Source organism: Chaetodon auriga, chromosome 10, assembly GCF_051107435.1.
Source record: "Chaetodon auriga isolate fChaAug3 chromosome 10, fChaAug3.hap1, whole genome shotgun sequence".
NCBI lineage: Eukaryota > Metazoa > Chordata > Actinopteri > Chaetodontiformes > Chaetodontidae > Chaetodon > Chaetodon auriga.
The window spans coordinates 17,807,928-17,868,875 of record NC_135083.1 but is presented as its reverse complement, the minus strand read 5'-3'; the positions used below and the strand labels follow the sequence as shown (position 1 = coordinate 17,868,875).

The 60,948-nt window shown below is 42.6% G+C and overlaps 7 protein-coding genes, 1 long non-coding RNA gene and 1 pseudogene across 11 annotated transcripts in view; 5 read left to right on the top strand and 4 right to left on the bottom strand.

Annotated features, from left to right (window-relative positions):
* The first annotated feature begins 459 nt into the window (after window positions 1–459).
* traf3ip3 (TRAF3 interacting protein 3) lies at window positions 460–5,867 on the top strand. The gene is made up of 13 exons (XM_076741747.1): window positions 460–979; window positions 1,086–1,230; window positions 1,337–1,421; window positions 1,541–1,568; window positions 1,677–1,706; window positions 2,056–2,151; window positions 2,853–2,924; window positions 3,172–3,312; window positions 3,452–3,589; window positions 3,670–3,805; window positions 3,912–4,057; window positions 4,637–4,753; window positions 5,072–5,867. The coding sequence occupies exons 1-13, from the start codon at window positions 560–562 to the stop codon at window positions 5,270–5,272; spliced, it is 1,755 nt and encodes a 584-aa protein (XP_076597862.1). The 5' UTR covers window positions 460–559; the 3' UTR covers window positions 5,273–5,867.
* Window positions 5,868–6,802: 935 nt separating this feature from the next.
* dnase1l1l (deoxyribonuclease I-like 1-like) lies at window positions 6,803–9,238 on the top strand. Its single transcript, XM_076741697.1, has 8 exons — window positions 6,803–6,943; window positions 7,037–7,125; window positions 7,240–7,326; window positions 7,419–7,540; window positions 8,379–8,491; window positions 8,617–8,774; window positions 8,937–9,033; window positions 9,119–9,238. The coding sequence occupies exons 1-8, from the start codon at window positions 6,803–6,805 to the stop codon at window positions 9,197–9,199; spliced, it is 888 nt and encodes a 295-aa protein (XP_076597812.1). The 3' UTR covers window positions 9,200–9,238.
* A 260-nt stretch (window positions 9,239–9,498) lies between these two features.
* On the top strand, window positions 9,499–12,560 carry LOC143327235 (uncharacterized). Of its 2 annotated transcripts, none has more exons than XM_076741480.1 (7): window positions 9,499–9,583; window positions 9,674–9,846; window positions 9,955–11,685; window positions 11,794–11,860; window positions 11,967–12,054; window positions 12,135–12,254; window positions 12,355–12,560. In XM_076741480.1, the coding sequence occupies exons 2-7, from the start codon at window positions 9,804–9,806 to the stop codon at window positions 12,469–12,471; spliced, it is 2,166 nt and encodes a 721-aa protein (XP_076597595.1). In that variant the 5' UTR covers window positions 9,499–9,583; window positions 9,674–9,803; the 3' UTR covers window positions 12,472–12,560. The 2 variants fall into 2 exon arrangements, with proteins under 2 accessions (XP_076597595.1, XP_076597594.1); XM_076741479.1 differs by having other exon boundaries at window positions 11,964–12,054.
* Window positions 12,561–13,373: 813 nt separating this feature from the next.
* Window positions 13,374–16,941, top strand: LOC143327118 (uncharacterized). Its single transcript, XM_076741301.1, has 7 exons — window positions 13,374–13,592; window positions 13,772–13,870; window positions 14,480–14,511; window positions 14,761–14,786; window positions 14,893–14,946; window positions 15,046–15,108; window positions 15,587–16,941. The coding sequence occupies exons 1-7, from the start codon at window positions 13,511–13,513 to the stop codon at window positions 15,792–15,794; spliced, it is 564 nt and encodes a 187-aa protein (XP_076597416.1). The 5' UTR covers window positions 13,374–13,510; the 3' UTR covers window positions 15,795–16,941.
* On the bottom strand, window positions 16,876–22,035 carry LOC143327117 (uncharacterized). The gene is made up of 8 exons (XM_076741300.1): window positions 21,612–22,035; window positions 20,908–20,946; window positions 20,512–20,820; window positions 20,105–20,413; window positions 19,049–19,363; window positions 18,688–18,837; window positions 18,509–18,580; window positions 16,876–18,223 (listed from the first exon to the last, which is right to left on the bottom strand). The coding sequence occupies exons 1-7, from the start codon at window positions 21,640–21,642 to the stop codon at window positions 18,537–18,539; spliced, it is 1,197 nt and encodes a 398-aa protein (XP_076597415.1). The 5' UTR covers window positions 21,643–22,035; the 3' UTR covers window positions 16,876–18,223; window positions 18,509–18,536.
* Window positions 22,036–24,495: 2,460 nt separating this feature from the next.
* Window positions 24,496–32,424, bottom strand: slc25a33 (solute carrier family 25 member 33). The gene is made up of 7 exons (XM_076741640.1): window positions 32,172–32,424; window positions 30,124–30,297; window positions 28,661–28,738; window positions 27,051–27,151; window positions 26,712–26,778; window positions 25,780–26,060; window positions 24,496–25,687 (listed from the first exon to the last, which is right to left on the bottom strand). Exons 1-7 carry the CDS (start codon window positions 32,210–32,212, stop codon window positions 25,488–25,490), a joined length of 942 nt encoding a protein of 313 aa, XP_076597755.1. The 5' UTR covers window positions 32,213–32,424; the 3' UTR covers window positions 24,496–25,487.
* Window positions 32,425–36,590: 4,166 nt separating this feature from the next.
* Window positions 36,591–45,209, bottom strand: spsb1 (splA/ryanodine receptor domain and SOCS box containing 1). Of its 2 annotated transcripts, none has more exons than XM_076741815.1 (3): window positions 44,925–45,209; window positions 39,739–40,640; window positions 36,591–38,190 (listed from the first exon to the last, which is right to left on the bottom strand). In XM_076741815.1, the coding sequence occupies exons 2-3, from the start codon at window positions 40,430–40,432 to the stop codon at window positions 38,063–38,065; spliced, it is 822 nt and encodes a 273-aa protein (XP_076597930.1). In that variant the 5' UTR covers window positions 40,433–40,640; window positions 44,925–45,209; the 3' UTR covers window positions 36,591–38,062. The 2 variants fall into 2 exon arrangements, with proteins under 2 accessions (XP_076597930.1, XP_076597931.1); XM_076741816.1 differs by lacking the exon at window positions 44,925–45,209 and adding an exon at window positions 41,218–41,259.
* A 3,132-nt stretch (window positions 45,210–48,341) lies between these two features.
* Window positions 48,342–52,081, bottom strand: LOC143327417 (glycine N-acyltransferase-like; annotated as a pseudogene). Its single transcript, XR_013077736.1, has 3 exons — window positions 51,247–52,081; window positions 51,030–51,174; window positions 48,342–50,130 (listed from the first exon to the last, which is right to left on the bottom strand). The product of XR_013077736.1 is annotated as a glycine N-acyltransferase-like (transcript).
* A 3,091-nt stretch (window positions 52,082–55,172) lies between these two features.
* LOC143327190 (uncharacterized) overlaps window positions 55,173–60,948 on the top strand; it is a 9,495-nt gene continuing 3,719 nt past the window's right edge. Inside the window, exons 1-2 of the long non-coding RNA XR_013077725.1 lie at window positions 55,173–55,449; window positions 59,305–59,598. This is a non-coding gene — a long non-coding RNA (uncharacterized LOC143327190). The remainder of the gene's footprint in view (window positions 55,450–59,304; window positions 59,599–60,948) is intronic.

Genomic DNA, 60,948 nt, shown 5'->3' with positions numbered 1-60,948 from the left:
CTCACATACTTTTGGAGCACAACCGCAAATTTTCATGTATTTGTTTTCCTTTGTTGAAGCAGGTGAAAGCCACTTGATATTAAAAGGACAGTGTTTGAAAAGTACACATTTATACCACTCCAGCATGAGGGCATGTTTCAAACACTCACACAACTGAACTGTTTGAACTGAGCTGAGTCATCATTTTGCGCCTGCAACACTTGAAAATCCTATTTTTCAGGTACCCATAACATCTGATACGCATCAGTAAATTGTAGCTGTTTACATGCTGTATATTTTAGCAATATAAATAGTTCAAATTCATTTCCTGACACACCTCCTCTGTCGGCTCGAGAGACTGGAACAGCCAGAAGAGCTGCCTCTCAGAGCTCCAGCCAGCTCCTAATCATTCATCCTCCTGTCTGCTCTGCTCTCCCTGTCACATACAGACTCTCCTGCATCTGACCTTCCCCGCCCACCTGCTAACCCTAACTCCTTGCCTGTTTTTGGGTACCAGTCAACCAACCTATCTATCCTTGAGTTGTGCTTCAGGGTCCAAGTTACCTGCTGAGCCTTTGCTATGGACGCCCTGGCTGTCAGCGGAATACACCTCACCCCAATGAAAGACTTTGACCGAATTGTGGAAATCAGAGCAGAGAAACATGAACACCTGCGAGGACGCAACAACATGACCTCATGTCGCAGCCCTACGAGAGAGTTTAACACAAAGCTGATAAAGAATGACCTGAAGAAAAAGAGGCATCTGGAATTTCTGAGGAGGAGATCAGTGAGCCCAGAGCCGTGTGGTCCGAAGTCTGAAAACCGTTCTTTGAAGACAAAACCTTCCAGACAGACATTTTCAGTGCAACATCGCAGTTCAATCAGCAAGCCAGAGACATTTCACACAAATATCCGAAATACCCCCACAGCTAACGGACATCCACTGATGATTTTAACACCAAACAGCAGCGTAACTGGTGGCCCGAGCACCAGCAAATCGGTAAACACTATACTCTTTAATATTATTTCACCAGGTCCATGTTTCACCTGTTTCACGACCACAGGGAATAATACCTCCGTCTTCCTCTCTCTCATCATTTCCTCAGGCGTCATTATGGTCAGAACAGGTTACGCTGATGAGGCAAGAGAAAGGCCATGCAAGGACACCAGCATCTACCTCCACAGCAGCGATAAGGGAATCCCAGCAGCACAGGACCAAAAGCACAGAGAAAAGAGAGAATAGTGTTAATGGTATTATTCTTACCAGTCACATCACATTTTGATTAGCCTGTCATATCATCTTTGCTTGTTCATACTAATAATGCTGTTTTTTTTTTTCACTCTCTCTCTCCCAAAGCTCAAAAGATGAACATCAAAACATTCATTCAAACTGATAATATTCGGCAAAAAAAGATACTGCGAGAGACCAGCGTGCAGACTGAGTGAGTTTAAGTTAAATCTCCCTGAAAGCTGATCAAAATATCGGTTCTCACATGTTGTATGAGAGGCCGCTGTGATCAGTGTTATGTGTTTCTATAACGAGAAACCTTCTTGTGTGCAGGTCCGGCCTTGTCACTGTCAGGGAGTCAGTAAGTTTCAAGCTGTTTGCTTTGTTTACTGGAACTTTAAATCAAATTTGTATATTTTAAAAAACTAAACTAAACTGAGTTTCTTGTCTCCCAACTCTCCCCTGATAGGATGTTCAGCGGTTAGCTGACTACTTGCAGGTAAAACAACCGATTCCTCTCAAAGTCCATCCTGAGCTGACTTTAAAAAACAACCTTTTACAAATGAAAGGTTGAGTTTGGTAATACAGTGCAATACGATTTTAAAACATTATTTCATTGTGTGAATCAAGTAGTTATAAAATACTTACTGATATGCATGGTGGCTAGTGTTAGCTAATGTTAATTTACAGCTTGATATTACCGACATATGATATTTATGATAGCTGAGGTAGGGTAGAATTTACTTTAACCATGAGGTTAAAAGCTCAACAGAAGATGCTGTCTGACTTAGCTACACTCAGTGTTTGTATTGTGCTGTAACTATCTTCTTCTGCCTGTTTTCTGTCAGGAGGCCCTGTGGAGAGAGGAGGCAGTGAAGACGAAGCTGGCAGCCCTCCAGGAGAGCACATCGAACCTCATGAACTCCTCCAGCAAAATATGGACAGTAAGGCTGTTTATTTAAATCAAACACGCCCCCAGTGTTTCACAGTCACAGGTTTCAAATACCAAATGCATATTTATTGTTTTATAAGGTCATGCTGCTCATTGTCCTTTGGGTCCCTGGTTGATATTGCACAGAAAATGTCTTCGTCACAGTCGTGTACACAGCAGTGCATGACAGCTGCTACCTCAGGAAGGTCTCTGTAGTCTGTGGTTTGGTGCTTCCTGCTTCCGCTCTAGCCTGTACTGCATAGGACGAGCGCAAGCTGTCATTCGTATACAGGAAGGGAGTGGCAGTCAGTACATATTATAGGTGCTATACATCCTCTTTAGCTCTCTTTTTGCTTCTCTGGTTGTAATGAATGAAGTGGAAATATTGCTGTTTCCCTTTTTTGTTTTCATACTTTTTTATATGGGTTTGAACAGCTGAGGATCTCAAAGTTCATGTAGTTCAAATAATTTATGTTTTTCATCTGTTTCTCACTCAGGTATGTTATCATTAGGCAACTTGTATGTTATTTTTCACATTTGCACCTGCAGGCATTGTGATCTTTCTTGAGGCTCGCAGATGCTGCAATTCACCTCTGCGCACCAGTGAGCGCAGGCAGTGAAAGAACACACTGTCACAGATTTTGGTACATGAAGCATTAATTTTCCATCCGCAGGTTCACAGCGTGTCAGTCATTTCCTTTCTAACCCACGCAGGCTCGCTGCAGTGAAGACCTACTGAGAAACAAGATCAAGGCTCTGGAGGCGCAGCTGCAAGTCTGCCTGCAGGTAAGAAGAGCAGCGAGTAGTAAAGAAGCAACCAAACAGTTTTTTTTAGTCGTGTAATGGGAGTCTTTTTTAGATTTCTTTGCAACAACTGAAACATTTTGTATCTCCTAAAACAGCCGACCTGCTGTTCATTCACTCTGTCATGCAGTGATAGTGCAGAGTCTGCTGAGCGCGCTTCTCTGTGGTTTTGGTTTGTATCTCAACCTGTATTTGCAGTGTTAACTCAGCAGTGTTTTATCCTTTGTAGAAGTTTCCCAAGGATGGCATGAAGAAACTGGTGCTGCAGATGGAGAAGCAGAAGCTGGTGTATGAGGAGAGGGCCCTGGTTGCCCTGCAGAAGGCCACACAGGACAAAACAGAGGCCCTCACCAAGGCTGAGGCAATGCAGGTAAAATATCTAACCACAGCCGTTTTAATACCACGGAGACAGACACATCAATGTCGTAGAATTATTCGGGTTTGGTGGTGACTACTACTGACGATCAAAAAGCCGGGTGTCAATATTACTTTGTATGTTTTGCCATCAGGAAGCGCTAATTACAGCAAAAGCAGAAGCCTTGAGATGGCAGAGCCTTTATGAGGAGCTGAAGCTGAACTCTGGACAACTCAGGGAGAACCAGCTCCTCAGTAATGAACAGCTGCAACAGCTGCACAGTCAAGTGGAGGTGAGGTACAGTCTGTGAGCGTGCTGGATGGTCAGAAGCTTTTCATTTGCAAATGGTTGTAACATATGTGTCCTGTGCAGCTGTCCAGAGCGAGAGAGGCTGAGCTGAGGGATGAGGTGCTATCATTAAGACAAGAGAAGAAGGAGCTACAGTACAACATCGGCCTGCTGGAAGAGGACAACCAGATGCTGAGAGAGGAAATCCAGCACCTTAGAGGCAAGACAGTTTGACCTCTGAGTCGTGTTTTCAATGTGAAGCCACTGTCGGCTTTAATGTTGGAGGCAACTTGGATCATTTATTCAAAATGTTTCATGTTCCCTAGATGGTGGCGATGAGAGCCAGGACTTCATGTTGCAGGGACGTCTGGCATCACAGGAAGCAGAGCCGCAAGTGACGGTGAGGAGAGACTCTCAGGTGGAGGAGCAGCTCCGTCACACGCAGGAGAAACTCCGACTTAAAGAGAGAGAGGTAAAGTGGGCCTTTATCACCTGCTAATGAAGCACATTCACAAAATTCACATTTAATAATTACAGTTATGTGCTTCACTAAATAATGGATTCATGTTTCCACAATGCATCAGGCAAACATGGCACCCACCTCCTTTACAGGCTGTGAAGAGACTGATTCATAGGGAGAACTTATATTTACAGACATAGTTCTGTACTGCAGGCGTGTTTTAGAAAAATCTACTTTTTTTGGCCAGAAAAACCTAAAATTAATTCAGCTTCTATTACTGGCTTTGCTAATGTATTTCAAATGATTAGCAAATCTATTTAACATATATTCATCAAGATGCTTTTAATATTAACTGCCCTTCTTTCTGGAGAACATTTAACTGATAAAGGTACATTTTGTCATCACTGCCTTTACACACATCTTGAAAAATGCATGTTGAAAGATCACCTGCATTGTAAATGTATTTTGAGTGGGCTGAATATGATCAACCTACAGTGTGTACAATGTGTCCTTTCCATATGGTTTGTGTGTGTGTGTGTGTGTGTGTGTGTGTGTGTGTGTGTGTGTGTGTGTGTGTGTGTGTGTGCACAGTGCGAGGAGCTGCAGACAGAACTGTTTGTCATGGGGCAGGAGTGTCAGTCCAGCCAGGCCCGGCTGTCGCAGTGCAGGGACGAGCTCCGGCAACTCGGCCACCGCCACAGGAGACCGGTGAGCTGTGTGTGTGTGTGTGTGTGTGTGTGCGTGGGTGCGTGTCTGTGTGTGTGTGCATGTGTGTGTGCATGGGGAATTTGAAACCAAATGTCCTTGCTCTACTCAGATGCTCTCACTTGTCCTTACATCACCAGCATAACATTGTGAATAGTTTTACAGTGTGTTTCTGTAGCACTTTGTCTTTTACGCTTTTGCTGCAGTGAGCATCAAACCAGCTCCAACACAGCATCAGCAATAAGGACTTTGATTCCCTGCTCATATGTACATCACTGCATCAGATGTGTAACGAAAAACATTTGTTCCCTCTTTGTTTAGACACCGTGTGGCTCCTGGTGGAAAGTGTGGATGTTCTTCCTTCTTCTCCTCTTTGTGGCAGAGGTTGCCATGTTGTGGCTGTGGTATCCTCCTTTCAGGGAGCAAGTAGAAGACCTGTACTCAGACATAGAGACACGCATCGAAGATTATCTCATGGAAATGGCGTCTCCTCAACACTCAAGTTGTTTTAGACCAATCTGACAATGGAACTGCTCTGATATTGCTTCTGTTGTATTCGTTTTAAAAATGAGACCTTTCTAGGATGTGGTTTGTTCATATTTTTGTACTGCACACAATTTTTGACTTGGAACTCAAAGTGTGTGTGTGTGTGTGTGTCTGTGTGTGTGTGTCTGTGTGTGTCTGTGTGATGTGAAATAATGTTGTGCTAGTGTGTAGGATGTTTGCAGAGAGTTAAAATACAAGTGACCACCTCAAGTGTGAAAGAGGCAACAAAATGTTTAGAATGTCTGCAACAAGGAAAACGTGTTTAAAGCACTATCAGCCAATAAGTTGGCTGACGTTAATGACATTTTAAGAAATTGTGAGTTGATAATATCAACAAAATAGCTGGAGGTATCCTTTGTACTGTAAACAGCTTATTTAGACAAAAGCACCACATTGAATTACAAAAAAGCCTTCAAGACAAGGACAAACATCAGCTGTTGTGGTGTCGGCGAGTTGTTTCAGATTCACTGTTGCTGAAAATAAAAGAAATAGGGGACAATGAGCACTCAGTGAAAGAGCTATCAGAGTTTTATATCATAAGAAATAAAGAAATATTGTTATAACAAATGTGACTGTTTGTTGGGTTTTCTTGGAAGACATTTTTAATGTTGCTGAGTCAGCTGAAATTAAAGTGGTTACCACAAGATCTCCATAATGAAGACAGTGCTAAGAAGGACCAAGTCGAAATTGGTCAGACTTGACCGTTTCTCAGACGTATTGCATTGCATCCTATACAATGAAACACAAACTGGACAACGACATCACTGAGTAATTAGCGACCACCTTCATCATCCACTGACCAACATTTGTTCCTTTTCTGTAAGATCTCATCCTGCTAAACAACTAAAGGTTCCTGTGTACCGCTGCACTCATCCACACTTACCCTCTAAAATCTTTGACTCCTACACTGTTCAAAAATCTGAATGTTTCCATATCAATGTATTGGAAATAATAAAGACAAAAAGAGGTCAGGAGAAACAACTTCCTAAGCCACAGAACATTAGGAGACCAGGTTGATTCTCTCTGTGATGTGATGGCACCGTGTGGTAACTACCAGCTGCTAAAATGGCAGAAAGATGCACAAATGTTCATGAAACTGACACACATGACACATGGCACTGTCTATTGTCCGATTACGCTCAAACTTAGGGACAAAACACACTCAAAGCTGGGCTGAGTGGGATGCTATTGTTCATTGTATTCACCGGTTTTAACTGTTCCAGATCAAGCTCCATTCTCAACAGGCACTGACACAGCACATCCACCACACAGATCTGCAGCCCCTGTCTTTCACCCACATGTACCTGCATGTTCCCCAAATACACCGCAGGTCATTGAAGAGATGGATCTTTGCTGGTCTGGGATCAGTCTCCTGGTGAAGCTGAAGGTAAGAGGCTGCAAAGTGGGTGCAGATGGGTGAAGAGGTTTGTGTAAGGTATTTCACAATATGGCGAAGAGGATCTTGCCAAACTCTGCTTTACTTACAGAGCGATAAACCTCTGCAAGATGAGGACTGCACTTCTGCTGTTTGTCGTGGGGCTGTGTGTGCTGAACAGCACGTCTTCCCTGAAGATCTGCGCCTTCAACGTTCAGAGCTTTGGCGAATCAAAGGCAAACAACAAGAAGGTCATGGGGATGCTACTAAAGGTACTTTACTATATGTGTTCAACAAGTAGAGCGGTATCCACATGAAACAAGACAACTGAGAGATCTTTTTTTCCTTCTTCTTTTGCTCCCAAGATTCTTTCTCGGTGTGACTTGTGTCTTATTCAGGAAGTCCGAGACGCTAAAGGAGAGGCAGTGCAAGCTTTGGTGAAGGATCTTAACAGGTAGACGCTTTTGTGGGTTCAAGAACTACACATTTAAAGTATGTGGGCACATAAAACAGCATCCAATCAACACCTTCAACTTTAAACTTCTCTCATTTATGTTGATGTCTGCAGATTTGACAAATCCAACTCGTACTCCTATGTGGAAAGTGAAAGGCTGGGGAGGAAGACCTACAAGGAGCAGTACGTCTACATTTACAGGTGAGCCCTGTCAGACATGAGCCCGGTGCTGTTAACAGTTGATTTAATGTGATGTCCTTAATGTCGTCTTTTGCCTTTCTCATCTTCTCCAGGAACAACGTGCTGCAGGTCAAAGAGCATTATCAGTATCCTAAACAAGAAGGAGATGGGACCAATGCAACTGATGTTTTCTCCAGAGAGCCTTTCATCGTTCGCTTTCACTCCCCTACTACATGTACGCTGAATCAGAATCGTTGGGATTATACAGGAAAAGAAAGTGGCCTTTTGTATACACGAGTATCGCAGTTATGATCTGAAGCCAGTTTCAGGCTTAGATCCAACTAACAGTAAGAATTCAGGGAGATGTCTCAACTCATCCGTTGTACTTCTAGACTATAGTAGCGTTCAACTTCCATGAATTCTGGGTAAATTAAGACTTTCTTCAAGCTGAAAAAAAGGCCACCACATCAAACTGCTCAGCTCCCTTCACTCCAGCGGGAAGGGTTTGTCTCATGGAAGAATTCAACAATTACAAGAGCGTTTTACTGGTAAACTTCAGTGAAGAGCGGAACAATACAAAAAGCTTCCAGTAGCATTTGGTGCCACTGGTCAGCAGGTGTCACCAGTAGTTAGCATGAAAACATGGCTCTGAGCTCAGGGTCAGCCTTGTGGTAGAGTGGTTCACCTTTTAGTGTGTATTTTTGTGAGACTGTCTAGCTTTCATTGAATAATCTCAGAGAACATTTCAGACTGGTCTAACTCTACAGACGCATTGTTTTCTGATCTGTATGCTTGACTTATACTGCATTTGGCCTTAATGATACAGCACAATTTAAACATTTTGTTGCTGTGCTATGACAACCACAGAAAGACTGTGTGGAAGCTCCATTAAAGAATAAGCAAAAAATAATGATTATGTACACAGGGATATGAAAGATCAGGTTTGTCACTGTTCCATGTGAACACCACATGAATACGACCAAAACCAGGAAGACTGGAACGCTAGTCTGCATGTGAAAACGCGCACTGAAGATGTGTCATAACTGTCTTGTTTTTTGTTTTGTTTTTGATAGTGGTGAAGGATTTTGTCCTGATCGGCCACCACACCTGTCCCAGAAATGCCATGAAGGAGATCGACCAACTCTATACTGTCTTCAAAGGAATTCACAAAAAGTGGAAGAATGATGTAGGTTCAACCATTTGAACTCATTTTGGCCAGTTGCTTATCTCGTGTTGGTTTCGCATAGGATGTAATTTCTGAGTAGTTTCTACCTAATGAACTTCCCCTTGTGCTTGCCTTCGTTCACTCAGAATGTGATGATCTTGGGGGATCTCAACGCCGGCTGCAGCTACGTCACCATCAAGGGCTGGAGAGCTGTGCGCCTGAGGAGTGACCCCAAATTTCTCTGGCTGATTGGAGATGAGCAAGACACGACAGTCCGTGAGAAGACACACTGTGCCTATGACAGGTCGGAGAGTGCTGAAAACACACTTACGCTAAACAATTTCTTGCATGTGCACTCTCTATGATAACATGATTATTGTAAAGGCTTTCTTTTCTCTCTGCTGTAGACGCCCATCATGTCAGACAGGGTTATGCTTTACAAAATGTTTTTCACATTTTCAAACAGGATCATCGTGCATGGCCGTGAGATTATCTCCTGCATAGTGCCAGGTTCAGCTCAACCATTCAACTTTAAAGAGAAATTCCATCTCTCAGAGGAAGAGGTACACGTGTCAAAAACAAGCTTTTCTTAAGTTCACTAAAATGCTTAAACTGAATGCTAACCCTGTTCTTTTGATGCCACTTCAGGCTCTTGAGGTGAGTGATCATTTTCCAGTTGAAGTTGACCTGAAGCCCAACCACCACTACCTCCTCCGCAATGAGCTGTAAGACTCAGGACAACCACCAACAAACGAGGATGCCTTGATTTTAATTGAACTTTTACTTGATTTTAGCTTTTAAAATAAACCAAATTACCCAACAGAATATTCACTGACAGCAAGTGTTCTTTTATAAAGGCTCTCATTATCAAATAGGCACTGCATTCATCTCAGTCATATGAGGCACCAATAAACATGAGTTGTTTCAGCATGAAGGAACTGCGTGTTCAACTGCTGGAGTTTTTATTGTGCATCTGAAACTAAAACCACATCAAAGCTGACATCATTTCATGAGCTCATGAAGATATGCTCCTGCAGCAGCCGAAAACACAAGATATTACTTGACTGATTTCTACTTTTTAGAGAGACTTTTTTAATGATCGTCACTTTCATGGTAAGCTTACAGAATGTAGACATTTGCTGTCATATATTTAACCAAATATATTAGCTCTAATGTGTAATTTAAGCGCTGTCTGTTTGACAGGAAGCGACATGCAGCAACAACAGATGAAAGCTACGTCGTGCTCTCTTCCTTTCTGATCGAAGAGATCATCTGTGGTACTGTATTCATGTTTGTCTCGGTATAACTCCTACTTCATAAACTGTTTGCAAAGATGGAACAAACTTTTGCTGATCTGCTAGGTGATGCATTTTCAGGTAAGAAATGTATCTTGGTATTGTGACATTTATTGATTTATTGATTTATTTATTTATTTTAAACTATTTGTCAAAGTGTTTAATTTTCAAATGATGATGTTGTTACAGAAACATCTGTTCCATCATTCTCTGATGGAGATTTGGATTTTGAGAACTTAAATTTTGCTGAAAAACATGAGGACAAAGGGGGCATCTCTCATGAAAACTTAGCAACAAAGGAAGCTGAGGCTCTGCACCAGGAAGCAAGTGGCCAAACTGCAGTGGAAACTAAAGATTTATACATGGCTGAAAGTGTTGATGAAGAGCAGTCTGATGAGGAGGATTTTCAAGGTGTAGGGGTCATCATGAGCACAGATAAAATACCAGAGGAGGAGGATTACACAAGCTCAGATGGAGATTCTGAACAGGAAGGTTCTGTCTTTGGAGACGATGAAGAGGACGAGGAAGAGGATATGGGAAAAGGAGAGAAACCAGGGGAATTGTTGATGACGGTCCGCTGTGGCGACGAGCTTTGCGCTGGTAATAAAGAGGACAGGATCTTTGCTGAGGGACAACCTCTGGCCCCAGAGGGTGCCAAAAACCCTCAAGTTAGAAACGAAGAGCAAGGTGGCAGCGAGAGTGATGAGCATGTGTCCTATTTTGAGAGAGTCCCTGAATGTGGCAGTGAGATGATGATAAAAGGTGACCGGTGTGAAGAGGATGAGCAAGAGAGGAGAGACGAAAAGCAAGAGGACTTGTCTGGTTCTGAGCACAAGGACATGAAAATCGAACAAGAAGAAAATGTTCTTGCCGGGTGCTTTGAGCAGGACGTTGAAAATCCTTGCAGGGATGGCCCAGCGAGAGCCAGTCTGGAGTTTCCAGAAAAATCAGTGCAAAATCTACAGGATATTAGTGCTGAAGTTGATAGTGAGGAGTATGTAGAGGAACTGGAGGATTTCTCGGGGGAGGAGCACCAAGAGGCAGGTGAGAGCTTTGCAGATTATCCCTCAGACTTTTCATCATGTGAATACATAGAGGATGGTGGAAAAAAACAAGAGAGCAATCACCGGTCAACTGCAGAGCAGGACGCCTGCCTGGAAAGAGCTGGGACAGATATAACATGGATGGAAAGAGCTGAGGGGGCTAATGAGGAGGGAGAAGAGTATCTGTACAGCATAGATTTAGAGGTGGATGCTGAGAGGTTCAGGCGCCTGGATGTGGCGACAGGGGAAAAAGGCAGAGGGAAAATAGAGCTTGTCGAGCAGGTGTTGGGTCATGCAGCTGTGACAGGAAGCGATGATGGAGGTGAGATGGGAGAGAGTGATTCGTACAGCTCCAGTGACGATGAGGGTGAAGTAAAGAGGAGTGATGAGGAACTCTTAGAGAATATGTGTCTACAAGATCCTGAAAACAACAAGCAGCTGGAGGAGCTTCACGGTGGGAGGAACGCAGTGTTTTCCAGGTGGAGCACGTCTGACAGCTGCAACAGAGCGGATCCAGCAGATTTCAACATAGACTGGAATCTAGACGTGTTAACAACTGACACCCTTCTGTCTGAAGACCTGTTAACCGCAGAGGACACAGACAAAGAGGAAACACTGCCTTCAGATGTGAGAGAAGACGTCAACAGCTACTTGGTGGTACAGAGAGGGGGCACAAACACCACAAGCACTTCTCACCAAGGATCCCTGGATGACAGCTTCTTCTTCAACACCGAACTTGAAGCTTCTGGGAACTCTCAGCTGGGACAGCTGGAAGACGACGAATATGAAGACGAGAGGAACTGGGAACAGGAGCAGGAGAGGATCAAGGCTTTCTATGAGTTTTATGATGACAGCGATGGGGAGTATGAAAGAGAGGGTGAGTGAAGATGAGGAGGGTTATATGGATTATATGGAATAAAATTGATGTTCAAAGGGTTGTATTCAGTCCACAGTTTATTTAATATTTATTTATATTTTTTTACAGGCAGGCAGATAAAAGTTCAGTTTTGTGCAGATCCACTGTCTCAAGTCATTCACTATGAAACTGACAGGTGAGCAGAATGCACATTCAACTTTTCTTTCTTGAACAATAAGTAAAACTTGAGCCATGACAGATCCGAACAAAAAACAACTGTGTGTTTGCTCTTTTCTCAGCAGTGACAGAGAGTCACTCAGCAGCTCCACAGACGGAGAGGATGACCTGAGCCCCGTAGAAACATCTGAGGTCTCCGTGTGGACACGTACTGTATGAGCACACATGGAAACATACACGTGACCACAGACAATTGATTAGCTGCTAGATTAACTGCTTTGCCTTTTGCCCAGGAATTGAGGGAGCCTGACGACGCCACGCAAATGAAACCTGCTTGCGATCCCCCAAACACTCAGCCACCAGAGAACGTGCCAGATTTCAGCAACACACAAATCTGTACCAGAAAGGACAAAGTGTGTACTCACTGGCCTTTACTCAACATTCACTTTATCCATTTGTCCCTTAATTGTTTGGTTAATTTTACCTCTTTGTCATGTCTTTTTGTTCCTCCAGTGTCTCAACATGCTGAAGCTCACAATGAAAATGGGTGTGGTGATAGTGATGGGACTGCTGATGTTCTGGTTGGCCACAGACCAAGCAGACTGGCTCAGCCAGGTGTTGTTCTTTTAGGGCAATATTTTGTCTTTATAAGGTGTTCACAGGCTTCCAGATGATGAAAGAAAACTGACAATATTGTCTTGTAAAAATGCAATGTAAAGTGCCAGACATTCAAAGTTGTGTTCTGTTATCTGTGTTATGAAATTTTGTGCTTAATAAAGATTTATCTTTGTTTACAATGAGTCTTATGTATTTGTATGAACTGTAGATAAATCATGTCAGAGTCACTCTTTTGTAAGTAATGTAGAGATAGTTTTAAGATTAAATGTAATCATATGTGGTGGACAGTCATCACAGAGGAAAATGCAGTACTTTTTATTCCAAAGTATCTGATAATTACTTTGGAGTTACTTTGGAGATAATTAATTAATAATTAAACGACACAATATATTGTTACAAATCAAACTATGCAACTTTATGCAAAGATACAACATTAAATAATTCTTTTTGTTAATACATCAGTAATAATTTTTAAAGAATCCTCATAATGAGTTGTCTAATTTTGATACTTCTGCTGATAATGATGTACTTTGTGCGATCCTGATCATTTACTTTGAGTTTTAACTGTGGGAACAACTTAATTTATTTAGGTAAGTAAAGGATACGATAGCAACATGAATATTAGCATTAGCTTTGCTATTACCATTAAGATTAATGTTAGTCAATATTAATATCATTAGCCTGCGGGTGGCGCTGCTTCAATGCTGAAAAGGAGCCAGAATAAAAGAAAGAAACCATAAAAAGAGGAATTTGTCCAACGGAAACGGAAATGATCTCATGTCTAACGAAGGGTGCGAATGTTTTAGACTTGGTTAAATAAGCGAGGGCGGGGATTAGCTTCCCGACCCTTCCAACGTGCCGTTCGACTCCACAGAGCAGGAACGCTACGTCCCGTGCAACAAAACGAGCCTCCAGACACTGTCGGTGGGCGGCGATATGGTTGTTGTTTCTATATTAGCAACAGAAAGTAGCGTCAGGGGAACAGCGTGACCGAAACTGCGATAAACACCACTGAGCACAGAAAACTGAACGAGTAACTGAAGTTAAAGCAATGTCGTCGCTCGGTAGTAAGTCTGCACAGGAAATTAGTGACCTGCTCGATGAATACGGGATAAAGCACGGGCCCGTGGTCGGTAAGTGGCCCAGACTGAACGGTCACTATGTGTTGAATCAGTGCTCACGCCACTTCACAGGCCTTCTGTCTGCCAGTGTTGACTTCACTAACTTTACTTCAACGGTATTGGTTGGATTTCTCTGTGTACACGTGTTCATTTTTCTAAAATATACGACGCGTGTTACTTTTTTTGTACAGACTCCACCAGAGGTCTGTATGAGAGAAAGCTGAAAGAGGCCATGGCCAAAGGGACAAGAGCGAAACCATCAAATGACAAGACCTACTACAGAGAAGAGGGTAACTGTCATTCGTTCTCCACACTCTGAACATTAGTGACCACTGAAATCTTACTGTGGTAAATACACGTATAGAGCACACAGAGGCGAGTGTTCAAAAGGTTGAATGACAGCCACAAGTGTGCCAGACCTCCAGTTACATATTGTTTCACTTTCGTCAGAGTTTACAGGCAGCAGTGATTTACATTGAACAGGACATTGTCACACTTCCTGTAAAGCAGCTCCCACAGGCTTCCCTTTAGGAAATATGAGGAGTGAATGCATCATGTGTCAAACCTGTTGAGTGTCCTTTTTAAGGCAGAAAGAGCCTTTAAAATCTACATTTATAATGTTTAGCCATTATTAACAGTGTTGTCCTAGCCATATTCTCTGAAGTTACAAGCATTACATGATGAATACATAAAGCCCACAACTGGAAACATCTGTGCTGCTGTTCAAATTAACAAGCCACTGAATTGCATGTACCTTTGTTATAAGGAGTCCAGGTATCCTTATATAAATATACTTAAGGACTGACCTCGTGTGGATCACTTCGGTGATGTGCAGGGGAGTATCGTAATGGAAATGTACACTTGTGTTGACATGTAGCCTTGTGTTTGTGTCATTTCAGAGGAGGAGGTCACCTATGTTTACAGGACACCTGTAAGTATCCCTGTCCGCACTGTTCTTACCCCCATGAAGAATTCATATCAGTCATTTCAGTAACTTATTTCACTGCTGCCTGATGGCACTTTGGAATTAAAGAGAAATATTTGATGAAGAAAATTCTTTGAAAAAAATGGTCTTTCCGAAATATGAAAAATTGGACTTAATACTAAAGCAGTTGTTGAACATATGCTGGAGGTATGAATTGTTTCTATCAACTTGTTATCACTGCTTCCAATTTTTCAGGTGAGGAGCGACTGTGCCGGAGACAGGTCAGTCCTGTATTCACTCCAAACACTATCTGCCCTTCCTCTATTTCAGTAAATCAAATGAGCAAATACAGATCAATCTGACATCACTTCTTTCTTGCCTGTCCAGTGGGTCTTACCTGAGGTCAAGACCAGAGTGGACTGAGAGGCAATTTGAACATGAGTAAGTTGTAATCATACAAATCTTTGCAGTAGTATTTGTCTGTTAGTGACGAGTAAAACAAAATCTTCACATACATTCTGCTTTAATGTCTCTCTTCAGGCCGTCCTACTCAAGCTACTCAAGGTCGAAGCCTGAATACAGAGGGAGGGATTTTGTTGATGAGTAAGTCAAGTCGTGTCATCAGATGTCTTCAGTTTTGTTAAATTGTTTGTGTCACCTGTTTGAGTCACACAGATGTGCTCTTCAAGACGACCACCAAAAGTACAGTATAAGCTGCATTCACCGTGTTACTCAAAACCTTCCTTCCCTCATTTAAGTCGTAACTCAGCGCATTTACTCAAATTCTGTACACAAGTACAAATTTTAGGTACTTGTGTACTCAAGTACTACATTTGTGTGTTTCCATGTCATGCTACTTCATACTTCTACTCCATTACAATGCAGAGACAAGTACTGGAACCTTTGCTCCACTGCATTCGATTGTCACTGGTTACTTTAAAAATCAAGATTTTACACACAAACCTTATGATGAGCTTATAAATGTAATGTATTTCTACATGTTAAACTGCCCAGTAGTATATAAGAGTTAAAATTAGCTCCACCTCAACCACCCACAACAGTAAAATTCGCTCTTTTTCAGGCCTCGTATGTACGACACGCCGTCCACGTACAGAAATGCCTATTTGAAATCAACACCCATGAAGTGTGAAGATGCTCCGAAAGCACCCAAGTCATCTCGCCTCATCCCTCTGTGGGTCCAGTTTGTGTTCTTCCTGGCTGTCGCCGTCTTCCTCTACATAGTTTTCTCCAGTATGGAGACAAACGAATCCCTCAAAGGAATCGAATGATTCTTTTTAAAGTCATTTTACTTGAGTTACAGGTTATTTTATTGCTCATTTTATTCAAGCAATGTATTTTTGGCTAATTGCTTTATTTTAGACATTGCTGAAATTGTGATTGAAGCAATATTTGTCGGCATCGTAAGTGCTGTTGATTTGCTTGCTTACGTTTATATGTCGAATATGTGACGGTCACCAGGCTTCACTGCAGCACCACCGCTCTTTGAGGATGCCGCTTTATAAAGACACTGCATCACTCACTCATCGCTGCATCTTACCTGGACAGCAGCTGATTAGCTGTACAGACAGTTTCAGTGGGATCTGTTGAGATTTGGAGATGATCACACTCATCAAAACCATTCAATTCTCGACAGCCAGTATCCAATAATTACACATCAACACAAATCCCTCATGATGTGTAATAGACCACTGTTTAAATTTGAGATGCCATCAAGACAATTTCACCAGATTTTAAGCAACTTTTATTTTTCTTAGCAATAAAAAGACATTGAACAAAATATGTCCGTATCGGCCAGAAAAAAAAAAACAAAAAAACAAAAAAACAGGCTTTTGTCACAGTATTAACCTGCAGTTCAGAGGCAAAGATACTGCAACAGATTTACTTAGCATCCCATAATGTTCCTTTTTTTGGTGCTCTAGTACCTGGGTGTCTAACTAGGATTCCATGTATACTGTTTATATGAAGGTTCACCAAATCTTTGTAATTTATATAATCTTTGATTACAACGATGCTTCCTTTTGTCAGTTATCAGAAGTAATTTGATCAAACTACAATAGTTTTTAAGAATAACTGGGATGTAATTGTTCATATTTTTTAATGGTTTAGTAAGTATTTTGGGACAGGTTTTATCTGGACATAAATTTGCTAGTTGCACTGTTTATGCAAGCTGTAATGCCATGTTTATACTTTGTTTCAGTAGAGTCAAAGATATCCCACTTGTGTACTACATAATCCTACTTTTACAATCTGGAGGTTAGTGTCGTCATTCTTTTTGTACTGCCCTTTGTTTGACTATAAAAGAGCTTGTATATGTAAACATTTGAAGCTTCAAGTACTTTATTAAGGAGCTAAAATAAATTTGTAATGTTTAAATAATTGAGGGTGTCACCGTAAAAGAACCGTATAATGTTAAAAGCTTCTTCGAGCGCTTGTGTAGTTTGATCCGATGCTATAAATCAACCTACAGTACATGAAGTAATATTTGTACAACGTCAAACAAAACTGATTGAGCCCAGAAGCTCCAACAACAGCAGCATTTTAATCAACTACAGCTTCTATTTACACATTTTAATGCTGTAATGTATTATTGTAAATGACATAAGATGCATAGTAGGGTTAGCCTTAAGGTACAAAAACAAGTTCTGATCCTTTAAGGATTGTTGATCTGTAGTGTGAGTATTATTAAGTAGTATTAAGTGAGTACATGATAAGGTAGTGGAGCCAGTGGTAATAAATATAAAACAATGTTTTTAAACTGAATATATACAAAGACCTGAGGAAGCTATGTCACAGTTTCCCCAGTTTTTTTTTTTTTTTTAGCAGTTTTCCAATCCATACATCTGTAGTCGTGGCAGTAGCCAAGTCAGAGTGAGAGTGAAGTCTAGCTTGAACCAAGACAACGGAGATGACTCAGAACTAGAAATAGTTTTTGCTGTTTGATACAAGGCTTTAAAGCCTATCGTCCCAGCAATAACATTAGCCTGTTTGACATGAAAGAACACTGCAGTGCAGTCTTAGGTCGATTTTGGATTAGGGGTGGGCAATATGGCCAAAGTCTTCTCTCATGGTATATGGAATTTTACATTATGGTGACACTATTAGTCTTGATACAGGAATTGTTCTGTTAAGTCAATCAAGAAATGGTTTAAAATAACCACACCGTGTCAGATTTTCTAAGTCAACACGTCAGAAGTTGCACCATTTTTAGTAACATGTTCTCCCTCATCTTGGGTTGGTTGTGATGCCTCCTGCTCTGTATTTATAATTTCCCTCTCTTCCTACATGTTTTCTTGTCACTCTTCTCCTGCGGCGGTTGGCAAACCAGTGCAGTGGTGCGTTACTGCCACCAGCTGTCATGCTCATTTAAGTAGTCCCGCTACCCAAATCACATCACCTTGCGAGGCAGAAAGATCATGTTAGAATCCAGCCCTGATTATCTACATAGCCTGCTCTGAATATATAGCAGAGACACTAGGGGATAGCACCCATGATGGAAAAGGTATTGCCAAATCTATACTGTCACACGGTATATACCATCATATTACCCAACCCTGTTTGAGTCCAGTAAAAACTGCGCTGAACTCGGGCCATGTGGTGTCTTTTCCAAAGATGTGAAGGAGGACTGACCAAGCTGATTGGTTCTGTGTCATGTCCCCTACTGACTGAATCCATGATGGACACAGTGTGAGCCTTCGGTCTGTTTATGAAAGAAGAAATACAAAATACTTCACTTTAGTTCACTTGTGGTGTACAATTAAGAATACTGACACGGTTACTGGTGCCATTTAGTTTTAGAAGTCACAGTTATCTAAATGGAGATCACTTATGTGCATCAAGGCAGTTCAGCTGATTGTAGTATAAATACCCTGAATCCAAAAGGTCCAGGTGAAGACAAAAGAAAGCTCCAAAGAATTCAATAAATCTCTTGATTTACTGATACAAAATTACACAATACTAATTCATACTGTATGGATGAATATACCTTAGTGATCTGTTGCCTGCAGACCCCGTCATAGCTTGTTAATTGATAAGGCGACATAAGTGTTGTCCACACCTGTAGACAGAAGCACATCTGTTACTCGGGTTACACATCAAGGATGTTTTCCAAAGACCATATTTCTGTCGAAAGCTTAAAGGCTTCTGGTGGAAAAGAGGACTTACAGGTTCTGGTCTCTCGCTCCAGCTCAGAGGGCTTCTTCTCCTTGTTACACAGTACCTTGGCCACAATGATTATAACAATGACAGCTACAACAAATGTCAGGCCAGACACGAGCCAGCTGATCACCATTGGACTCAGTACTGGATCTGGATCTGAGGGCGAGAGGAGTTACGTACAGGATGGTCTTTCATAGATGGAATTTCCTCTGCCACTGCCATGAACTGATTTGCAGTTTTTGCAGCTGAAGTCCAGTTGCAAGCAAGAGAAACACAGAAAACCTGTAGATACTACTCAGGTTTCATCACATATCACATACATACAGTGTGCCGTTCTTTACACCTATCTATCTATTTATCTACTCACCTCTGATAGCTATCGGCAGGGGCTGGCTTTCTCTGGAGACAAAGGTGCGTCCACCCAACTGGACCCGATACAGGCAGTAATAGTAGCCCTCGTTGGAGCTCTGGGCATTGGGGAAGGTGAAAGTGACGGATGGGGTGAGGGCAGGCAGGGACTGGCGCACTGTGCCGTTGGAGCGGATCAGACGGAGTTGGAAGGAGCCTCCAGGGTACTGCTGCGGGGTGGAGCAGGTGATGTTAAAACTGTGGCCTTTAAGGACCGAACCACCCGGAGCCTCAGTGGACGTGTTGTACCAGTGGTGGGGAGTCAGGAGCTCCACTGTGATCAGTCAAAAAAAATTTAAATAGGTTATTATACATTAATACAGAGTTTTGAAAAAGAAAAGATCCAACTTGGGCTTCAGCCTTAAAACTAAAATATTCCACCTGACCATTAAAGGTTTTTACAAAATATTCTAACACAAAATAGCCTTTTCAGTGAGGTCACAGCTGTCTCTGTTCACTCTTGATTCACTTCTATTCTAATCAATCCAGATGGCTACACAGGCTGCGTAACAGCTCGCACTACAGAAGTGTAAACATGACATGAAGAGTAATTTTTTACGCTCATATTTTGTCTTCAATTTTACATGCACAACTACAGTGACTGTGTGTTGGGCTCTGAGTGCAGCCTAAATGAGGGTGACCTATGTCCAATCCTGTGCTTGAATGCCTCCTGTGTTGAGACAGTGTAAGGTGTCAACACATGACTGTCTTAGACAGTGAGATGCAGTTGAAAGTACTGAAAACTTTAGTTACACATACTATTCGCAAAGGTTAACATGAACTTTCATACTCAAATCCAAAATCTTTGGTATGCTGTTAGTTATGAGTAAAGAAATGTAATAAAATGAAATCAAACCTGATTCAAGACAAGATACTTAAGAAAAATTACAATCAAAATTGGCACAAATGCAGAAGACTCAAATGTCTATAGATTGCACAACAAAACAATGTGCTATCGTAAGTAGCATTGGTCCAACAGAGGTAAAATGTATTTGACAATGTGATTATGACTCACCAACAGTGATGTTGATGGAGTTGCTGGGTGGAGAGCTGAGCAGCTGAGAAGGGAAGCCGCCCTTGATCCTGTACCGACAACTGTAGCTGCCCTGGTGGAAAGCCTCTATGTCAGACAGTGTCAGTTCCACTCTGGCCTGGGTCTGGTCCGCCCTCTGTGTAACCAGTGGCGTGGACACTCCATGCTTGTACAGATGGAAGTCACTGAGGTGGTGACCCAGCGGAACACTGCAGCCGAAGCGAACCGCCTCCCCAGGAGAAAACACAGTGTGAGGCGACAGCAGAGTGAGGGTGGGTATTAAAAGGGTACCTGTGAATAAAGACAACATGTTGATACAGAAATCACTCAGTCAACCATCTGACACTGCTCCTCGGTAGATGAAACACCTCAGTACAGCAGAGTCTCACCTGAGCATTTCACCCCTGCATCATTCTCATGGGTGCAATAGGAGTTACTGTGGAGGACAACAGCGCAGCGTGTCAAACTGGACTCATGTCCAGAGCACTGGACATGCCGCAGCCAGATCTCTCCCCTGCCTGCACCGAATACCGCACCATGGAGGGCAGATTCAGCTAAGCCACAGCCCAGCTCCAGGCACACCACGTCAGCCTCCCGGAGGTCCCAGCCGTGGTCACAAACAGTCCCCCACTGGTCATGGCGGAGTACCTCAACTCTGCCAGAACACTTGTTGTCCCCATCTACAAGTCTGACCCCACCTGTGGATCAGAGACAAAACTGCTTAAGAGACAGAAAGTGGGGGAATGGCTGTCAATGCAGCGGGTTTCTGTTAATCCCAGGCTTACCAAAAGCAGTGACTCTATCCCACAGGACACCTAACAAACCTGTGAGGAAATTACATGAATTATTATCAGGAAAATACAGATAAAAATCAAAATGTCAACAACAGTGCAATGCAATGAATGCCACCTTCATCAGGGAGTTCAGTTTTGTGTGAAATTATTTTTCAGAGTTGTTGACTAAACTTTGTCATCATGTCAGAGGCTGTGGAGTGACGTTGTTCATCAGTGTTGCGTTACACAGAGATGTTTCTTTAACCTTGTCCCTCAGTGTAACACAATATATTTCAACAAAACCACAAATTGCAGCTACCAAAATGACTATACATTTTAAAACAAACACGGCACACTATAAGCTTTGTGAATAGTATTTATTAAGGGTTGTTTAATTTAGCAAGACTGCTTTAATCTTAGCTAGATGGACCCAACAAAGCTGCTAACTGAGTGTATACTCCAATGCTAATACGAGAGCTAAGTCACATTATAACTCACAAGACAACAGCTCGCAGGTCAGAAATACGAGAAAACAGGGTTTTTCTTTAACGAATGCAATGCCAGAACCAATGGTGCTAACTAGAGCTAAAATAATTGCTGGTTCAGTTATCCCGTTGCATAAGCACATGAACCATAAGCAAACTCGCTGGTCCTACTTCAGAGCTAGTTAGCTGGCTAACAAGCTTAGCTAAGCACTAATTGCTGCCTTGGCTTACCCGTTAACAAGATATGGAGGAATCTCAGCATAGTTCCCCTCACCCTTCCATCAGACGGCCGGGTGGGAAGGATGCCCGTTGTCGTGGTGACGATGCTGACAGCCGTTGTAAACTAAGCTAGTGATTGCACGAGACATTAGCTAGCTCGCGGCTAACTGGAGTGACGGCTAACGGCTGAGCAACTTTCAGCGACTAAAACTTAAGGCGCAAGTTGACGACATTCTCGAGAACTGAGTATCGCTAACGTTACTGCATTCACAAAGTAAATACTGCATTCACAGCTCCACGAGATAAAGCGAGGCTGCCAGTGCGTCCCGGTGACTGTCTCAATAATATGATGTTCATGAGATTGGTGGGGTAAGAAAAGCTACATGTCGTCACGCCGCAATTCTCACGTCAACAGTTAGGGAGATCTCGCGACACTGAGGCGTTCTCCCTGCGACAGGCAGAGGTCACCACAAGCCGCAGAGCTGCAGTTAAACCTATTAGCTTTCTGGTTATGGAGAGTCACGACTCTGCTCAGGGGCGTAGCTACAAAACCTGGGTCCCAGGTTGGCTTGATTTGACCAACAAAGCAACTTTTGTAGAAATATAGAAATGTAATTGTCTTAAAGGGACAGTCCACGGATTTTACCCCTGACCATCAGTTTACTGGTCATGGTTCCTGCTCCTGACCCTGTGAACACAGTGTGTTATGTCTACTGTGGCTCTGGAGGAGCTTTAAAAGCTAACATTTATTTCTTATTTTCTAAAATAAATTTTGAATTTGTTGAGCTGCTTGTTTGAGTAACTACAATGTGATTTATATATTGCTTTGTCATGAACTCGGCGTTTTCACAATGCACCATAAGCACCAAAATCTGGGAATTTCATACTAACAAGACAGATAGATTGTTGTTAGAAAAATTTATTTCATATTTTTATTAACTTTCATAGCTGGTGAACTGACGATGTAAAATACCATTACTCATCTAATAAGAAGGAGAAACAACTGCAAAAGGGATTTCATGCAACCTGGCAACCTTTGAACCATTATTTTAAAGGGATAGGCGGTATAGAAGATGAATGAATGAATGATCTATAAAGCATTAGTTTATGATTTGTTAGCATTGATAAAATCATTAATTACATCCCTTATAAAGGGTGATGTATTAGAGAGTGGTACGCTGTTGTAAACATTTCACAGTGAGTGGAAGGAACGGGTGTCGATAGGGGACCAGCAGCTCCATCACTGTTGTAGTAAACATCCACCATTCAGAGAATTCACACCAACACAATTCTGCTGCAGTCCTCCCACATGAAACTATTTGGTCATGAGCCTGTCCTTCCAAGTTAGGCAAGCCAATGTGGATGAATCAACCAAAACCACAATGGGAGGAAAACATTTTGCTGATTCATGTCTGTTGTCAGATTGTTTGAGACACCAAGTGACTAGTGGTCAGAGGCACTTTTTTCCATTTTACACATCATTTTCCTGTCATAGATGACTAGCATTTCCTGTGGGCCAGGGTGGCTTTTTTTGTATTGTAACCAAATGTGTTTGCATTTTAAGTGGCTAATTTAGGTCCATGACTGATGTCCATGGCTACTAGTCATCATGAACAGAGACCCCTCCCCAAGACCCTGTTCAGGAAGGCTTTTGAGGGTAGTTTGGAAAATGAACCTTGGAAAACAGACATATCCTAAGAACCTGCCTCAGTCTAAAAGTAATATGCAACTTGGGAGAAGATTTACAAACCTGGTTCCAAAAAAGTTGGGATGGTGTGTAAAATGTAAAAAGAGCAGAACACAAACTAAGCCCATGTATAGATAACGGTGGTTATACAACTTGTTATTGTCTCATAAACAGCCCTCTGATTGTAAGTGCACCTACTACACCTGTCCTGGCATGGCCTAACTTGGGACATAGTGTGCTTTGCTGATAAGTACATATAGGTCAGAGTTCAGTTTTAAGATGGTAAATTCAACTTGGAACTTAAACTTTGGCAACAGACAAGAAGGAAATACTGAGACGGCTGCAACTCACATTTCCCGAAAAATCTGGGAAGCTGTGTAAAACGTAAACAGAATGCAGCCATTTGCAAACTGTGTTTACTGACAACGGGTTTATGACGTGTCCCTGAGCCCATGTATTAATATCCTTTATGCAATCATGTGTTCACAAAGTGGTGAACCTCGCTCCATCCTTTCTTGTGAACAAAAGAGCCTTTCCGGGATGCCCCTTTCATACCCAATCATGATACTATCACCTGTCCGATGAACCTGTTTACCTGTGGAATGTTCCAAACAGGTGTTTTTGGAGCATTTCACAACTTTCCCAGTCCTTAGTTGCTCCTGTCCCAACTTGTTTGAAACGTGTTGCTGCATCAAATTCAGAATAGGCAGATATTTACAAAACAGTTGATGATGTAAAACATTGACTATGTTGTCTATGTACTGTTTTCAATTAAGTTTATGTCAAAAAGGTTAACATTCCGTTACAGCGTCTCAACTTTTTCAGAATCTGGGTTGTTCTTTCCACACCAGCCACAGAGGCTCCAAAACAACATTAGAGTCCTGAACATGCCAGGCCTCACTCCAATCCATAATTTGTGGTAGGACTCATAAAACTGTTGAGTTGCGGTCCCTGTGCAACTTGACAGGCCATGGTCAGTTTAACAAATAACAGATGCAAACTGTAGTATCTAGATATAAGGTACAAAACTAATATGGACCTATTACAGACTCTGATGTAAGACTAAATGCTGCCAAAGATGCTTTTATAATTAAAAACTGACTTAAAAAGGGTGATTACTTGTGCATTTTGTTGTTCAAATGTTGATCCAGCCTGATTACTTTCACCATGATTCAATGTCAGAAAACAATAAAGGCAAAAAAAGGTCCATGGGGGTGAATATGTTTTATAGGCACGATATGAGGAGACAGAAATGTGGAAGACTTGTTTCGAGATCTGTGATTGTAGTTGAAGCAGGTTTTACTGCATTATTGACAAAATGTTACACACTCCTCAAGAACAGGCCAACTACGCCTCTCACGTCAGCTACTGAGTCCTCTTCACAGTGCAACAACCCTGCTCTACCCATGTGCTTATAATACAGTAAAGACAGATTTTTGTATTGACAATCATTTTGTAAGTATTCAGGTCAACCATCAACTGATGTAGTTTCTTGATGCATTTTATTGAGCCACTGGTCAAATAAGCATCAGAGTTCTCAGTATATTTTTATATTGTAAAAGGTGACTGTCTTTTTCACAAAGACTATATACATATATATACATACACATATATATGTATATGTGTGTATATATGTGTGTGTGTTATATATAGATATATATGAAAAATCTCTCTGTAATTCCAACTTCAAAACCAGAACATTGTATTTGTGAAACAGAAATCTCAAAACGATCTGTGTGGTCTCTACCTTGCAAAGAACAGCACTATTACTAGCACTTCATCTGAACACTTCCCATCATTAACTAAATGAGTCAACCTGCACAGTCATGTTGGTACATTTACCACTGATAAAAGAAAACGTACGCTGTCATAATATAACGAAACATAAAATAATTTAGTTAACTTAACACTAGTCCTCTATGAAGATGACCTTTTTCACAGGCTTGGAGTTTTAATAAAAGTACCATGAATTCTTCAGTAATTTTGATAAACCCCTAACGACAAACTCACTAAAATAAAGCGTTTAGCTCTTTGGATAACAGCACAACCTGCTTCAGTTCCACCGTAAAGTCTCTGTAGCACCACATTGGGGAAAAAACAAATGTATGTGCTGCATTTTCAAAAGTCTCTCGCCCAGTGTGTCTTGGGTTTTCTGTGGCATCCATTGTACGTCAGCAAAACCCTAACCGTCAGGCATTTCTTCACTTGGAGTCTCCCAGCAGATGGACAATGAGTTCATACGTGGAGAGCACGATGGCTGTGTTAGGGATCTGTCTGATTAGCTGTGGAATGAGTCCTCTATAAAAAGCCGCATAGCCTTCCTCCACTGCTATCAACCTCCCTGTCTGGAAGAAATACTTGTACTTGCTGCCTTCCTCACGCAGCCGTGTCCGAATGACCTCTGTGGAGACAAATTATAAAAAAAAAAAAAATTAGTCTAGGAAATAAATACTTCTCCCTGACATTAGATGTGTTGCAAGAGACAACCATTACCGTGTGGGTAGGCTATGCAGGACGCACATCCCTTTGAAAAAGCAGCTGCCATCATCAGACTCAGGAAGTCAGATGCTCCTTTCTCACGTTCACTATTCGAGGAGGTGAATTGGCTGTTGGCAAGGTTTTTCTTCAGTGTCTCGTAAATGAGGAAGCAGATCATGGTCTCCGAGATGCCGGCATAAGATGCAGTCAGGCCTCGGTAGAAGCCCCGAATCCCTTCCATTTTGTAAACATAGCGGGCACACTGCAGTGCATTCATCTTCTTCTCTCCTCTGGCTCTAAAAGGACAAACCGGTCAAGTATATTAGTGCCAAAATCACATCTGGCATTCAAAAACAATGAGTGACCATCACAAGCTACCAGAGCCCAACAAACTTCAAGTCATAGCATAACTTTGCCTAGCATTCTTTACTTGATCAATGATTAAAACTGGAAGTTGTTGGTTTATTGTCTAAGTGATGGGACAAGATGAACTTCCCCTCCTGTAAGGAAGCATGACACATCACAGAGTTTCCTTATTGGGTTTAAAGTGTAACTCATATAGGATGAAAATGCTCAATCCTTTTCCGCCTCATTAACAAAGCCGTCATTTTGTGCTGCAGGAAATGTGTTCTTTATAGACGGGGTGAAAGGATGTGTTCATGTTACCACGCGATACTACTGCCCTGTACTCGGTAATGTAAATATAGACTGCACGCAGGACTGTGCGTCAGCATTGTATTTATGGCGCAAGATCACACGCTCAGTCCAAGGTCAGTGCTGTGCAGGGGAGCTCTGTTAAAGGTCACATTATATGGAGCACACTCACTCCCATAAAGTCCAGAAAATAAGTCAGATTGTTTTACACAGATCTAGACAGAACACTACGGTCAGTCGAAAGCTAAAAATCTAAGCACACAGAGGGCAGGTGAATGTGAGAGTGTACACACTTTTTTTCCAACTGCATCCTGGTCTTGACCATCCAGATGGGGTTCATCAGAGAGTTAGTAACGAAAGCTGAGGACGGGGGACAAAAGAGGCATATTCAGTTTTACACTGTAGGATAACACGAGATTCACTGCATCCCTTCAACGTAGCTCATAAACAAAGTCGTAAAATGTGTTTTTGTTGAATTACAATTATTCAACCAAGAGCATAAACATCTGCAAACTATACTGGACATACATGTGATGTTTTTTGATGCATATGATGTTCATTTCTTACAAAAAAGGTTCATGTTTGCATTGTGCTATTTCATCTGCGGCACTTCAACAGGCTGACATGCTCACCTGCAACACCAGCAGAGGACATGTGCACCACTCCACTATTAGGGACGAACAGCCCATTGAACGTCTCTTTAGATTTCGAGTATGCAGCAAAGTAAATGGCTCTGAAACACAGAGAACACACTGGTGAGAACTCTACACAAAGGCAGCTGTAACGATTAACACACACTGCTTAAATATGATTGCGGTTTTATAACAGCTGGGCAATAATGTAAACGATTTCATTTGGACTTGTGTTGGCCTTTGACAGACTGTATCCAGAGTAGTCTGTCCCTCGATGCCTGCTCTCTCTGCTTGGTTTCTGGAACAAACCATCACTGCACCAGAATGGGCTGAATAAGCACTGGGCACCATAGATGCCCACAGAGTTGCTCTGAATGTGAGCCTGTCCAAGTTGGCCAGTGGAACAGAGCGGCAGTGGAATTACTGAGCAAAGGATTGTGCTGTAGCTACTCATTAATTAAATAACCCCTGATGTTTTTCAGTTGAAAAGTCTCAAAGTCTAATCAACGTTTCCTGTTAAATTGAACGATGACTGTTCACGTTGTGTTTATATTACTGTTTTGTAGAAGAGTTTCCTTCCAAGCTCATCTACCCTGAGGGAACAGGGCAAAGTACCAACCATTTGTTGACACTAAAGAAATGGAACAAAGGTGACAGAAACTTCACAAGGTGTGCGCACTTAAAACTGGATTTTCATTATGGCTTGGGATAAATTGGCTTGGGGTAAAAGTTTCACAGACAAATAAAAAACAGATCAATTATAATCCAGCTGTTCTCACTGCTGCATCTGTTAAACTCAAACCTCAAATGATAGTTAATTAAATACAAACAGAGGCCTGCCCCTGTTTACAGATGCTGTGGCCTACACAAACCCAACAGCTGACTCACTGAACTCCATGAGGGGGGACGGGGGGACTTAGACGTTGTTGACATGGCAAAAGCTTCCCATTTATACACCCATTTATGCCTTCACCCATTAAAAGTAAAACACATTTTATCTCTATCTTTATCTCTAAGATATCTTTGATTAGCGGCCTGTGGAACAGCAGGCTCTATCGAGAAACCGTCTTTCCGCTTCACTCGATGGCCTTCTTAGCCTCTGCTTTGTCTATTGTTTTTGAATACAAGGACACTTCATTGTGTGTCATCACCAACAGGAAACTATCATTAACACAGAGATTGCCACAGAGTTTCAGGACTTTGCTAAAAGATGAAAGACTAGGATTTGTCAGTCAAATTTGGATCCTCCCCCCTGGCTGAATGACACCAGAAGGACACGCCCCATAACCACACTAGCCCTCACACTGCACTGTTATTGGCTGAGGCCTGCACACCCACTGCCCACAGGCTGACGCCCAGAAATGTCCCGAAGGCAGAGGGAACATTCTCTGCAGACACTGACACTGCCACACACTTTTAGAGGCTCATAAACGATAATTGAGAGGGATTATTTCTGCATAAGACTATACATTGTTTTGTTTTGTTTTTTTTTAAGGAAAAATCTGCTCATTTTGCCTTGAAACAGAACTGCTATTGTTAAGGACAACAGTGAGATGTACAACCTAGATATAACTGAACTGAAATGTGTGCAGACACTTATTTCACTATACCTTGACGGGGCCACGCCAACAAGGTTCGGCCCCAGGCCACGGAAAAGTGATCTTGGTCCCTCTTTTTCTAGAATTGACCTGAAACAAAAATATAAACAGAACTCGATTATGAAAAACACGAATATATTTCACTGGGTTTGATTCACATAGACCACAGTACATGTTAACCTGTCTCTACATGTTACAGCAAAGGCCTGTGTAAGATTATCCTTGATTCTATTAGGGGAATGAGCATGATAGCTCCCTCTGGCAATCATCTCAAGTGTTATGTCAGCTCTGTTCACTTGAGCTGGTTTTGCATAAGTTTGCATCCAGTCCCCTTGGCTGTGCTTGGCTTGTCACAGCAGCCACCTCCCAAGAGTTTTTTTTCTTAACTCTTTGGGGGTAGTGACATTCACTCTCCAGATGACAGTCTGGTCGATGAGGGGCCAAGCAAACGGGGAGGGTACAAGTGGAATTTGTGCTGGTTTCTGTAATGCACACCTCATCTCTTGTGCAGTGTATAGGCATTCCACTTCTTTCTCACCAATACACAACACCTCAAAGGCTGGAAAAGGGGTTTAAGGTTCATACAGGATTTCTTGCATGTTTTACATATTGTTAAACCTGTAACTGCAAAGACAACTCTCTAACAACTGTGAAAAATCAAAATAGCAGAACACATAAATTGACACAGCACTATATGTTCTGCAGGCATAAAAAGAATATATCTGTAGGCATGTGTAACTTCTTCAGCACATAGACATAGCAGACGCTAGTCCAGACCTGTTCAGTCCGTGGCCCCTGTCATCTGAGTGCAATACAACACTGACACAAAACCCTCGTTAAAGCCTTCCCTCTTTCATTTTGACCCACTGAGGCAGCCTCAGTGGGTCTCAGTATTCCCTTACCTAACCAGAGTCATACAAGGTCCACTTTCACAGACACCATAATATTTTATGCATCTCTTCAGGCCTGGTGGAAAAGCATGTTTTGTGTCACCCCAAACGGCTGGTTAAAGACACTAAAAACAACTAGGATACTGTTTGCTTAATCCTCACTTTAGAACAGGATTACAGGCCTTCATTTTAATACTACGAAAGCAGAAAGCAGACAGGCTGTCCAGAGTGCTTCCATGGACTAAACCACAAGAAATGAGAAGGACTTTTTTACAACTATTCCAAACAAAAACAGTTATTTTGATAAATATGTTTTGTCAACACCTCAGACATAACTCAGAAGAAAGCACTTCATAGGTTAAAACTCAGTAGGACCGCATTATATAACTACAAAAGTGACCAACTAGCAATTATGAAAGTCCCGACAGCGCAGTCCCGGTAGACAGCAAAGTGCACCAGCTGTGAGGGAGGAGGGAACACTTTGTCCCTGTGTTTGCAAGTAGGAAAAAAAAAAAAAATACAGATGCCCCAAGGGACAGCCTGCACAGCATGTTTGCCTAACAACAGCATAAACAAAAGTCTTACCGTAGGACCTGCAGCAGCCCTGGTGTAACAGTCCCTGGTCGGATAACCCCGGCACCACTTAGGGTGCCCAGCTGGACCTGGAAGACGGGTCTGAGGGTGAGGCCAGAGGACTGCAACCGTGTCTTCAACACCTCCAGGGGGCAGGTCACGATGGCTCCCACCGTACCACTACATCTGCAAGTTGATCACAAAAAAAAGAGGATTCTGAGTGTTGGGATGTTGCAAACAATGGTCAATACATGCATGTTCTGATGGTTGTAATATATTGGCTATCTTGCTTAGAGTACACTGGTTCTACTATTTGCAAGGTTGCTCATATCAGCTTTGACCCCGGAGAGGTTTATGTTTTCCATCATAAGCTGAGGAGCTACTGGCAGAGTGGAATGAACAATTATGGTCAAAGACAGGTCTCTTGCTCTGTGGTAAAAATACCCCAAGACTTAGCCCCACACATCTGGTGCACAGGGATTTCCACCTCACACACTAACTGCACTTGGAAAGAGTAGTCTGCTCAACAAAGAGACTGTTTCTGGATAGCACTTTCTCAATTTCTGCATAAACAATTACTTCATTCAATGCTTTACAGCTCTCACTGGTACATCCTTTATTCACTGTGTGTATAATCTTGTCGGTCACAAGCTTAGAAGTCTGGAACAGATTAGACTAAGCAGACTCTGCAGAGTCATGTGTCTGAAGGACAGAGTCAGGCAGGTTATCATAAGTAAGACCTGACCTAATTGTCCATTCACTGGTCATCAGTCACCTGTCCAACCCAATCTGATTGTTGGACATTTTAGAGAGAAGAAATTATACTCTGAGTTTACTTTTGCACATTAATAATCTAATCTAGCAAACAAATACATGTAACAAATCGTAATTTCCCGTGGAGATGTTGTGACCATGACCACAGAAATCCAGGAGAGCTGGTGCAGGAGAGAAAGCATCACGTTTTGGTGCTGTTCAAGTAGCAGGTTGGCATACACGCTTGGCTGGTTGTCGGACTAATTGCTAACTTGAGAGGCAGACTTACATGTTGTTCTCTACATTCATATCGCATGCTTTAAACTGCCTATGTGATTATGAATATGATTCAGTTGGGTACTAAAAACTAAAAAAAAAAAAAAGAAACAAAGAAACAAAGCGGTCACCGGGGTCATACTGAGCTAAAATGAGCCAACAACATAAAGGCTTTTCATAACAATTCAAGGGTAAAATGGCGTCATATTTAACAAGCCAGAGTTGTTTAAAAGTGACCTTAACATAAACTGGAGGCCCTCCAGCTCGTTGTTATGTCGCGATACTGCATATTATCATTCGGGGTTTACAAATCGCTTTCTCCGGTCAGGTGGCGACGAGTCGCTCGGAGTTCTGCCTGTTGGCTAAGTGCAGCTTCAATGTTACGTAACAGAGAACACTGCGCCATGACGGCTAACCGCTAACTCACTGTCTCGAGTTAATTCACATGACAGTGTCGGTTTTCACAGCGTGTTATCTCGACCATCGCGTTGTCACTGGCAGGACGAATATGACTTACAGGAGCCAAACAAACTGTAAACGGTGCTATGTGACCAGCTAACGGGAGCTTTCGGGCATCAGCTAGCAAACTTCCGCACGGATGTAACGTTCGCTGATAAATGCGAATTGCCCAGCATTGTCCACGACAACGTTAGCAAGGTTCTGAATTTAAAGCGTAAGAGGTTAACACAGACGTTAGCCACTACGTTCACTTGGTTATTTCACATCGTAAATAAGTCAGCTAGTAAAGAAAGCAGTGAAAGAAGCAGGCGTCTAACGACATCCGAAAAATCAAGCTGTGCTAACACGAGCTAGCTTGCCTTTAAATGTTTGTTAGCATGCGGGCTAGCGGCTCCCTGCTGAAAATGCGTTAAATAAACGTGTAAATTGGTTTGATACATGCTTTAAAAAATTAATTAGGTAACTCGCGAAGACCGAGTAACCCAAGGTCACCCAACCTCTCCAGGCCACATTTGAGCTATTAATAACGCCACTTTGGGTGAAGCAGCAGCATCAATAGGACTTTAACTTACCCTCCAGCGAACAGATGTAGCAGCGTGTCTTTCTGTGCCATCTTTTTCTTTCTTTCAAATAGCCACCATACTCGTGTTATACTTCGAATAAAATCGCGTTTGTATCGAGGAGAGAGAGATCCCAGAGTGCCGTGCTGCCGCTCATCGGTCTGCCTGCCGGCTTGGTGAAGCTGTCAGCGGTGACCGGGGCGGCGGGGCGACCTGAAGAGCTCCCCACACTTGCGTCAGTGGGCCGGGCGGAGGCGTTGTCTGTGACGTGGGAACATGTGCTCGCCACCTTGTGTCTTGTCCTTTTTCACCATGTTGCACAATCAACAAAGGTCCAAAAACAACTGGAAAACACATTGAACTTCCGAGTCCCGTCTGACCTTCACTGTTTTCAGTATATGATGAAAGCTTTGTTTTTTTTCGTTAAAGATATTCTTATAATTGCATGTATTCATGATGGGAGGTGGAGTTATGTAATCTGTGCAGGACAAATACATAAAATAAATACATAAAAACAGTATGAAAGCGGATAAAAAAAAAAATCTCCTCCGAAAACTTTTTTTTTGTTTAGAAATGTTTGATATACGTTTTATTTTATACACTCTTATATACTCTTCAAGAGTACGATATAAATAAAGGTTATTATTATTATTTCTATTTCCATCACTGTCATTATTATTGTTGTTGAATAATTATAATTATATGTAATAGAATTATCATAGTAATCTATTGATATTTCTATTTTATTTGTATCATGATAAGAATACAAACAGATTGGATAAATGACCTGATTTTGTCCAGGTCTGGCTTAGGGGGGTGTCCCTCTGAATGGCTTATTTTTTGTGGTCTGAGATTTATGCTAATATATCCTGCAAAAGTCATCATATTCCACAGTGCTGCATCTTGACCTGCATGCTTATCTCAGATCAGTCATATAATATCTATTACATGCTGCTTTTATAGCACTTTGTAGGCTTTCTCAGGCTGTTCCAACTTTGACAAGAAATGGACCAAGTGAGATAAGAGAAGACAAACAACAGCCTGTTTTTCAGCAAGAAGATCACACACCTTGCTTTTAAATGGAGACAAAATATGACTCCATGACCTGTTAACAATGCCACAGGGGACACATGGTGTTACGGTCCACAAATTAGCGGTGTTGGAATGTGACTCCTGGTGTTATCCTGAGGATAACACTTCAAACACACAGAAAGTTACTCAGTCACACGAACAGCACCATGTTTGTCAGCATTTCTGTGCAATAACACCTGTGTGGCTAAACCAGCTCAACCTGCTTTTTGTCCAATATGAAATCATAAACAACATTTTTTTAAATTGTGTTGACAGTGCAAACAAAACACGCTGGAGTTCACCTTATTTTGCTTTTTGACAAAGTTCTGAGTTTGTTCCAGTGGATTTAAAGCTTTGTTATTAACTCATTGAATGGGCAGAGAGAGCAGTACATTTCACATACTGGTCTGGGTCTCCTTTGTACAAATCATGCCAACATGAACAGTGTAATTGACGTTTCTGTGAAAGAACTGATTGCAAACATTGTGCACTATTGTCAGCAGCGGTTAAGTGAATTTACTCAATACATAGGTACAATTTTGACATACTTGTACCCCACTGTCTTTTAGAAGGAAATTATGTAGTTTTGACTCCACTACATTTATGTTCACCGCAGCTCTGGTCTCAGATTAACGTTTAAAAAAAAAAACATAGGAGATTTTGTGAAATTTCCATTCTAAACATTTCAAATGTTTTTTTAAATCACTGTCTGAGGCCCAAAATGTTAAAAGTATCCTAATATTTCACAAAATAAACAAAGTCAAGAAAATGAATATAAATGTATGTACCTTGTCTTTTCTGTACTGTACAACTGTAAATAGCTGCCCACACATTGACGTGTCAGTGTTAACAATGATAACAATTATATCATAGATAATAGAAAAAAAAATAGAAGAATCATTCACAAGAAGAACTTTTCCTGCAGAACAAGTACGTTCACTTTGATACTTGAACTACATTTTGCTGATGATACTCCTTTACTTGTTCTCAAGGAGGATTTTGAATGCAGGACTTGTAATGGAGTATTTCTACATTGTTGTATTGGTATTGTTACTGAAGTAAAGAATCTGAGGACTTCTCCCACCACTGATTATCAGTCACTTTGGTGGAAATGCTGACACCAAGTGACCAGATCTGAAACACACAGCTACAGGACAGCTTCTTTGCAGCTCTCCATCTTTGGAGATGTGAAACTCAAATATCCTCTGTTGTTTTGGTCCTTCTCACCATCAGCTGTATTAGGTTTTATTTATCGTCACTTGGTTTCACTTCTTTTTGTCTTATTTTTAATCATTATGGTTTTAGTTTTTGAAAGGCAGGCATTGTGCATGTGCAATTCATTAACAACAATAATAATAATAATAATAATAATAATAAGAAGAAGAAGAAGAAGAAGAAGAAGAAGAAGAAGAAGAGGAATTCTTTGAATCAGCTGTTGCACATGAGGTGTGTGTGTGTGTGTGTGTGTGTGTGTGTGTGTGTGTGTGTGTGTGTGTGTGTGTGTGTGTCCATGTATGACTCATGTTGTGGGGACTCACCATACTTGTGGGGACAAAATGCTTGGGTTAACGTCAGGGTAACTGTAAGTCTCCAGGAAATTAATGTATGGCTATGTAATGTCCCCACAAGTGATGAAAACCCCCCTTTGTGTGTGTGTGTGTGTGTGTGTGTGTGTGTGTGTGTGTTTGTAGCTGAAACTAATCCTGTGCCTTATGTAAAAAGCTAAACCATTACAGGGATTAAAGAGTCTCAGTTTCTGTATCAGTGGAACTGTCACAGTAGATGGAGACTCAGCTGGAGAGGCTCAAATCCCCCCCCGCCCCCCCGTCCCACCCCCCCGTCCCTCCCTGCCCGCCTTCAATACTGATTCCCCTCAGTGCTTGTTTCATGTACATTTAAATACAGCTCATTTCCAATGCATAGAACCTGTTCGCCTTACCTACAATAGTATTTCAGTGAAAACCTGCTCATGTAGTAACATTCACAGAAAATAAATTCATGCTTACTCTGAAGGTAGTATCACTTTACTTAGCTTGCTGTTTGGTAACAAGCAAGGATAAATAATTAGCAACAAATTGAATATATGCAACAAAAAAAAAAAAAATCACCACAGGGACTACAAAAAGCAGTGGGTGGGGGAGCATATAGTGTGGCACAGGATGTCTGTGTTCAGCCAAGTGCTAAATGAGTCACATTTATACATTTTCCAACACTAAACGGGTCTTAACATGAACGTGATCGCACAGGGTTTACTATACTATATTCTAAAGTCCAGGACCGGGATGAGGGGACAGGACGTTTTCCAGCAGATTTAAATGGTGGCCCCACATCTCATTGACCTTCAGAGGGGAAGAAGTTCAACATTAAAAGAGGATCCCGAACCATTTCTGGTCATAAAGTTCAGTGTCAAGGATTCAGCTACTGGGACCTAATGTTCCACATATCCTCTGTGTGGTGCAACAAAAACAGGATTGCTTCATTTTGTTCGAGTGTCATTCGGCTCAGATGACTGGCTTTACTGTGAATTTTAAGATAAATAAAAAAGAGACTTGTAAGACTTTAAGATGTGTGTGTGTGTGTGTGTGTGTGTGTACGTTCAAATTCACTGCCTCCCTGAATTCTTTGTCTCAGTTTCTGTTTGAAGTTGTTGAAGTTATCAAAGTTTAAGATTTGCCACTGCCTTTTCTTAGTTTACCTCTTAAAATCCTATTCAGGTTTTCACAGTGTCTTGTGTCTCCTTAATATCTTGTCCTCATGCCTTTTATGCCTTATTTAAAGCATGTTGAATTGTTTTATTTTTAAGCTGCTATACAAATAAACTTGCCTTGCAATGAGACGTTAAAGGCCCTGCAAATCCAGACAGGTGTTTAATTCATTTGGCTGATTAGACCTGTGATCACCCCACGCAGGCCGACTGGTTGTTACAGTACACGTCATTCTGCACTACTTGGCCTTTTTCACAGCACACGCCGACTTGTCCCAGTGGAAAAAGCACAGGCGTCACTAATAACATTAATGATGCCTCTGTTGTATTCAATGTCCCTGTAAGCCAGGACATTTAGCAAGCATGACCACCAGCACCCTGAAACCAGAGCAGCTAAATGGAATTCAACAGTCATTAATTTTGTTATTTACAGCCTGAGCTTGTCCCACGGTCACATGACAAAATGTCTTCTGTGCCGGTTGATGTGAGCACCAGAACTCAGACAGGGAGATGTAATTAAAGCACAATCTGTATACACACACACACACACACATATTCTTAGAATATGTGAACTACTTTAGCTGATTCCTGAAGAGGCCTCCTCTTCTTAACACTTCTCAGTTTTCACAGTAGATCAATGCACAACACAGAATACGTACTTTGAAATAAACTTTAATAGATACTTACAAACAAATCTACGACAAGGAATACAAATAAAATGGAAGCTGCAAGCAAGGAAAAGTAAGATGTGGCACAGTGCATCCACACCAGTTGAGCGGTGAATCAGGACCACGTGTGCACATTTAAAAATACTAGAGTCGACAGGTCTATGATATGGCATTTGACAATATGTTGGCAATCTGACCTTCTTTTATTACATTTGTGCAGCACTTTGTGGATTGTCTTTGTCTGTCATTATGGTGCCTTAAATCTGAAGTCTACTGATTCAGGCACGATGCTGTTCACCGACAGTCTGTTTCCCAAACCCTTTTTCCCCCTTTACATGTCATAAAACACAAACAGTACATCAATGGTTCCCAGATATGTGCCAGTGAGACCCAAGAGTAGCAGGTTTACTGTCCAGCCAACGACTAAACCACTTCAGTGGCCATTTCATTGGCTGGTTTCCATTCTCTGGCTGAATATGTGCAAACCAGTGAGATCAGCTGATGGAGAAACTGGCAGAATTTAAAAAAAACAAAAACGAAACAGCACTCTTGGGCCCCGACAGCATGTGGTCGAAAACTACAGCACTACAAGAAGCAGGAGTGACAGAAATTTAAAAAACGATGTTGTGATTGAATTGAGAAAAACTTCCTTCAGATGCATGCTACAAATAATCACAGTGAAATTATACTTCTGTTAAAATTCCTGCTGATGGTGTTCCATACCGCAGAGAAACCTGATAGTGCAGTGAGTGGTCGGAGCTGCTCTTCAGCTGCCTCACAGTGCGTTCATCCACACTGCACTACAGACTCACTGTGGAGCGGTCGGCGTCTCTTTTCTGTGTTGTGTTTTTTTTTTTTCCCCATTCATCATCCATTTAGAAATTCTCATTCCCATAGCAAACAGGATTTCATGTTCTAGATTCTCAATTTGAGAGGACGCACAGATTGACGTGTGTGTGTGCTGCCACCTTGTGGTTGGATACTGGCAGTGCACTTCTGCACCAATGCTCAAAGTTTCATTTCCAGCAAGTTTTTTTTTTTTTAGCACAACCAATTGTATTCAAATTTAAACAGCCATGAGACAGAAATTCATAATCATAGAGTATGGACTTCACAGCAGAGATACCGCAGAGATACCGACCACATATGCCTAACTTACAAACTGGAGGAGGTACACCAACATGGTGACTGTCAGGGCATCGTCTGGATCAGCATGTGCATAGTGCTCAGTGATTCCTGATTTCATAAAGTTAGAGAGTACAATTGCAAAGAGTCATAAAAACAGGATAAGAAACTCAAAATGAGTCCAGCCACTGACACAGAAGCATACTTGTTGAAGGCTGAGTCAGTCCTGGAGGCTTGAGCAATGTTGTCAGACGGGTTCAACCCAAGACGGATCCCAGAGAAACATGAGAGAGAGACGAAGGTGTGCTGAGTGTGTGTTGTGACCGTCTGCGTCGTCATTGGTAGAGCAGGTAGTTCTTGAGAGAGGCCGGCAGGGGCAGTCTATGGATTTCACTCAGACGGTCTCTTCCTAATGCCACCCTCACTGAACGCCTACACAGGTCCATCAGAGAGAGGGGTTCAGCTGGGGGGACAAGAGGGGGAGAGGGGTGAGCAATGGTTAAATGTCATTTCAAGAGTGTGTAAATGTCAAGGCTTAACTCAAATCTGAGGGGCACTGTGTATAATGTGTGATGTCCATCAAATAAACAGACACTAGCATTATATAAAGTGAGCTTCAAGGGGGAGTGACCTGCTATTAAACAGCATTATAATCTTTATCCTCTATTGCAACAGAGAAATAATGTTTGTAAGCCATGAAGACATTTTTGTGTATAACCAAAGGTGAGCAAAACATTCTCAGATCAGTTTCAAAATGTTTTGCCTCCATCCATGTTACCATCAGTCAATTTGATATTCAACATTTGAGCCATTCTGTGCTTTGAAATATAGGAAAGAATGATGAAAAATATCAATTAAGATGCATGCAGGCTTCATGAGAGGAAAGATGCTCAAGGAGGAGGTTGAGGTGGGAGTGTGCTGGGGAGGACATCAAACTGAAACAATGAAATGCAGCAAATGTCTGTAAGTGTGAACTCAGATACTGGTCGTTAACTTTGAAGCAGCTGTACAACAACTTACTACAATAATGACTAAATACTGTCTAACATTGAGAAAATTTGTGATTTAAGACCAGAAAATATCTGATTCTGACTAAACGATGAAATGAGATGATTTTCAGCATGTGGGTTTTTTAGATATAAAAACTGGGCCAGAAATCAATCATTTATCTTGCAGCAGTTTTCTTTAGCCACAGAGCCAAACAGCCCTGCAGACTGGATCCAAACAGCTACGAGATTACTGACATGTTATGGGACAAACCGCCTCTATCATCAGTGTATATGATCAGGATTTCCCCTCTCTACATGCAACTGAAACAGGCTTTTATGCATTTCACTGTATCTGAGGTGCTTCTTTTCCACAGGCCTAAACTAGGTCAAGGGATCTGAGCATAAAAATGTAATGAGCACAGAGCATTTGGGACATGTGGGCAGTACATGCAGTTATGGGCACCTATGTTTCCTCAAAGCTCATGACCCTTTCACCATGGTGTAACTGGCAATAATCCAATTGAAACCATTTTACATTTGCCTGGCCGGGGGGGCAGCAGCTTGTTTTTCTGTACATGAATATTAAGGAGCACTTTTCAAAGCGATAAACACTAACATCAAAGGAGATGCCACATACTTTAAAAATGAAGACAAAGCACAGCTAACAGAGTCTTTGAGGTCACATCTTTGCAGGTGGTTCAGGGATACATTTAAGTATTCATTCAAATGTAATCTGGACCACAAGGCAAGAATACAAATAATGCCATGTCATCACATGTAGTGCTTTACATAACAGTGAGAGAGGCAAGTGATGCAAGTACAGTGCTCTACAGTAACCCCGTCTGCAGTAATATGTCCTGCTAAACCCTGAACTGTAACACCTTTGCTCATTGCATCAATAAATGCGGCTGCAGGTTTTGTAAGAGCTGTATACAAGCCATCATCGCAGACGGCTAAACACTGTTGCTCAGGAGAGAAAAGAACAGCAGTAGTATGTCAAAACACTGAAAGTTTGCACTTACGATCAAGTCCATTTATGTACCGGATTCGTATTTCACAATGTCCCCACACGGCGCTCACCACTGGGTACAGCTTCCTGCCCTTAAGTCCTCTGAATGCCACTCCTAGATAATGTCCATCCACTATGTAACCCAGCGTCCCCTCGTCCATGTCCAAGACAACTAAGAGGGAGTCTGGTACTATGAAGGTGTCGTCTGGCTCGAGGAAGGCCGGGTAGCTTTTTCCTGGGTGATTCTTGCCGTCGTGGTAGAGTTTACTCCTGCACAGGTCCCAGCCCCAGGACTCCGTGTTGCTCCCTACTAAAGCTGTGTAGCCCACCGAGTGAAGCGGGGCGTCACTTGTAGCCACCCCAACCACAGCGTGCGTGCCCCTCTGACGCATAGCCCAGCTGATCTCCCAAACATGCAGTCCCCTTGTATAGCCAACACGGCCCCGGATGGCGTCCGTGCTCTGCGCCACAGGGTGCCTGTGAAACACCAGCTTGTTGTCGTCCTTGACGAAGATGTTGAGGGAGCGGTCATCGTTGTTCCACGAGTTCTGGACCTGGACGTCCAGGCCGGCAGGTGGCATGTCGAGCAGCAGGTCCAGTCGAGACGGCTTGGTGTGACTCAGGGCCTGTAGCTCCAGCTTCAGGGGGCTGAATGCAGGATCCCGCATATCAATGGTTTTAATGCCACCTGGAACTTTCTGCCCCATGCTCTGGGTGGTTATAGCAGCTCCTTTTTCCTCCTCCTCCTCCTCCTCCTCCTCCTCCACCTCCTCCCCCCTCCTCAAAGACAAATGGGGGGAGTAATCAGCCTCAGACCCTCTCCTCCACTGTGCTCCTGCAACCCAAGAAGCAGGTTTGTGCTGCTGTGTCACTTGATGCAGACAGCCCAGGTCAGACCAGTTGTTTGACACCAACCTGAAGAGATTAGAGGAGATGAAAGCAGATAAGACAAACGAGTAAATTATTAATCTAATTAGTCATCTTTCTGTTTGGATCGGGAATCTTTAACGTCAGGTCCTACAAAACAACAGGAAGTTAAACATGAGGCACAGTGTAAGCCTATCCTTATCACAGCTTCATGCCCTTTGATGGCGACAAAATGACACATCCACTTAAATTACATCATACAGCATTTGCTGGAAATGTTCCTCTGCATGTTTACCTTTAATGGAAAATTCCCTCAGTGTTTTTTCTTGGATCATTTGGTGATCAGTGTGACAACAACTCATAAAAGCTGCAGGGCTGTTAAGCGGCCTCAAAAGTAGCTTTGTTCTCATGTGATACTTAGTGTATAAAACATCAAGAGGGCAGCGTCCCGTGGCCTAGAAAATCTGAGATGTAAACCTAAATACAGACCGACACTGATAACATTATCATTACACAGCAGCAGGCAAACATGTATCTGCTGACCATGGCCTCATGTCCTAGAGCTTCAGTAACAATGATAAATACGCCATTGTGCCGTATTTTCCAAAAACCATCTGAACTTCACCTGAAGTCTAAAGCGGTCAGACTAGAGATCAGGACTTGATGGCCTTGATGTCCCTCCCAACCGCCTCCCTATAATGTCAGGCCGACCAAGAAAGACAAGACCAACAAGTTTCTGCCACTCAACAATCATAAAATATTTGCTAGATTGAAAAGCTTCTGTATAATGGATTGGACTATTTATAGAGAATACACTGAGGTACAATGACCGAGAGGCTGCAGCTCAAAATTTAATATCTGCACGCAGACGAACACAGCAGCTCTCTCTCGACTGTGTGTGACAGTATGAATTTGTCAGCCGTCACTGATTGTATGAGATCTACTGTTGATACCATGTAACACTTTAGTGTATCTGGTCGTACTGGACAGGAGTAGGCAATGCTGATGATGGAAGTATTTTTGCATCAATGTGATTAAGTAGTTTGACTCGTCAGGTATTGAATTTACGGGATAAGCCAAATCCTGACATCCCCTTCTGGTTATTCGATCTATAAACAGTTTCTCCTTCCTGAAGATTTATTGTATCACAACTTTGTAATATCAAACTCCACACACCTCGATACACAATGTTATGCACACAGTGTTGCCCATTCATACGCCTAATGATTGCAAGCAAGCACAATTAAGAAAGAGCCAGGTTAAATCTTTAACGTTAACATACAGACAATATACATTATCTGACAGTGGGCTCTTAAATTGTGCTTGAAAGCATTACGTGTGGATTAATTCTGTTTCTGAGTAATCCAACTCGAGGCACAAAAAAAACATGATCTGACTGTGCATAGTAATCAGCCAGAACAAATTCAATTTGCATGATTGTGCATTCACAGATGTGCACTTTCTGACACCAGACGAGGCACTGAGTAATCAACTAAGAATAGTTACGACCAGTTTTGTCTTATGTGGCCTAATTTTAAGACGACAGTGTCAGTGATACACTGCGATACATTCAACCCAACCTAACAAACAAAATGAGGTCCATCATTTGTTACATAATATCTGACTGAAGAGCACCGCGCCACATCGACCCGAGTAGTATCAAAATCAACTACGCAGTTATAATTTTCATGTAGTGTTCAAAGCTCCACATGTGTCACTGGTAAACAACCATGTTGTGTCCTCCTTTTACTCAGTGACTCATTTAGAAGAAGGGCGCACAAACAACATGAAAAACCACTCAAACTTTATTTGATCAGCTGTCCCCAATTTTAAGCATTACTTCCTCTCCAGCTTTTCTTGATAAGTCAATCCAAGAATTTGTGATAACATGACGACACTGATTTCAAGCGGCAGCGACAGAAAATGCTTGACATCCTGACAGAGAGGACAACTTCTTTCTGACGTACGTACACAGTCATAATTGACTGCATTGGGTCAAGTGACAAAAATAAGGTGAAACAGATCCCGAAGCAATGTATAATAAAATCAACGGGGATTTCGTTCCATAGCGTTGGGTTCTAAAAAGCTATTGAGCTTGAAAAGCAGCGCTAAACGGTACAAAAGTATATCCCAGGCCCTCCATGGGCTGACAAGTTACTCAGCTACTATTCCCACAATCTCCAAAAATAGGATAAAAAAGAGGGGAAAACTCCAGCCATTTCTTATTATATGGTTGTGTAGTCAGAGGGCAACAGAAAAAAGCAGTAATAAAACGTCTGGCTTAAAGAAATAAAAAAGCTCTGTTGTGTTTGAAGGAGACACGGCTGGACCACAGTCCTTTTGAGGCTGAAACACTTTCAGGAACGCACAATAAAAGCCTGATGAATACCTGCTGCGCTTCACTTCACCGACTCCATGACAATGGACCACAGCTGTGACGGGGCCCTTACAACTGTTCAAACAACATCTTAAGCTAATTTTTTACATTCGATGTGGCTACTTAAGATTAATAGTCAGGCCATTCTTTCATAATGAAAACCCTACTTGTTCTGATGCCCCACACTCTGAATTGAGGATCAATATCCCAGAAAGATATAATGTGACTTCTTGTGGAGGCAGGTGTGACCACGGCTGCTCTTTGGTCTTCGTACTTCTGCCTGCGTTGCAGCTAGGCTGAAGAGAGCATTGTGTAATGTGAAAACTGTGCTGCTGGGAAGGCCACTCTAATTGAATTGTAGACAAGAGTTCATTGAGAAGTGCTTTGGCTCTTCTTCTAATGCAAGTAAACAACCATTTAAATGGGTCATGTCTCTTCTGTGATTGGAAAACAGGAGGGAAGAAAAAGCAAGCAGCGGGTGGCCAGCATCTGAATGTAAACAATCTCTTTTTCAATGCCTGTCCAGCATTCAGGGAGAGTTAAACATGTTAATTTGCACACTGCTCGAGCCAAGAGTTTACCGTTCCCTGCCCCTGTGGCAAAAGGCCACCTCACAACGCAAACAACATGCACAAGTAAATCAAAACTAACAGAACAATAAAAAGCTCTTCCCACATTTACCTTGGCCTTCAAAAGAAACATAGCCATTAGTCGTATAAAAGGTGGCGAGTGGAGGGATATATTTGGGCTGGATCCTGGCCTAGCCTGGACTGGTTGGGGTTCCTGGGCCCCTGGGTTGGTTTGGAGCTTATTAAAATGCAAGAGGAAGGGCTCGCTGGATTTGCTGAGCCAAGGAAACACTTGTCTCTATTGTAACGCCCAATTTAGACCAGGCCCACCTGAACTTAAGCCCTAGCCTGTTTGTTGACCTGCTGAGTACATAAAGCTCAAGGTTTACCCAAGACAAAGTCATCCATTGTACACACCACAAAGCTTGAGTGTTGCTGCATAGAAGACAGTCTGTGACTTTTCTATGTCCTGTGATAAATCAAAACTGAACGGAGACTATTCGTTGTACTTTGTTCTGATCATTTTTTTGGTGCAATTCTGTACGCATCACTCAGTTGCCAGTTTAATAGGGACACCTCACTAAAACTAACGCAGCCTAATACAGCAGCTCTGTGCTAAATCCTGCCTTCATGAAGACTTTACTGTCATATTGGAGGGTGCAGTCTGTTGTGCTACTGGACTGTACGACATTACACTGCGAGGTGTGTCTAATATCTGGTCTGTCCTCACCGATATGTATTGGGTGGTCAAAATCTTACGAGCAGTTTTCATGATAGGCCAAATATTTAAAACATGTCTCAGTATATGCAAGTGACACAACTCAATAGTACCACTAAGTGGAGTGCACCAATGAGGTTTAGATAAGTATATCCAATAAACTGGCAAATGAGTGTATGTAGGCCTTCTGGACTGTTATCCCTAAATAGCTTGTCATGCTAGCTAATGTAAAAGCAGCCTAATCTTCACATAAGCTCTCGTGGGCTAGGCAGCTGTGTGCTCCTGCCTCAAGGAAGGGCCACGCGCGACCACAACCAGGGGCAGCGCGTGAATCAGCGCGCTTGATTTGCTCTATTCACTGTTTGTGTTTACCTGACGCGAGCTCGGTCGCGTTCGAACTGTCTGTTACACAACAAGCAGCGCGAGCCGCGTTAGCATGAACAGCAACACAACGCGGCTAATTTCCCTCAGCGGCGATGGAAACCACGAAACAACCTATTCCTCCTTCTAAACCGGGCGTTAGGGAAGCGACACCTCCCCGCGGGTGCTGTTTTCGGTATCAAATATGGAAATGTGATGGAAAAAGAAACACAGAAACCGAAACAAGCGCTTCGGCAGCCACCATATGAGCAGAAAACAGGGGGAGAATGGGCGAGAAGCACACAGACCTGGTTAAATTGTGAGGCAGTGAAACAGACGAGTGGATAACACCGAGAGAGGCTTCAGTCTTCACCTACTCCATCGTAGTTTTCCGTTTCCTCGTCGTGTTACCTTTTACCATTTCGGGCTGGACATGAATTAGGTGAAATGATGATGGCTGCTCTCTAACATCTCTCCTGTCACGTGGTAAAAATGCTCCCAGCTGCTGTACAAGATTAGGACCTCCCTACCGACGGCCTGCAGTCCGAGCAAAGTCAGCCTCATGTTGGCAGTGCGGCTCATGCGGATACTGTGTGTTTTGTACGGCTGTGAATGTGTTGGAGAAAGCTGCTCAAGCGCACTGATGCGCTCACCTGAGATGAACAGAAGACAGACCACTGCTCCTCCTCCGTGTTTTACTGCAAAAACATTTACATCTCACTGCTGACATGCAGCTTTCACCTGCTTTCCCTAATTCTGACATTTTACTTAAGAAAACTGAAGTCACACACGCTTTCTATACTGAAGGACTAGTATTTTATATTTTAGTTCATCTGATTAGAAAGATGGATTTTCGAATCTTTTTTCTCATTTTTTTTACATTTTTGTGCTTATACTACTACTACTACTACTACTAATAATAATAATAATAATAATAATAATAATAATAATAATAATAATAATAATACGTATTAACTATGTTAATTATTGTTATTACTATTATTAAATCGAGTGCTAAAAAGTATTCTTGTTGACAAAGAAAGCGTCAGAAACTAGAGTTTTTAAATTGTGCTGAGGTATTTCATTTATATGGAAAAAGGATGTATAAGATATAAATTAGAGGGAGCGACATTAAAGATTTCTCAGATGGCAAAGTAGTTATTAAATGTCGAATGTGTGCTTGCAGCTACATGAAAATAACCAATTAAATATTGGAATATCACATAATTTTCCCAAATATTAGATTCTCATATTTCACAAAATATAGGTCAATACAAGACAGCCTTGATATATTAAATAAAACCAAACCTAGGTAAAATCATGAATCCATTGTGGTCCTCACCGCACTGAAATATCCATCGCTTGTGTTTTTTTGTTCGTCTCTGATGCAGTGAGACGTTTGCTGAAGACGGAAAATGTCCAATGGCAGCCTCTCTCCAATATAAAACTAACTTCCGTCCAGTGACTCGCCACCAAAGGATCGTCTTAACGTGGAAACTAAACTGCAGACTTCACTGGGTCACATGCTTAACAAGTCAGGTAGGACATCACACTGCTACTATTCATTCACGACTTTGTTAGTTTGACAGCAAGGAAAGAAGTTTTACACGAGTTTATAGTGAAGCTATAAAAAGCTGCTGTGGGTTTAAACCTCGTCTGTGGGTTTACATTCACAGTGAGCTCTTGGTATCTTCATCATGTTTGTGCTAATAGCATATTTCTGTGTTGCTGTGTATTATATGTCCTCTTAAAACTAATTCAAGGACAGAATTATACTATGGTGGTCTGTCCTCTGGGCATGCATGTGATGTGTGATGGCAAAAAGGAACCATAATTGATAATTCATACTAGAGTCTGCTAAGTACACACACACACACACACACACACACACACACACACACACACACACACATACACCATATGACTCAACTTGGAAGGTGCCTAACATTATCGAAAGCACCAGTGAACCATGATTGCTCGAAACACCGGAGCACTGTTGTTCAACTTGACCTTCAGGCTGTTCAGTCGTGCGCTGAAGGGGTTTTAAAAAAGCAGAAAACGATGTGAAGACAAGTGGAGATCCTAAACATCAGTCACTGCTGCTCAGTAAGCCACAATCATACTCCACTGACTGACACACTGTCCCCTGAGGAAAGTCAAGTGTGGTGACTGATGGGCGATATGGACTGGGATGGTGCACCATGCACACGACCTTCATGTCACTACTGATCTTTCAAGTAAATTTCTTCAGTAACCTGGTCTCCTTTGCAGCACCTAGGTCCATTCATAAAGGGAGTGGAAGCAAGCACTGTGGTTTTTCACAATAGTGGACCCACTGAATGATTATCAGCTACTGTTTAGTTTTATTTTGTGTACCAGACACTGGCAACTACTAAAGCCTGCACAGAATTTCCTCTAAATCTGCAGCCTTGTGTGAGTCACAGCATACACATGCTCCATATTTCACCTGAGTGTTGGGAAACACCAGGACACTGTTGCCATCTAGTGGTTTCTCTGGAAGGGACACCTTCAGCTTGAGGTTTGGAGCCCATATTTTGTCTGCATAAAACTCCACTTTATTCATTTATCACTTATTTCCGATAGCACTGAATTCCTTGTAGAATAATATAAGTGGCACATGTGCTCATCGCGAACAGCTAAAAGCTGCAGAGATGAGCGCCTGACTACTGATGCACATCCTTCGTCTCTTCACATCCTTCTTAACTTCAGCAAACATGCACATTTTCCCATTTGGCATTAGATTTCTCTGTGACAAGGACTGGAATTAATAGAACATTTAAAATGACCTTATTTGTCCACTGTGTGAGGCGTCTGAAGGTAATATGGCTCATTTTACATCCTCGGTGGGGAACATAGCTTAGCGACTTGAATTACCTTCCCCTCAGCTCGTCTCCCAGTGAAAATCCCATTTTCCCATACGATGATGGTGCAATGTGCTGAGCCTAGTGATATCTCAGGGCCCCTCCACAGTGGAGGAGGGGAGTGCAGACATGCTTACTGCCTCCCTTTTAGAAACCATCATTTCGACAGGATCGATAGTACGTCCCACTCCACGGCTGGCAGAGTGCACTGCCTCTATAGGGGGTTAGAGGGTGCAGGTTAGTGGTGGGGGTGTGTGTGGACAGCTGCACCAAGGCAAGTCCGAGCAGCACACGCAGCCAAGGTGAATGATCGCATGCTGCGTCAGACGCTCTGCTCCTCGCTCGTTCTGAGATGCAGTTTCTAAGGAGGACCAGTGGGTGGATGCTGTCCTCAAGTGGTAGCTGCAGTTGCAGGAAACATACTGATGAAGCCACAGAACTAGTTCAGCCATCAGGTACTTTGTGTTCTGAGTTTTATTGCCTCACACACTGACTCACAAACCTGCCTTGAGATGAGTAAAGATCTGCAGCTGATGCAGCTTGCATAAAATCCTCCCGATGCCTTTTTTTGAATCGTCCTACACCTCTTTGACTGTATTGGAGGTTGAGCACTCAAATAGATTCATACTGTAGGCGAGAAGACATCTCATGTTTCAGTGGATGGCTTGCAATATAAGACCTGTGCAGTCCAGCTTTGTGAAGCAGAAATGTTTGGACAGCGATAAAAGTAATCGTTAGCAGTTATTAGAATAGTGTGTGATAGTGAGCTGTAAAAATCATTCCCTGAGGAAATGCTGACCTTTAGTTATTCATCATAATATAGTGCTGTCTATTGCTCAAGAAGCCCAGAAAACAGTTCCCACCATTCTTTTAATTTACTGTTAGCAGACATAATTCATTGTTGTAGTTTGTATTGTATTTTGTTAAGCAAGATCTTTTTTTTTTTTTTTTTAAGAGAATTCTAGACAACAGTTGAGGAAAATTACTGCAGGCTGCAACTAAAGATCCTTTTCATGATCAATTACTCTTCTATTTTCTCAGTTAATCCATAAGTCGATAAATTGTCAGGAAATAATGACATAGGCATGTCACAGTTTCCCACAACCCAAAATAGTGACTAATTCTAATTTCCTGTCTTGTCAAACTAGCAGTCCAAAACCAAAAGATATTCAATTTCAGTTACTTAAAAAAGCAGCAAATCCTGGCTTTGGAGAATCTGGAGCAAGCAAATGTTTGACTTTTTCGCTCCAGAAATGACTGAAATGATTTACTGATTATCAAAATAGTTGCCAATTTGATAAATGAACTAATAAATGAACTAATAGTTTTGGGTCTATTCTTTTACGAGTTTATTAAATGCCATTATGATCATTTAGAATATTAAACATAAAACACAAATTATTTTAAGAATTAAAAGGATATAGTATGGTAACTTGTGCAACTTGGTATACGTTTAGGATTCAGGAGCAGCAGTAGAAATGTACAGGTTTGTGTGTACTTACTCTATTAGCTGTGTCTTTCTATGTGTGGTACATACGTCAGCACACATGCATTTAGCATGTGCTGTACTTGTCTGACTTTGAGAAGAGTGCTTGCTGGTTTAGAGTAAGGAAAGGGCGTCAGTGAAGAGAGGTGCACCACTGCGGGACAGGGGGATGTGGATGGGACACGATGTGTGGTGCAGTACGAGCATCCCCTCTGCTCAGATCGCTGCTCATTTGTCAAGTTGCCTGCAGACTTGAATGGTGCATTGCTGCTAAAACACAGAGAAGCAATCAGCAGTGGTACAGCACACCTCCAGGGAAGGGTCCCAGGTGGAGGAGAACCTCCTTGGATGATCTGCAGATTAAGGGGTCTTTTCCTCAAGACAAGCCGCTCAGCAAACGCCAGAGGGTCAAACTGTTCTTACAGAATTGTTTCATATTTAAGGGTATTCATATAGGCTACCTTTTTAAAAGTGAATAGAAAGGAGCAGCACAGCTGGCATATTCATCAAATCCACCCTAAGGCCACAGAAAATGTTATTTTTGAGTTTGTTCTACTTGCAGTTTGCTGTCAGAAATGGACTAAATTGTCTAAAGCGCAGCATCCCCTGAGTGCTGTAGGGAAACAAATCATAGAGCGAGGAGAGTATTTGTTACATTTTCCGCTTTTACAATAAAACATAATTTCTACAGCGTATTTTCAGTCTTCCAACAGACTTAATTGTCATTTGTTTGGCTTACTCTCTGCTCTTGCATATCAGTAGCACTGAGATGTTGTCCATTCTGGGACAGACGTGTCAAGTGAGGTCACGGTGTTAAAAGTGGCCTGGTTCTGCTGGTGGACGTGGTAGTAGAGGGGCAGACCCACGGAGCTCATCCTGCAGATCAGAGCCGGAGACGGGGCCAGGAGATGACCGACCCATCTGTAGTCTAGTAGTGTGTAGGCCATCCTCAGCTCATGCAGCTCGTCAGACCGCATCCGGGACACAGGCAGGCCCTTCTCATCCGTCACACAGTGGTTTGGCAGATGGTGGATACAGGCTCTCACATGGTCGAGACTCTCCTGGCTGCCTCCATAAGGCAAGTGTGTGTCTACAAGCTCAGCGTGGGATTCGTCGAGAATGGAAATTGGCAGCGGCAACATTTTCCTGATCTGCAGAGAAAAATGAGAACAAATGAACATGAATCAAGGAAATGTAAATCATATTTTCTGATCTGACTCATCAATTGCAAAAAATAACGGAGCTGTGGTGAGCTGAGGCCATAAATACATTTGAGAAACTCACTCTCGCCAATCCTGGCTCCTCTGGATGTGGAGGATGAAGGTGCCATTATATTCTGTGGTACCGAGCCCACTGAGAAGGCGAGTTCTTTGATGAGATGACAATGTGACCTTGGGATACCTTTTAGACACAACAGCAAAGTGGCAATCTGTTTTAATTTACCTTCATCATCATAGCGAGGGATGCACCAATCCATTATTGTTTGCCAACGTCTTAACGAGTATCTACCAACACAGGATACCAGATACCAGAGCTCTCTGCTTACCAAATCAGAAATCTGTGTACCACACTGAACACATCTCACTGGAATCACTTTCATATAAGAAACATGGGTTAATGCAGCTTGCCTTGACTGAAGGCATGTAACTGATAGCAGGGACTCAAAATTTTTCTAAGGACATTGACAAAGACATATTTAGAGTAAATCAATCGGGTCATGACCCGATACCCAATCTACTTAATAAGGTCAGTATCGACATCAATAATCATAGCATTGGTAAAGAAAGTGACGTTACAGAACCTGACTGGAAAGAAAATGACATACCATGCTGTTGTTTTAAACTACGGGTGCGGACAATAATTGCTAAAATCAGTAATAACACATTTAGTATTTTTAAGTGCAAACACAGAGGAGTTTGAAAACAGAATAAATCTGGAGATATTCTTTGTGTTTCCCAAATCCCACACAAAGACAAAAAAAAAACAACGGCAAATTGATCCAACTAACGTATATTTTCTGCTTCCTTCATTCATTTTGCCTTCACCTCTGAACATGAGTCCGTTCCTCCAGCTGACGACCTTTTCATTTAGCAGCAGACCTCTCAGAGCTGCTGGGTTCTTGGTGAAGATGGCGCATATGTCAGAAATCACCCCGGAGCTGCTGCTGCTGCTGCTGCTGCTGCTGAAATGCTTCACAGGCAGATATCGACATCAACAGGCCAGGCTGGAGGAGCCTATAAGTTATCTTTATGTGTGCTATACCTGTTTTTGACAGTAACAAATGGCAGCGGTGAATGTAGGCCAGGAGTCAACACACATCTGCACATGACATGAGTTGTTGTGGAGGATATGCAACACTCCTCCAAGAACCTGGAACGCAGAACACAATGCAGCAGGGAGAAAGACCAAAATAACAAGCAGCTTGCCATGCCTGCCCATGAAAATGGCGTACAAATAACACCGGAGACTATATTCAGCAGAGTGCACTTTCTTTCAAGAATCATCAGGCCATATTCACATTTTCTATTAGTTGTTTTCTGCCTTTTTCTGTCACACAAATATTAATGTTTCATAAAAAAAAACAGAGCAGCATTACAGTGATGGAGTGTGGCAGTTCCCTGTGAAGGAGATTTTTCATCAAAGTGAGGTCCTTAAATGATCATTTTGGCTGTTTTTTTTTTTTTTTCCAGTGTGAGCTGGCCTCTGCCTTGACTGTGTTCAGAGTAAGAAGTGCAATTTGGCCATGAAAACATATTTACAGGCGTACTTAAGCTGGTTTACAGCTTAATGGGCATCTACATCCTACTGCCATAGATAAGCTGAACATGGAGTCCAAAGTCTTTATTCTCTAATCTCCATACAGAGAAATATTTACTTTACCTGCCCTACAGTTGACACGTTTAACTGCAGTCATCCTAAATACACAAAGAAGAGACAAAAACACAACATATAAAACATGTATTATGTATTGTATATTATTATTATACAAATATTACATAGGGATGCTTGAGATGTATATTACAGGTGTGTGAAGGCCTAATCAAGGCTTCCCAGCTGCAGTCTCCCTCAGTTAACCTGACCTGTGTGTTATGCTTTGCTATAACACCAGTGTAGAGAGCAAACTGGCTGCTGCTGACACTGACAGAGGCGCTGCTCATTCACCACAACAGAGCAGCCAGCTGTCAGAAGTTCAGCCACTCATCATAATGTCAACCCATCATGGACTTTTACTACCATCTGTCTCCTACTGGGGCAAAAACCGATGACTCTCCACACTTCATAGGTTTCACAAATCGAGCTCTGCTTTTAAAAAAGGATCTTTATCAGCGTGTGCGACATCGTTAGCGACTCCTTGATAAAAAGGAAAAGAGTATTCCCTTGTCCGTGAAACAAATGATATCTGTGAATTGTAAGTGTTAAACAGTTTGTTCTGTGAGCTCACAGTCATGTCTGTACAAACACGTCTGACCTGTTTTGTCGTTGACGGTGTGCCTTTTTCACTCCACTTGGCCTTGGGAGGAATCTGCTCAGCTTCACAAAATGAGGTCAACAAAGAAGCACTGGCGCAGTGAAACACGGCACGCACCTTCTTCTACAAAATCCCATTGTTCAGTCTACCTCTCAGACTGACTCAACTGAGCAGAGAGACAGATTTTTTGTGAATTTAATTTATTGCTAGCTAGCTTCAATTACCTCCTCTCTGACTCTATTTTTCATTGGCAATGTCAGATTCCCCCTGAGGATATCCCCCATAACCACCTAATCACTTACGCCCGCTGAAATCCTTTTTTATTTCATCTTCTCGAGATTTTCAAAAAGAAATTCTGCTATGCTGTGCTCCCAAAAACTTTCAAAGACCCAGGAGTCAGGCGTCATTCAAGGCAATTCTCCTCCTCGACTGTGGGCTAATGAGAATTAGTCTGAATTGATGAGTAAACCAAGCAAGCTGCTGAGCTTGTAAATCAATGTGTCTATTATCTTTTCCGGACAGATCAATGAAGCCGAGGAATGAGCTGTGAATGGGGAAAAAAAAAGACACACAAACTCGCCGGCCAATGGTTAGACTCGACTCCATTATCTGCGTACGTCAAGACCATACTTGACAGATAACCTTTTTTCCCCTCAGATGTGCATGACGCTGGTTTGGTTACAGCTCGTGTCTGATAAGACATAAGGCACTGACAGCGGCTTGCTATGATACCCAGGTAAAGATCTCCTATCAGCTGCAAAAGCAATAACAGTCAGGAAGTTTTCCCAGATCTAAATGCAAATCATAAGCATGAGTGAGAGCTGTGTGTGTTTACACATTCAATGAACTGCACAGATGACTCAACTCTGAATCTCTGCACTCATATGATCTATGAGCCTTAACACACATTTACACATTCTGCCCTTTGCTGGGCTAACAAGAGAGAATATTAAGAAGAGTGGAGAGCCAGAAGCACTGATGTGACAGTAGCCAGGTAAAGCATAGCGAGGTAATCTAATAGGACATGTAAAAGGGCCCCTCCTCATGGCTTATTCATCACAGGGGATGCCATTACTGAGAATGGGCTATGTGAGGGATATGCTGGCGGGGGCATTTTCCCTGGTGTCACAGAGTACAGAGGAGAGGACAGATGCTGCGAGGCTCTGCAGGCTGATGCAGTAGCAGCAATGCATGCAGATCATACATGCAGCGAAGGACTCTCAGCTGATTGCTAACACTTTCTGCATGATGCATACCCGTGATTCATACTGACACTGACTGATATGGACAGCCACATGTAGTGGATCCCCGAGAGTCAGAGGTGCTCCATTATGCGAGTTTTACTGATTCAGCAATCTGTTCCGGCAGTGGCGTAGCTCACAAGGGCAGAGATGCTAGCTAATCAGGGAGAAACACCTTATATATAATACAAAAACTCTAATGGGCTTAAAACAGGTAAGCATACACCTTGACTTGACGGGTTCAGGGTTAATATGAGATGCATGCAGCTCCTAATTTTGCACCAGAGGACAAAAGATCACAGGGTTCAACTGGGGGCCCAGGCAGAACAAAGTCATGCAAAAAATAAAACAAAAAGCTTGTCTCCTGCAGTGAGAGGCAGAGAGCGCTGCACTGCTGCAGAGAACAGTCAAGGCGCTGATGCCTAAAACGCACAGAATTTATGATGGAGCCACCATTATCCATTCGAAGACCATGCAGTGCACTGCAAACGTCATCACTGAAAGCTGGGAAAGTGAACCGCCAAGTGTGTTTTTGTGAAGGCATTGCAGAAAGAGAAGTTCAACCTTATTGGCTGACTAAATGATGGATGATCTCACTCTCAGAGTTGTGCAACGCGCAAAAGACAAATTTGGTTGGTCAAGATATTTCTATATTCTAGCGCACTGCAGAATAGCACCAGTACAGCAGTGCATCGTGGGTAATGAAAGGCAGGTAATAGGGATTGCAGATTAAGGACGTTTTACCTTACTGAAGGGGATTTTGTACCTGTGAGAATTGGGAAACTTTTGAGTTGAGTGTTGAGATAGCAGCTTTTAGACAACGTCATTCGCTTACTGATTGCAAGATTATTGCTCGTGTCAAGATGTGTGGTGATCTGTGTGTAATAACCTCGTGGTGTGCCTTGTGTTTTGTTGATGTTTCTTGAAATATGACTCGTAACTATTTCTTAAGAGTATAATAAATCAATCACATTTTTTACTGTGTCAGCAGGTGACAAAGGATCATTTTAATTTATAAGTTGATTTTCTTCTTCCATGTACATTCAGGAATTAAAGGCTCTTGAATACATCTCTTTGCAGCAAATACCAAGAGAAATTCTTCCAGGCATTTTCAAAGGAAATTAGATTTCAGAGATATTGTGACAAGTTTCAAATCTCACCAGAGAAGATGGCCTCTCTGTGGGGCAAAGTGTTCCTCATTGAGGTTTGAGCACACTCATATCTCAAAGCAGATTTGCTGTAGTGTGAAAATGAATAAAAGGGGATGGAGAGTTATGTGTGCGTGGAGGGGGTCTCTCTTGTGAGGAGTCCTTTACACTGATGATTCTCGGGGGTGTTGGGGTGGGGGTTGGGGGGGCAGGGAGGAGAGGAGGAGGGCAGACTGAGGATGTGCACACATACACTGACCCTGGAGGTTGCGTTCCCCTTTAAAAGTCCCATCCCTCTCAGATACGCAGAGCTCATGCAGGATCTGCTGCGGCAGTGGGGGAACACTGCTGAGCTGTGCAGTTTATGCTGCCAGCAAGCGTGCAAAGAAGAGGAGGGGGAGTGAGCACGTAGAGGAGGAGGAGGAGGAGTGAGGGAGAGAGAAGGAGAGAGAGAGTGCAAACAATGTCATTCTGTTCAGGAGGCAATGCTGCAGTCAACTTTGTCGCGCCATGAAGGCACATCTCCAGCGACCATGAGGCTCAGAGTGAGTGCAGAGAAGTTTTCCCTCCTCTCCGGCCCGTGTGCGATGCGGTCCGACACTCATCTGTAGGTATACATCTATTTCCTCTCTAGTCTCATTTACCTTGCATGTTGTCTCTTTAAGTCTATCTATTTGCATTGGACAGTATACTTCTTGAATCAGCCTTACAGGAGTTGATATAGAGATGTCGGTGTGCATGCCTGCAGTGTTGAAGCTCCAGGCTGCTTCTGTCTCATCAGTGTCAGCCTCCTCTGCACCAGTGATAACCAAGCAGCAGCCAGCCAGCCAGTCAGTTAGCAGTCAGGCTCTACTGCTCCCTCATCCATGTTTAACGCATGGCACAGGCTGGAAATAGCAGTCGGAGTGTCGGATAGCGGCTGGTTGAGAGGATTCACCATTTGACACAAGGGCAAAGAAAAAAAAAAAAAAAAACGAACCAGGATGCAAGGAGTTTGTTCCACAAGAACAGACTTCTCTTTGCTGACTTGACTTTTAGGAGAGAACAGATAGTACCAAGCTCTCTACTTTTCTCTGGCAGTTGTGGGTTTATATTTAGCAGCAGGAGTTTGTTGTGAATATGATGCTGTAAACTGGTATGAAGGATCTATGGTGTCAGTGGTCCTGTGCTGTCAGTGTCTGAGTGCTGAAATGCGGAAATGAGAACGAGGCTACAGTGGCCTGCATGGGACAGAGGAGCTGTGGTGCAGTCATGAAGTTGTGCTCTAGCTACTAGGACTTTTCAGCTGTCCTAAAAGTGGATACCAGGGCAGAGTGCAGCTCTTTGAGATTCTTTTTAGAGAGTTCTGCACAAACTGCGAGAGGGAAAGTACTGAGGTGTTTGCGCATGCGTTTAGTTGCATTTTTATTTGTCTCTGGGAAAAAACAGCAATGAAAAGGTCTGGTAGAGCACACTCTGTAGCCACTCTTCCACTTGGTAATATCTCTGCAGCAGCAGCAGCAGCAGCATTTGAGCAATCTCTTGCTCTTAAAGTCAGTGTTGCTACTTTTGTCTTTTATACCGTATTGCCCTGTCTACGCCCAACTGCGAGGCTTTTCAAAGGCCATGTAAAAATAGTTTGTGGGCGAAAAAGCTTCATATAAAAGTGAGTCAGGATTCAAGATTGTGCTCTGAAACCTGTCTGGGAGGTGTGGATGATGGATTCAGCCAGTTCACTTTGCCTGGCTTGGTCAGCTCTGAGTTCACCTCAGGTAACTGTGCTAAGACCTTGAAAAAGCGGGCCCTCCGTCATCAGCTGGCTCTTTGTGAGAGAGTCCAAAGCATCTCTCTGGCCTTTGAATCTCTCCCCACTGCAGGCGGGCAACTGCAGGGGAACAGAGTGATAGTGAAACTGTACATGAGGTCCGTGCCACATCCGGAGCCTGACATCATCTCGGAACATCTGCAGTTCTCCTGCTCACACTTTCACTCAGGGTGGGTGCTGCACTGCCAGCAAAGGAAATTGCCGCACTCACCTGATGTTCCTTGCGCCTCACTTCTGCCCTCCCCCCACCTCCCACCCTCTCTCCTCTTCTTCCCTCCTCCTCCTTCCTCGTCTCCAATTTCTCTACTGTAGTCTCTCTCAGAGGTACAGTTGCCCAGTACAGCGCCTCACCAGCATGCTTTGCACCTCTGTGATTTTGACCCCCCTCCCCACCCCCCTCACTGAAAAAGTATGCAGCACATGCTCTCACCATCCTCCTTGAGCAATTTGCCTGAATAGAGAGCGAGAGAGAGAGAAGGAGAGAGAGAGAGAAAAAAAAAGCAAGAGCCAGTGAGCCAGCAGTAGAACAGCAATCCTGCAGTGTCCTGCAGCAGCTGAGTTCCTGCAGTGCTGGCCTCTAATAGCACACATGCACACACACGCACAGACACAGCTACGCACACACACCCCTACACATGCACACACACACACACACACACACACACACACACACACACGCACGCGCACGCGCACACACACACACGCGCACACACACACACACACATGCACGCACACACAGGGATGCACATCGAGACTATCTTTCTCTCTCAGACACAGACAGTCCCTTGGTCATGTGACACAGTGGTGGTAAATGTGAGGGAGAGCAGGCCGTCTCACTCTGGACTGGACTAAGCTGAGTTTAGAGACAGAAGAGAAAGACACACACAGGCTCTGCTCATTGAGCTCCACAGGGAGGCAATGGTGAGATTAGCCGGTTGCCCCCCCCACCAAGATGGTGCATTGTCCCGTTCCAGCACTCCAGTTCCAATGATGTAATCAATGCAGCAAGCTTTGAACTTGCTGGGCTAGGGGTTCCTCCTCCCCCTACTCCCCCTGACTAACACAGATGCAAGTGTGAGGCCTCAGCTGCAGTCTGTGTCCCAGGTAGGAAGATAAATAATTTACAGTTTTATGTGATGATTTAGCTATTAAAGTGCAGAAAATTATTTCCTGTGAGTGGGCTCGCTCAGTGATTGTCCATATTTCACTCTTGTGCAAACAAATAGTTTCATGGCTCCATAAATTAAGAACCAACTTAATTGGTGAAACTATTGCCAGCACTTTGTCAAAATGCTGCTGTGCAGTGTCGCATCCCCACTTTTAATAAATTAACGATCTGCAGGCAAATACGCCTCTGCTGCTCTTTTTACAAAGTTGCTGTAGCTGCTTTCAGCAGGGAAAAGGCAAACCTCCAAGCAGAGCTGGAAGTGCTTTGAGCTCTTTCTGGGCGTAATATCATTGTGACTTTGCTTTTTCATTGATAAGGTCATCAGTCTGTTGACAGGCTGCAGTGGAGAGCAGCACCAGTGGTGTACAGTACAGTGCTTTAGAGATGCTCAGGCAGCCAGACTGAGACCATATTGTAGCAGGTGAGTTTTGCTGAGCTGGTTCCTGCCACTGCACCCAGAATCTGCCTAGTGATCAACTTCCACTACAGCAGTGATGAACTGGCATCACCCCTCCTCGAGTAAAAAAAAAAAAAAAAAAAAAAGACAGCTAGCATCAGAGCAGTGCTGCATAATTAGCACTCGTGGATGGTGATGATTCTGCACATTTGATACAGTTTAATGTGTAAGACTGTAAACAGACTGAAATGTAAGTTTGTTTTTATATCTGTCTGATGCATCAGATAGAGGATTCTCTCTCCGCTGCATTAATACATTACTGTTAAATTCAGATTTGACATTACTAAACATCAGAGATCCAGGAAAATCTTAATATTTCACGAGTTTTACATATCATTGCACATGCATTCCATAGGATTTTCACAGTCATGTAATTCATACTGAACGGCTTCATCTGTAATTGATGTGACCTACTGTGGGTTACTGTGTAAGATGATTTGATGAATCAGCAGCTTTCATTAGTATGCTTGTGCTGGTGCCCGGTTACAGCTTCTATAAACCATTCATTCTGCTGTGTTGAAGATAAAACTGGACTACTTGCTAATGAGAGTATGAATGAAGAGCAAGACTGTAGCTAAGATATTAATTTTATTTGTATCTGTCAGTTTTAAGCAGTAAAGACTGAGGTTTTAGCATTATCCAGGAAAGACAGACAACATTGTGAACTGCTTCCACCCACTGGGCAGAGAGGGTGAAAAGAGAAAGAAGTCACTGCCTGCAGTCAAACAGATTTTTTATGATCTATGACATAACAAAGACGATCTGACAAGTCAGGCCATTTCAAAAATGCTCTTCTCTTTTACACTTTTTCAGTCGGTTGCCATTGTCACCTCACATCAACTCATCAATCTGCTTCACCGTGTCACCCAGAGAACCAATCTTAATGTACCCTCATACACTAACTCCTTCATGTGTTTAAGTGTTCAAAGTAAATGCTGTGTATGCTAACCTATTGAAGCAGGCTGAGTCATGCTGGGTCTTTTTTCTGGGTTTCCCCCCTCTCTGATCCTCTGCTCCTCCCCCTCTGGTCTAGGAGCAGGCTCATACACCAGGTCCGGCTGTTGGTGGCGTGTTGGAACATGCCTTGACTTGTTGTGCTGCCTGAGTGAAGCAGAGACAGAGAGACATCCACAGAGACACGGAGAGAGAAGAAGAGAGAGAGAGAGAGAGAAGCGGCTTGTGGTCAATAGTTTGCCAGTGTGAAGTGACCCACACAATGGGAGAGCCCTGCAGCACCCGTGGACAGACTCCTGCTGATGTCAACACGGGAGTGCACTCACTGGAGACGAGCATGGATGGAGCAGCTCCACTGTTGCTTCGCTGTGCGGTGAGTGTCAAAACTGCGTGCGAATAAAAGCCTGTGACATATAATATTACAGCTGAGCACTTCTGTGAGCATCTAGGTTAATTGTTATAGCAGAGAGGAGCACACCGCACCTCTACTTTAAGTAAAACTTCAGAAACACTAATTAGTGTGGGGAAATCAAAAGATGCTAAAACGAGGCCTTCAGATCTGCTTAATAAGGCCTGTACGTTGATTGAAGTATAAATTAGAAAATGTTCATTTGAAGTGTACAGCACTAAGTGTTGTGAAAGCATCCAAGCTGAGTCTTGATGCTAATATGATGCCATGGTAACTGTACAAAAGGTTATTGAATGCAGAGAACTGTGATACACCCAAACACACAGTTACCAATCACACAGTGGCACAGTAACCTCCGTGCAGACAGAGCACCATCAGTGACCCTTTCACAAGTCCCCAGGGACTCGGCGATCATTGTCTGACCACAGTTTGATCCTCACTGAGAAGGACAGCTGTTTTTGTTATTGTTTTCTCCTCTGTTCAGAATAAAAGGCAGTTTCCATCAGGAGACTCAGCAGGCCGCCTCCCCTCCCCGAAAAAGCAGAGACCAGAGAGATGAAGAGTGCAGAGTTCCTCAGTTCTCACAATGGATTTGCCCTGGTTAAATACAGTGGGATGGGTGATTTAAAAAAAAAACAAAAAAAAACAGGCATCATTTCATCGGTGTCGGAGTCAGGAAGTGTCATATGATTACACATACTGGACATAGAAAAGCAGATAAAGACAAGCCGTGTCACACTATCCACGTTGTCACAAACAATAGCTGCATGTTACTGATTAGCTATGTGGTCAAAACTCAAATACATTAATCACTCAAGTGACCGAAATGATAATCATTTAGTGTCTTGTGTACTATGATCTGTGTATTTTGCTTCTGTGTGGTCAAGCCTGCAGATAGTTACTGGGGCAACTCTGTTTTCCTGTATCCAGGGGTAGTGTGCACCGTGGGTAAGACTCAGAACCACTGAATAATTAACACACTGCAGTTTGACATACAATACTGATAGGTGAACGATAATGAAACCAAATCACATCCCCAAATGAAATTCAAAAACTTACTTCAGAAAGTAGAGGTTAAATGTCATGACCAGGCTTTTATTACTTCTAATCATTTTCTATCAATTTAAAGTACCTCCAGTGGTGGTTTTTAATTGTTAATTTGAAATTAAAACATCTAAAAAGCACAGCCCATATACATACTTGTACTACATAAACCTCAGGAGAGGCTAAGCTCCAGCACCAGGCATGCCATCATGTGTAGCATTGTTCAGAAACCTGGCTCTACAGTATATACTAGTGTCATTGTTGGCCATA

What these genes read in the sequence shown, in the direction of transcription:
- LOC143327117 (XM_076741300.1), bottom strand. Translation starts at nt 21,642, where the DNA reads ATGCTGAGATTCCTCCATATCTTGTTAACGG. An exon ending in GGATAGAGTCACTGCTTTTG is followed by an intron (nt 20,821 to 20,907) that starts GTAAGCCTGGGA and finishes TCTGATCCACAG; the next exon opens with GTGGGGTCAGACTTGTAGAT. An exon ending in CCTGCCGATAGCTATCAGAG is followed by an intron (nt 18,838 to 19,048) that starts GTGAGTAGATAA and finishes TCTCGCCCTCAG; the next exon opens with ATCCAGATCCAGTACTGAGT.
- dnase1l1l (XM_076741697.1), top strand. Translation starts at nt 6,803, where the DNA reads ATGAGGACTGCACTTCTGCTGTTTGTCGTGGGGCTGTGTGTGCTGAAC. An exon ending in TTGGTGAAGGATCTTAACAG is followed by an intron (nt 7,126 to 7,239) that starts GTAGACGCTTTT and finishes TGATGTCTGCAG; the next exon opens with ATTTGACAAATCCAACTCGT. An exon ending in CTTTCACTCCCCTACTACAT is followed by an intron (nt 7,541 to 8,378) that starts GTACGCTGAATC and finishes TGTTTTTGATAG; the next exon opens with TGGTGAAGGATTTTGTCCTG.
- LOC143327118 (XM_076741301.1), top strand. Translation starts at nt 13,511, where the DNA reads ATGTCGTCGCTCGGTAGTAAGTCTGCACAGGAAATTAGTGACCTGCTC. An exon ending in AAAGCACGGGCCCGTGGTCG is followed by an intron (nt 13,593 to 13,771) that starts GTAAGTGGCCCA and finishes TTTTTTGTACAG; the next exon opens with ACTCCACCAGAGGTCTGTAT. An exon ending in GGGAGGGATTTTGTTGATGA is followed by an intron (nt 15,109 to 15,586) that starts GTAAGTCAAGTC and finishes GCTCTTTTTCAG; the next exon opens with GCCTCGTATGTACGACACGC.
- slc25a33 (XM_076741640.1), bottom strand. Translation starts at nt 32,212, where the DNA reads ATGGCACAGAAAGACACGCTGCTACATCTGTTCGCTGGAGG. An exon ending in CTACATCTGTTCGCTGGAGG is followed by an intron (nt 30,298 to 32,171) that starts GTAAGTTAAAGT and finishes ATCAACTTGCAG; the next exon opens with ATGTAGTGGTACGGTGGGAG. An exon ending in GTTGGCGTGGCCCCGTCAAG is followed by an intron (nt 27,152 to 28,660) that starts GTATAGTGAAAT and finishes TCTGTGTTTCAG; the next exon opens with AGCCATTTACTTTGCTGCAT.
- spsb1 (XM_076741815.1), bottom strand. Translation starts at nt 40,432, where the DNA reads ATGGGGCAGAAAGTTCCAGGTGGCATTAAAACCATTGATATGCGGGAT. An exon ending in GTACATAAATGGACTTGATC is followed by an intron (nt 38,191 to 39,738) that starts GTAAGTGCAAAC and finishes TTGTCCCCCCAG; the next exon opens with CTGAACCCCTCTCTCTGATG.
- traf3ip3 (XM_076741747.1), top strand. Translation starts at nt 560, where the DNA reads ATGGACGCCCTGGCTGTCAGCGGAATACACCTCACCCCAATGAAAGAC. An exon ending in GCCCGAGCACCAGCAAATCG is followed by an intron (nt 980 to 1,085) that starts GTAAACACTATA and finishes TCATTTCCTCAG; the next exon opens with GCGTCATTATGGTCAGAACA. An exon ending in GAGACCAGCGTGCAGACTGA is followed by an intron (nt 1,422 to 1,540) that starts GTGAGTTTAAGT and finishes TCTTGTGTGCAG; the next exon opens with GTCCGGCCTTGTCACTGTCA.
- LOC143327235 (XM_076741479.1), top strand. Translation starts at nt 9,804, where the DNA reads ATGGAACAAACTTTTGCTGATCTGCTAGGTGATGCATTTTCAG. An exon ending in ATTCACTATGAAACTGACAG is followed by an intron (nt 11,861 to 11,963) that starts GTGAGCAGAATG and finishes CTCTTTTCTCAG; the next exon opens with CAGTGACAGAGAGTCACTCA. An exon ending in TCTCCGTGTGGACACGTACT is followed by an intron (nt 12,055 to 12,134) that starts GTATGAGCACAC and finishes CCTTTTGCCCAG; the next exon opens with GAATTGAGGGAGCCTGACGA.